Source organism: Carettochelys insculpta, chromosome 2, assembly GCF_033958435.1.
Source record: "Carettochelys insculpta isolate YL-2023 chromosome 2, ASM3395843v1, whole genome shotgun sequence".
Lineage (NCBI taxonomy): Eukaryota > Metazoa > Chordata > Testudines > Carettochelyidae > Carettochelys > Carettochelys insculpta.
In genome coordinates this window covers 190604016-190676104 of record NC_134138.1, presented here as the reverse complement: position 1 = coordinate 190676104, position 72089 = coordinate 190604016, and the positions used below count along the sequence as shown (strand labels likewise).

Sequence of the window (72089 nt, the reverse complement as noted above, 5' to 3'; positions counted from 1 at the left end):
ACTGCCCTCTCTTCTGGGACAACCTGGTGTGTAAAAGATGCACTTAACAACTATCCTCCACCTCCCCATGAAAATCAATTATTCTGAGGGGGAGGAACTTTGTGGAGGATAATAATGCCGTGCTTGTGTCGTGGTGCAGAATTCCAAAATAAGTACATTGCAGAGCAGCTCAGTGAACTCTCTGGTCAGTCTTCACTGCGGAGAAGGTGAGGGAGCTTCCCACACCCAAGCCAATCTTCTTAGGTGACAAACCTCAGAAACTGTCTCAGAAGGAGGTTTTGGAACAAATGGATAAATTAAGCAATAATAAGTCTTCAGGACGAGATGGCATTCATCCAAGAATTCTGAAGGAACTCCAACATGAAATTGCAGAGCTATTTACTGGAAGACAGCTAACATAATATCAACTTATTTAAAAAGATCCAGAGACAGCCCGTAAATCTAATATCGGTACCAAGGAAATTGGTTGAAACTATCATAAATAACAGAATTATCAGACATAGATGAACACAGTATGCTAGGGAAGAGACAACATGGCGTTTATAAGGGTAAATCACGCCTCACAAATCTATTAGAATTCTTTGAGGGTGTCAACAAGCATGTGGACAAGAGTGATCCAGTTGATATATTCAGACTTTCAGGAAATTTTTGACAAGGTGCAACACCAAAAATTCTTAAGCAAAGGGAGCTGTCATAGGAGAAGAGGGAAGTTCTTCTCATCAATCAGTAATTGGTCCAAACATGGGAAACAAAGGGTAGGGACAAATGGTTTGCTATCACCATGGAAAACAGCAAATAGCAAGGGCCCAAGAGTCTGAAATGAGACCAGTGCTGTTCAATATATTCTAGATATTCAAAAGTAGATCAGACTGTGAAGAGTTAAAAAGAAATTTCATAAAACTGGGTGACTGGGCAAAAAAAAAAAAGAGAACGATGAAATTCATTGTTGATAAATGCAAAGTAAGCCACACTGGAAAACATAATCCCATCTACACATACAAAATGTTGGGTTCTAAATTAGCTATTACTACTCAAGAAAAAGAGCTTGAAGGCTTCATGGATTCTCTGAACATATCTGCTCAGTGGGCAGCGGCAGTCAAAAAAGCTAAGAGATGGATATGATCCATTAAGATAGGAATAGATAATAAGGGAAAATATGTAATGCCACCATATAACTCCATAACGCGCCCCCTCCTTGAATTCTGTATGCAGTTTCAGTCAGCCCATATCTAGGGTGACCGTACTTCTCTATGCCACATACAAGGGTGACCATATCTCCCTGTCCCAAACTCAGGAAAGGGAGATATGGGGAGGAGGGGTGGCTCCTCCCAGCTTCACCAAGTCCCGGGAAGATGGGAAAGAGGCAGCAGCCACCAGCCCACCTGGGAGCCCCAGGGGAGCTGCAGCTGTGGGCGCTCTGAGCCCCAGAGCCCCAGGGAACCGTCAGCCGCCCGCATTCCCCAGGAGCCCCAGGGAAGCAGCAAGGCCATGGCAGCCACCCACACTCCCCTGCTTTACCGAGGCACTGGGAAGTGAGTCCTGCCTGAAGCTGCACCTGCGCAGCTGCTGATGGAAAAGGTCAGCAGGGGAGGGCTCAAATATTGGGCAAGTCCCTTTTAAAAAATAAGTCAGGATGCCTTTTTGGCGTCCCAAATACGGAGCCATCCCACCCAATACGGTACGGATGGTCACCCTACCGCATTCAGGACACCCTGTGGGGAGGGCACAGCTCCCCGGCTGTGGCTGCCAAGCAAGTGCAGCTCCCTACTGCCCCATGCCACGGGGCACTGAGCTGGGCTGCTGCCCCTTGTGAGAGCGCCCTGGTTGCAGGGATACCTGCCCTGCAGAAGTGGTGGGGGGGGTGTCAGTTCTGCAGCTTTTCCCACCACTGGGCTCCAGCAGTGGATGCCCTCTGGGGGCTGCCACGCTGAAGGGGTTGGGATGTGGCGGTGCTTCCTTGCAGCGGGGCACAGCTGCAGCTCCCGACTGCCCCACCCCTCTGGACTCCAGGAACAAGCTGCTGTCCTGCAGGGGAGCTCCCTGGCTGCCCCATGCCTCCAGGTGCTGGGAACGGGGCTCCTACCCCGTGAGGGACCTCCCCAGCTGCCCCATACCTTGTCACACAGAATCACAGGGCTGGAAGGGACCTCAGGAGGTCATCTAGTCCAGCCCCCTGCTTCAAGCAGGATCAACCCCCTCTAAGTCATCCCAGCCAGGACCTTGTCAAGCTGGGACTTAAAAGCCTTGAGGGATGGAGAATCCACCACCTCTCTAGGCAACACATTGCAATGCTTCACCACACGCCTGGTGAAGTAGTTTTTCCTAATATCTAACCTACACCTCTCCCTGTTCAACTTCAGACCATTACCCCTTGTTCTGCCATCTGACACCACTGAGAACAGTTTTTCACCATCCTCTTTAGAGCTCCCGTTCAGGAAGTTGAAGGCTGCTATTAAATCACCCCTCAGTCTTCTCTTCTGTAAGCTAAACAAGCCCAAATCCCTCAGCCTCTCCTCATAGGTCTTGTGCTCCATCCCCTTAATCATTTTTGTTGCCCTCCACTGAACCTGCTCCAGCAAATCCACATCCTTTTTATACTGGAGGGCCCAAAACTGGACACAACACTGGTGTTGACACCCTACTGGAAGTGAGGAGGCTCCCTGGCTGCGGTGGGTGGCTGCCCCATGCCTGACTACAGGGGCTTCCTAGCTGCTCTGTGTGTTAGGCGGGAGGTGGCTACATGGGAGGCTGTCCTACAGCAGGGATCAGGCTACCTCCCTGCAGTGGTCTCCCTCTCTGCAGGGGCCGCTGCCCCACAGGGGGCTGCTCAGCACTGCTGGGGCACCAGGCCCACCTTAAAATCTGAGGGGAGGGACAAAACACACTACCCTGACCCCCAACACATCCTGCCTTATTTCTGTGGCAGGCCCCTGGCTCCTTCTCCTGCTGCTGCCTGTACTGGCTGGTCAGTGCATGCTGCATATGCTGTCCAGCCAGCTCCTGATTGATTTTACCCACAGCTCAGCAGGGAGAGTGAATGTACAGGACAACTAGCTTTTTTGTTAATAAAAAGGCAGGGCCACTGCCTAAAATATGAGACTGTCCCAGTGAAAATGGAATGGGTGGTCACCCTACCCATGTCTATAGTGGTATATTAGAACTAGAAAAGGTTTAGAGAAGGCCAAGAAAAATGATTAGGAGCATGGAACAACTTACATATGAATGATTAAAAGACTAGGACTGTTCAGGTTACAAAAGAGATATGATAGGGGGTCTGTGAAATCAGGAATTGTGTGGAGAAAGTGAATAGATGGTGTTTACCCTTTCACATACTACAAGAATGAGGGGTCACCCATTCAAATTAACGGGCAGCAGGTTTAAAACAAACATAAGGAAATACTTGAGTGATCCATCCCATTGTCCCATCAGAGATTTAGGAACACCCAGAACATTGGATTGCATCCCTGCCCAACTTGGGCTTACAGCATTTGATGGGCCTGTTCTTCAGGAACTTATTTAATCTTTTTCTGAATCCATTTATACTTTTGGCCTTCATAATATCCCATGGCATGGAGTTCCACAGGTTGACTGTACGTTATGTGAAGAAATAATTCCTTTTGTTTGTTTTGAAACTTTGCCACCTCCCTGTTGACCTCTTTTCCAGTCATTCATGAATATGCTGAACAGCACAGGTGCCCACTAAAGATCCTGAGCAGTCAAACACCCTAGCTGGCCTAGAAGATGCCACCCTGAATGTTCTAAGGTGCTTCACTGCATGAAAGTCAGATCAGCTATAGAAAGGTGTAACTGTTTAAAACAAAAGCAAATCACAGATTCATTCTCCTGCCATCATTGGTTTTGTGTGTATAGCTTTGTTCAAATTTTCCTTGCACCCCATCTACAGTTCAGCGTGGTATCTGGATGTTGGGTTCAGCACATTTTTTTATAACGTTTCTACTCCTTTTCCACAAACTTGTGTTCTTTGTCTTTCTTGAGGGACTGTTATTGCATTTTAGTACCCTTGAGTGCAGCCTGAGAGAGATAAGAAGACATTTAAAATTAAAATTTCAGTGAAATCCTTTCTTGGTTGAATAATTATCCAGACATTTACATACTGGAGAGGTATCAATTTTATGAGGGTTTTTAGATCTCTCTCTCTCTCAACCCCCAGTTCAGCTATTCATGAATGACGAGAATTGCAGCTGTACATTCTCATAATCACTCTTCCCCAGACACACATAAAAATAACATGGGGAACAATCAGTTGAATGTTACACACAATAAAAACAAATTTTTATTTTACTCATTAAAGATTTGTTCATCTACAGCATTGAGTTACTTCAAAAACACAAAGACATCTCGGAAAAAGTTAAAAGTTTCTTTGCATTTTCATCTCCTGTGATTGCCTGTCTTCTCACTCTCTTTTTCTTTTGCTTAGATGCTATTTCACAAGGGTCACAATTTTTAAAATAGGTCCAAGGTGCACATAAAAAGGACTACTCCATGTGTGGTGAGTTTCTCTATGGGCACGCATTTGTGTTTGCAGGCAAATCACTGCATCTATGTTTGAAAGCTGGCCCACAGTGTATCCTACCCTCATCAGCATGTAGACATTAGCATATTATATTACATTCTGCTTCCAGTACTGGCTAACATCTAATGATACAGAAGACAACAAACAATATAATGCACCTGGACAGTTCACTACCATACACAGAGTGGGTGCAAGGTGGGTTTTATATGAGCCCGGCAGGTGCTAGGCTTATGCTCTGTAGTTAATAAAAGTTGACAACATCTCAAACCCTGCATCTACAAATGTTTACAGTCACAGAATTACAGATTCATTTCAACAATCCAGCAACAGAATTTGCTTGATAATGGGATGCTGTAATGAATTCCACAGACTGCTGATCCACTCTGTAATTACAAGTCTCTCTAGAACAACCGTCTTCATTTCTGAAACCTTTGAAATTAAATATTTTTTGGAAAGTTCTGTGCTGAAATCTTTCCAGAGATATGCCTTCTGAATGGACACATATATGATTGTACCCTTCATTACTGGCTCACAAAGCAATAATAATCTGACCATCTTCCATTTAAAATGTGACACTCCTCCAGCAATCAAATCTAGCATCCAATGAACCTTATTCTCTACAGCTATACACAAAGGTTACAAAGGATTTAGGAAATAGTTTGTAATACAGCCTAAGTGTGTCTCCCAATCAGCACAGTCCGGTTGTATTTTTCCATTTTTATTTCTCAATTAAACTGATCTAATTCAGTATTTGGAGATAACCTTAATACTCCAGGTCTTATTTCTTTGCTTATGTCCCCATTTATCACGATTTAGAGTCAGCCCCGACTGCAGCACACAATGTTCTTTTTCCCCCTGTTCTCAACTATTTCCCTTTTTATGATTGAAACTAACTTTCTCCACTATCCAAGCAATTTCTGAAGTGCCAATGCAGCTTTTATTCACATGTAAATAAAATCTCTGTTTTGTAATGCAAATCTGGTACAGTGAACCAGTAGAAGAGGTGTTACAAGAAATCACCTCTTCTCTTCCCAACAAATAGCATCTGGTTGTGACAACTTTAGAAGCATATTTCAGCAAAATATTGCCATGCTGTGACTCTACTAGGAACATGGGAAACATAACTGTATTTGGCTGTTAATATCAAAGCATTAAATCACAATCTTAATTAGCCCTCTCTATATACCATGTGAATACCATGCTGCAGTGCTATATATTAGAGTGATTAGTATGTAAAGGTCAGTATTTGCTAACACCGCACTTATTCTTAGTTGAACCATAGGAACACTGTGGTATCATGAGTAAAGTGTTATAGTACATGTGGATACATACTGATTTTAAATGACAAACGATTTATCACAGGCATTCATTGGCTATAGAAAAAGCCTTTGACTTCTGTAACTTCTTAGCATGCCATTAATATATATTATATGCATTTCTATTTATGCTATTTTAGGTACAGGAGTATTGAAGCTGAAAACCTGTAGAAACATAGTACTTTTCAGTGTCAGACCTAAAATATATCTAAACCTCTGAAAAACTCAGTCCATTTGAAGGAATGGTTTCTGTAATAATTGTCAGTTTGGCTTATGATTGATTGTTTCCTCAAGCAAAGTAAATCCATGATTAAATAAACAAACATTTTAAGAAATGGCATTTCAATGCATTGCTATTGCATCTGGTTTTAATGGAATAGCTTCAATTGTCCAGCTTGCTTGCAGGAACAAAATGGTCAAGGGACGTGATTAGTTGTGGCACTGAAATAAGGACAGTACTGGAACTAGTTAAGGCCTTTATCCTGCAAAGACGTTTACTTATGTTTCACTACTGTGAGTAGCCTCCATTGAAATCAATGAAGTGAGGGTAGTGAAGTTAGGCATGTGTGCGTTTGTAAGATCAGGACCTTAGAATGGTGGTCTCCAAGTGAAAATGAAGACACACATTACACTCAGAAGCCGTGTCTACACGTGCACGCTACTTCGAAGTAGCGGCACTAACTTCGAAATAGCGCCCGTCACGGCTACACGCGTCGGGCGCTATTTCGAAGTTAACTTCGACGTTAGGCGGCGAGACGTCGAAGTCGCTAACCCCATGAGGGGATAGGAATAGCGCCCTACTTCGACGTTCAACGTCGAAGTAGGGACCGTGTAGTCATTGCGCGTCCCGCAACTTCGAAATAGCGGGATCCGCCATGGCGGCCATCAGCTGAGGGGTTGAGAGACGCTCTCTCTCCAGCCCCTGCGGGGCTCTGTGGTCACCATGAGCAGCAGCCCTTAGCCCAGGGCTTCTGGCTTCTGCTGCTGCAGCTGGGGATCCATGCTGCAGGCACAGGGTCTGCAACCAGTTGTTGGCTCTGTGGATCTTGTGTTGTTTAGTGCAACTGTGTCTGGGAGGGGCCCTTTAAGGGAGTGTCTTGCTGTTGAGTCCGCCCTGTGATCCTGTCTGCAGCTGTGCCTGGCACCCTTATTTCGATGTGTGCTACTTTGGCGTGTAGACGTTCCCTCGCAGCGCCTATTTCGATGTGGTGCTGCGCAACGTCGAAGTTGAACATCGACGTTGCCAGCCCTGGAGGACGTGTAGACGTTATTCATCGAAATAGCCTATTTCAATGTTGCTACATCGAAATAAGCTACTTCGATGTAGGCTTCACGTGTAGACGTAGCCAGACAGTGCTACCATCAAGCTTTTTAAATATAATGTCCCCAAAATAGATTAAAAATGTTTTAAAAAAAAACAAATACTTACAGCTAATACTCATAATAATTGTAAATTAGAAAACAGGATATACAGAATGCTCATGCTGAAGTTTATAACCCCATGTCAGTTGGAATAATGGTTTAATTTCATCCTACTTTTAAAGTGGTTTTATTATAAGACCAAAAGTACAGATACAGATGTCAAACCATTCTGATGGCCCATACTCCTCTGCAAAGCTCATGACACAACACTGTAGAATTCTACTGCTGGACTTGTTGAGGACAAAAAAGTGTGTGCTCAGAAATATTGACATAAATCGAAGAAATCTAGGAGGCAAGAGAAATGAAATCAAGAAAGCAGGAGAAGATGTACATTGGTGGATTCGTGCCTTTGAGAAGATCCATTTACAGAGAGAGAATAAACTTGTCACATTCCCAGGCAAACTGCATCTACCAATCTGAATTCTGGACACTGGGAAAAGACAAGCAGTAGGAAAATGTTCCTTCTCAGTGGACCTATAAGTAACACTAGAGGGTGTTGGAGGGTGATGTTCTCACATTACTTTGCAACCAAAGGCTACACTAGCAGAAGGGTAGAAGAGCTAGCTCACAGTGTCTGATGGAAGCACTGAAGCTGTCTGATTATGACTGTGTTCTGAGCTGCCCATAAAATTGGTATATATCAAATAACATTCACATGACAAAAGAACCCAAAGGCTGGGTCTACACATGCCCCTGCCTTCCGAAAGGGGCGTGTTAATGAGTGGGTTCAAAAGATGCTAGCATAATGGTGGTTGCGGCGATTCAAAAGTGCAGCTTTTCGAATCACGTGCCACCCGTGGAGACAGTACCTTCCAAAAGGATCCCCCCAGTTTTCAAAAGCCCTTCTTTTCTACCTGCATTTTTAATATCTCTGTGCCTCCAACAGGAAGAAGGGCTTATGAAAACTGGGAGGGTCCTTTCGGAAGGTCCCGTTTCCACGGGCAGCGCGCGATTCGAAAAGCCACACTTTCAAATCGCTGTGGCTGCCTTTATGCTAATGAGGCGCTGCATATTCATTGAAGCACCTCATTAGCATTTTTTGAACCCACTCATTAACATGCCCCTTTCAAAAGGAAGGGCACATGTAGACACAGGGAAATGTGAGGGCATTGGCCTGGGATTTGAAGGTAGGTTCAAGATCCTGTTGTACCCCAGAATTCCTGTAGTTCCCTTTATAAACCAGGATTAGATTTTTAGAGACATTTAAGTGCCTAACTCCATGGATTTCCAGGAAGCATGAGGTTTAAGCACTTGCCTGTTAGTTTACTACCTGCATTTTTAATCTCTGTGCCGCAGGTTCCTAATCATCTGTAAAATACAGATAACAGCACGCCCTTCCCTCAGAAGGTGGTTTGGAGAATAAATTAATTAAAGATTGTGAAGGAATGAGATATTACAGTGAGGGGGGCCATTTAATGATCTGAGATAGATGAGAGGACTAGGATTCAAATAACACAATTCTATGTTTTTTGTTAAGGTGGAAGTGGGAAATGCTTTTTGTAGGCAAAGAGAGGAGGGGTTCTGAGGAAAACTTCATTATGTAAGAATTTAATCAGCAAAGAGAATTGTAACAATGGAAACAGTTGTGAGCTCATAAGTCTATGTGTCCCTGTAACTGTCACCAAAAGTTAAATTTGGATTTAGCATCAATATCATAAGGTACGAGGTGAGAAAAGTGCATTAGCCTGTTGCTGTTGCCGGAGTTGTCCCTTATTTTGGGGTACACTCATTTATTAGGGCTACTCTTATGCGGCTAGTGCTACTTGTCTTCTCATGTGGAGATTCATTTGTCTCTTCTGCCAATTCCCTCCCAGTGTAGCTACCCTGCAAGATCCAGGTTCCCCAAGATCGGGTTCTTCCAACCCTAAAAGCTGATAAACATGCTCATATCCGCTGACAGAGCATGCCTGAGAGGACTTAGCAGGCAGGGCTGCACAGCAGGGCCAACCTGTGACTCATGTGCCCGTGGATTCAGTGAATTGGGTTTGAACAGCACTTTAAGCTGCCACCCTCGTATGTCCCAGATTCAACATCTCTGTAGCTCCACTTTCACACCACAACCATTCTGCTAGTAGCCCACATGATGAGCAAAGCTCACAAGCTTTTTGGGTGCTACAGGAATCTTTAGCTTAGGTACAAGGAGTGTTTATTGCAGAGAATGGGGAAACCAAAACACCAGCCCTCAAGGAGGTGAGGGGGAAAGATAGGAAAAAGAGAAAAGCAACCAGCTTAACCATGAAATGTATCTATTTCTAGGTAGTAATAATGCCAAACAAAACGTTTACAATATTGAATCTAACTGAAATCCAATTATAAATTTTAAGGCTAGCAAACCATAACTGACAGGGGTGCTGGAGGTGGAACACAGCAATTTTTGGGAACCGCACAGTGCTGCAACTTCTGCCGGTGAGTTGATACCCCGGGAGATTCCTGGGAGATGGATTATACCTGACTCCTGAAGGCAGACCTTGCGGGGTTGTGCAGACAGAGGGGCCTGACCGTGGGGAAGGTGACCAAGGCCCAGCTGATTTCCCTGCTGGAAGAGAATGACTGATCCAGGGGGCCAGATCCTGTCCAAGCAGGAAGTGGCCAGTCACCCCCTGGGAGCATTTAAGCTTCTCAGGCAGGAGTGGGGGCTCAACGCCATCAGACAGACGCAGTGCCCACCAGGTCGTGCTCAGCTAGCAGTGGTCCATCCTGGGCGGAGTCCCTCACGGCAAAGCTGCAACGGCTGGAGCTCGAGGTGCGATTAAAGGAGCTGGAAGCTCAGGAACAGGAGAGAGAGCGTGAGCACAAGCGCCAGCAACAAGAGAGACAGTGGGAGGAGAGAGAGTGAGAGTGGGAGTATGAGCGAAGCATGGCGCAGATGAAATGCAAAGACGCCCTGGCGGCGGGGAGCTGGGAGAGGGCCAGGAGGCCTGGGGCGGCCAGTCAATTGGAGATGCACAAGACAGCCCAGTGTCAGGACCCAGGGGACATGGATGGGTTCCTTACCTCCTCTGAGCAAGCCTGCGAGTTGCACGAAGTTCCCCCAGTCGAATGGGTCCGACAGCTCACCCCCTTGCTGGATCAGAAGGCCATAGTAGTGGTCAACCAGCTGGAGGGGCTGCAGCCTGGGGACTATGAACGGGTCAAACAGGCCCTGCTGCATAAGTTTGGACTGCCTCCTGCGATGTACAGGAAGAAGTTCCAGGAGGCACGGAAGAGGCCAGAGGAAACCTATGTAGATGTGGCCTCCCCCCGATGCAGTACTACCAAAAGTGGGCGTTCAGGATGGGAGCCCATTCTGTAAAGGACTTGGTCAAGCTGATGGTTCTGAAACGGTTCTATGAGATGTGCCCACCTGACCTGAGGATGTGGCTTGAGGACCAGAAGCCAGGGGACTCTCACAGTGCGGGGAAACTGGCGGATGAGTTCACAAACAGCCGGGCCAGGTCTGAAAAGGAATTTCAGAGGCACAGGGAATCCCGCAGAGGCAGAGAGTCCCCGAGAGACCAGTTCATGGCTGTAAGACAGAGGGGATCACCTATGGGACGTGTCCAGGAAAGAGGGGCCAGCCGTCCACCCCTTAGAGGGTCAGCCAGGGCCTCGAGAGAGCAGGTGGCCCAAGGGACACAGCAAGACCGGTCTGTTATCGCTGTGGTGGGAAGGGGCATAGATCACCCAGTGCCCCAGGCTCCCAGACAGGTTGAGCAGGCCAGGGCCTCACAGAGTCAACTGGGTGGAGTCCTAGAGGCCAAAGGGGCTGGCGGCCAAGGCAGGTGGTGCTGACAGCGTGTCCTCAACTTGGGCCGAGCCAGCCCCACCGACCAGCTCCTCAAGGGACCCAAATGCACAAGGCTCAGTTTACAGAGTGGGGGCGGCACTGCCTCTGTGGAGCGAGTGCCTCATACCCCTCAAGGTGGATGGGAGGAAGGCCATGGGGTTCTGGGACACGGGCGCGGATGCGTCGCTGGCCCGGCCGGGGGTGGTGGCACCAGAATGGATGATGCCCAATTCCCACCTGACTGTGACGGGAATCAACGGGACCCCTTTCAAGGTGCCCATAGAGAGGGTGCACCTGAAATGGGGGGATAAGGAAGGCCCCAAGAAGTTGGGTGTGCACAGCCATTTGCCTGCTGATGTACTAATGGGGAGTGACCTGGAGCACTGGCCAGATGAAAGTCCTCATGCCATGGTCTGGAGCCAAAGGAGGCGAGGGGTGCTCTCCCCAGGTTCGGGGTGGATACCCAGCCAAAGCCACAGAAGCCACAGGGGCCGACGTTGCGAAAAAGGGGGCCCCCAAAAACCGGGCCTCACAGACCAGTAGTCCTGGAGCCAGGCTGGGAAGGACAAATGGCTTCCACCCCTGCCCCAGCCGAAGAGTTCCAGGCAGAGCTGCAGACACACCCCTCCTTGTAGCAGATGAGGTAACTAGCCAGTCTCAGCACAGCTCCACCACTGGGGGAGGGCTGCAGGGAGAGATTCCTGTGGGAAAAGGGATTCCTGCACTGGGAATGGGTTCCCAGATGCAAAGAGAAGCCATGGGAGGTCCAGAGGCAACTGGTGGTTCCCCAAAAGTACCGGAGCAGGCTGCTGTACCTAGCCCATGATGTCCCACTCGCAGGACACCAGGGGATCCACCACACCAGGAGGAGGTTGCTACAGAACTTTTTCTGGCTGGGGGTCTTTGCAGCTGTCTGTCAATATTGCCAGTCCTGCAATCCCTGCCAGAGGGTAGGGAAGACCCAGGACAAGGGGAGAGCTGCCCTGAGGCCACTGTCCGTCATAGAGGAGCCTTTCCAGAAAGTGGCTGTGAACATAGTGGGACCCTTCAGTAAGGCGAAGCGTTATGGGAATAAATATATCTTGGTGGCAGTAGATTTTGCCACGCGATACCCAGAAGCAGTGGCCCTGACCTCTATCAAAGCTGACACTGGCAGATGCACTGCTGTCCATTTTCAGCAGAGTGGGGTTCCCCAAGGAAGTCCTTATGGATCAGGGGTCCAACTTCATGTCAGCCCTGCTGCAAAGCTTGTGGGAAAAGTGGGAGGTTCGGAACACCTGGGCCAGAGCCTACTACCCACAGACCAATAGGCTGGTGGAGAGGTTCAATGGGACCCTGAAGCAGATGCTGAGAACCTTCATGAATCAGAATCCCCAAGACTGGGACAAGTACTTACCCCACCTGCTGTTTGCATAAAGGGAGGTTCCCCAAGAATCCCCGGGGTGCTCCCCATTTGAGCTGCTGTACGGAAGGAAGGTATGGGGATGCCTGGACTTGCTCAAAGAAGAGTGGGAGGGGACAGCCTCTCCTGAAGGGGAGTCAGTGGTACTGTATGTACTGACCTTCCACGAAAAACTCACTGAGCTCATGGGCCTGGCCAAGAAGAGCCTGTCCAGAGCCCAAAGGAAGCAAAAGGTCTGGTATGACCACAACACCTGGGCCCGAGCCTATGCCACTGGGGACTAAGTGATGGTTCTTGTACCCGTGTGGCGGAACAAGCTGCAAGCTGCCTGGGATGGCCCCTTCAAGGTCGTCAAACAGATAAATGAGGTGAACTATATGGTGGAACTGTCGAACCAGGCTCACAGTCACCGGGTCTATCATATGAACATGATGAAGCTGTACTGGGACAGGGAGAACTTGGTGCTGACAGTGTGCAGGCACTGGGGTGGGCATGGGGATGATCCCTTGGTGGATTTGCTCAAAGGGACTGAAGCTGGCTCCTGGCTCGAATCTATTCCCCTCTCTGATCAGCTGACCCCTGCCCAGCAGACGGAGATCAGGGAGGTGCTGCGTTCACACTGACTGCTATTCTCTGACAGACCCAGACGCCCTGACTTGGCCGTCCACCGAATAGAGACAGGCGCCCACGCTCCTATAAAGTGTGTGCCGTTCAGAGCCACAGGGAAGATGGCTCAGGACATAGAACAGGAGGTCGAAGACATGCTGGATCTGGGGGTGATCCAACCCTCCTCCAGCCCCTGGGCCTCTCCCATGGTATTAGTCCCTGAAAAAGATGGGTCTGTCCAGTTTTGTGTGTACTATCACAAGCTTAATGCCATCACCATATCAGATGCCTACCCCATGTCCAGGCCTGATGATCTCTTAGACAAGCTCGGGGGAGCTCGCTACCTCACCACCGTAGACCTCACCAAGGGGTACTGGCAAGTGCCATTGGATCAAGAAGCCTGGCTCAAGTTGGCTTTCATCACCCCTGTGGGGCTCTACGAGTTCCTGGTCCTGCCCTTCGGCCTCAAAGGGGCACCTGCTACCTTCCAGCGTCTGGTGGACCAGCTGCTGAAAGGGATGGAGAGCTTTGCCCTGGCTTACATGGACGACATTTGCATCTTCAGCCAGACGTGGGAGGACCATGTGTCCCAGGTCAGCCAGATGCTGGACCGACTTCAGAAGGCTGGGCTGACTATCAAGGCAGGGAAGTGCAAGGTGGGGATGGCTGAGGTGACCTAGGTGGGTCACAAGGTGGGCAGCGGCTCTGGCGCCCTCCTCATGGAGCTGTGTAAGAAGGGAAAGTCTGACACGGTGGTCTGGACCGAGCAGTGCTAAGAGGCCCTCTATGTGTTGAAGGAAGCTCTGGCTAGGGCCCTAGTCCTGGCAAATCCAGACTTAGACAAGCCCTTCATGGTGTTTACTGATGCCTCAGACGCTGGACTGGGCACCGTGCTAATGCAGGTGTACAACAAGAGAGAGAGAGAGGCATCCCGTCCTGCACCTGAGCAAGAAGCTGCTGCCCGGGAAGCAGAACTACATGGCCATAGAGAAGGAACATCTGGCCATGGTGTGGGCTCTGGGGAAGCTTCAGCCATACCTGTTTGGATGGCGTTTCACTGTGTACACCGATCACTCACCCCTGACCTAGCTGCATCACATGAAAGGGGCCAACGCCAAGCTCCTGCGGGGGAGCCTGCTTCTGCAGGACTATGACATGGAGGTGGTCCATGTGAAGGGGAGCAACAATACCATAGCCAATGCCCTGTCATGCAGGGAGGGCCCAGAACTTCCACAGACCACTGGCTAAGTGACTCCGCTCACTTCTGTCTGAAAGGCGGGACAGATGTGATGGAGTGGGGTGGGGGCGGGGCAACAGTCAGGCTGGATGTGTGTGTGTCAGGCAGAGCAGCTCACAGTGGCTAAGGATGACCCCCTGGGGCTGTAACCTAAGCTGGCAGGTAACACCTCTGACTGGAACAAAGAGCAGGAAGGAGCTAAGCTGGGGTTTGAAGCAGAGGCGGCAGTTAGAAGCTGGGTGGAAGAGAGAGTTGGAAGGAGCCAGCCCTGCTGAGGGGAAAGCTACACCCCAGATGGGGCACCCCTCGGGCTCTTCTCCCCAAGGTGGGTTGGAATGACTTTCTCTGCCTGCTGTACTGACACCTCTGTACTAAGCTGTGCCTCTGTCGACTAATAAACTTCCTGTTCTACCTGCTGAGTCGGAGTCACTCCTGCCTGCGGACAGGGTGAATTGCCTGGGGACCCCTGAACCCCATCACACCAAGGAACACCACATTTGTTTATGAGTAATCAGATGGTCAAAAGGAGTATTCTGAAGTTGTTTTGTTTCAGCTAGATGATAGAAAATGCTCGTTCCTAGCTATGGGCGATGTTCCCTTGAGGGAGCTCAAAACACAATTAGGCAGTTTCAGTATTTTGGATACCAACAGCGGATTTATTACTAAAATTGGCCTGATAATTACTGATCTGGGTGTGGGCAGGCCTGGGTTCCACTGGATCTGAGGCAGAGATTTCCCACCAGACAATGCTTTTCTACTGTCTGTGTACCAGAATTCAGTACAATGCTCGCTTTAGAATTTGTTCTCCCTTCTATAGCTAATGGAGATGTCTTTCTGTCCCATCTCTGATGCAGATGAAGCTAAGGGTGTTTCTATAATCCTATTACCATTGTCTGGAAGGTTTAGGTGTGCCTGCCTCTGCCTTTTTGTTGCTTTTTTTTATTGACTTTGGTTCATTGCTTTCTACAACGTCTAGAATATAGAATCCTATTTCACCCTTAACTTTTATTTTAAAAGGGGGCCTTTCACATATTTTTTTTCTTTTTAATTTTCAGAATCAGAAGTACGTTGGCAATTAGTTTTAATGTTTAGTCTAGTGGTATAGCTGGCATTGTGAAAGTCTGAAGCAGAACACCTGGAGGAAAGAAGAATTTTACCCTCCTCAAAAGGCTGAAGATGAAAAGTCAGAGCAAGAAGTCAACATGGACACCAGTTTTCTCTTTCCTTTGTCTATCTTCCTGTGCGGTTTGGAGGTAAGGTGGGGTAGGGGTTTTGTTTGGTTTGTATTTTTGCTTTGCTGAGGCAAAGAAACTGTCTCACAGGGTCAAAATCTAAGGGGAAGGTGAACAATAGGAGGGAGAAGGGACGATCAGAGGAGGTGGTGGCTGAAAGAGGAGAAAAGGTAAAAAAAAGACACTTGCAAGTAGGGAAAAGCTCCCTCCAATGAACATATCCATATAGAAGAAAATTTGGGATCTATGTACCATAAGACTGGGTCTGCGTGGGAAGGTCTTGGAATAGGAAGGGGAGTGCTTGACAACAAATAGTATTAGATGGTGGGGAGAGGTCCTGATCTTTTGACACTGGGGCTTTCACAGATTCCCTGCCTTTGCTAGCTTTCTTCAGCCAATTCCAGCCCCTACAGTTTCACTGCTTCAGCCTTTTTGATTGGACTCCTCTAGAACTCTGGGTGTAGCTGCAGCACCAAAGCCCTGGAAGCAGGGGAAGAAAATAGCTAAAGGGAAGACAAAGGAAAGGGTGAAATTCCAATGCTGAAGCAGATGATTGGAATGTCTGAGTGTATCTTTTTGTCCTGTGCAAGACCAATGCTCAAATTCTTCTGTGCTGCCTTCATTGTGTAATGCACTTAGCACTGACTTCCACAACTGCATAGTCCTGTGCCAAAATGGAAGAAGACTGCCCAGTGACATGATGGAATATGGGCTGTGTTTAATCAGTCCGCAACTTAGAGAGAGAGAGAGAGAGAGAGAGAGCGTGTGTGACAAGAAACAATCTTTGCAGCAGCTCAAATAAAGATTCTGTTTTATATGAATGTGTTTCTTCTACACAATAAAGCTGTTACATACAATTTCTTAAAGGTGACCAGGCAACCAGTAAGTCTGAAATACAGACTGGCAGGTTCACTATACCTAAAAATGCATTAAAAAAGTCAAGCTTATTTCTCCATTAAAATATCAAATCAATTAAGAGAACTGAGATATTTAATATTGCAAGTTAGAATTTGTGGTTTCCAATAGTTTCCTGTCAAAGACAGAAGTTTACAGAGGGAAAATTATTCCTTGCACATAATTACCACACAAGGCCTTTATGGCCCGCACTAAGAAAAGCAATTACACACATGCTTAATTACTTCCTTATTCAGGCAAGCACTAGATCCCGTGTTGTACTTCATTCCTGAAAAGAGATGCTCTCCTTAATCATGGCCAAGACACAAATGTACAGCATATTAAATATACTCACTGACATAGTTTAAAGGCTTGAGAGTTCTGATCAGCTAATGAATTCCACAGAAACCTTTAATTTAGTATGTATTAAACATAAACTGATTCAACTTGTCCCTAAGGACTGAAGGTGCAATTCTCCCCTCTGAGCCACTTAGCAGATGTCAATTCTGACATTTTATTCTTGCTACAAAACACTTTGTTAAAACAGACATGATTCAACACTTTCAGTTTTCTGACTCTCCTATCAGTTTAAACTCCCAACTTAAAAAATATTCTAGCCCTTATAGTTATTAAAATATCCTTCTGATTAACGTATCTACAGACAAAAATACTGAAACAATGGCTTCAGAATGTACCCATCTTCATATCAATGAGCTATTAATCAAAGCTAAATATTAAACATTTTAAATGTCAATATCGTTTACTACCATGTGTGACTTGGTGGATATTTTACCAGAAAAAGACAACAAACATGCTTGTTGATTTTGGTAGCATAACAACTCAGAGATACAAAAGAGATATTAGGTCACATCTGTTGCCAGGACTGGATTTTTCCCTACAATTTTGTTTTACTTTGTCCAGTCCAGTTTTAAATAACTCAAGAAGTGAAGCTCCTGCCACTTCCCTTGAGAGACTTTCCCACAGAATAATAGGAACTATTTTCCTGAGTTCAGGTTTTGTTTAATTTCATGTCATTACTCGTGTGTGTGTGTGTGTGTGTGTGTGTGTGTGTGTGTGTGTGTGTGTGTGTGTGTGTGTGTGTGTGTGTGTGTGTGTGTGTGTGTGTGTGTGTGTGATATGTATATATAGAAAGTAACTAGCTAACACCAAGGAAGACCCATAAGCCATCAGGGGCAGTTCATAACAGGAAGGAGGCCAATAATAGACAACAAAAGAGTCAAAAGATAATTAAGCAGCTACCACATTGAGAACAGGGAAAATCAGGGATGGGACAAAGGAAAGCTTAAAAGTGTTCCTCAACTTTTTCCCCTTCTGCAGCACATGAGAATACTAGAAACCAGAATGACCTGTGTGGATCTGAGAGGAAAAATACACTGAGTAACTGTTCTCCATACTCCACCTCATAAAAAAAGAGCCAGAGTCCCCACAGAAACTGCTCACCTCCCAAGATTTTTTGTTCTCAGAACAGAGGGAGAAAAGATACTCCTCAGCAGCACACGGGAAAATATTACAGCAGTCTTGCAAAGCTGCCATGAAAAATTACCAGTCCTGATTTCCTTCCTCTCTCTCTCTCTCTCTCTCTCTCTCAAGAATCAGTGTAGAAACATAGGAGTCACTAGAGCCATGGTACAGAGGAAGATCAACTTGCTGAGTGTCGATCTTCAGGGGTTTCATTTTGTGCAGGCGTGTAATGCCTCTCCCAGAGGTCGCCTCAACCCCTGTACTCTTCGTGAGAGGCAAGGAATAGGGAAGGTCAACGGAAGAAACACCATCTGGACAGACACAGAAGTTGACCGTGGATAAATCGATCTTAGCTACACAATTGGCATAGCTAAAATTACATATCAGTGGTCAACGTCTATGTCTGGTATAGACATAAGCCTACCTCTCGACCTGGAACAATTCACCACTATCTATACTGTATATATATCAACATCATATTGCATCATATTTAATGTAACCTATAGCTAATTTACAAATGTGCTTATATTTGGTTTACTTATCATTTCTGTCACTACCAGTATCTGGTATCAGGTCTTTGTCTAGAGCAGCAGTTCTCAAACTTTAGCAATCCAAGGACCCTGTTTTGATTTAAATTTTTCAGACACACCCAATCCTGCTCCTTCACCGAGGCCCCATCCCTGCCCTGCCTCTACTTCAAAGCCCCATCCCCTTCTCACTCCACTCCCACTCCCTCCATTGCTTGCTCTCCCACACCCTCACTCCCTTACACCAGCGGGGTCAGGGTGTTGGGTGCAGGAGGGAAGTGAGGACACCAGCTTGGTGAGGGAGCTGTAGGGTGGGGCTGGGGATGTGGGGATTCTGAGCTGAGGTCACGGCTTGGGATGCAGGAGGGATGTGAGCTCTCTGGCTGGGGGCTGTGGCTGGGAACCAGACGTATGGGGTACAACAGGGGCCCCTGGGCTGGAGCAAAGGGGTTAGATGAGGAGGTGCAGATATGAGCTCCAGGAGGGAGTTTGGGTGTGGGAAAGGACTCCAAGTCTGGGTATATGGTGAGGTAGAGGGGCCCAGCAATGCTTACCACAGCTCCTGGAAGCAGCTGCCAGATCCCTGTGGCACCCCCGTAAATGCATGGGCAGCCAGAGAGGTTCCATGTACTGCCCTCACACGCACAGGTGCTGCCCCATAGTTTTGATTGGTCACTGTTCCCAGGCAATGGAAGCTGCAGAGCTCGCACACGTCAGGACAGCACATGGAGCTGCCACAGAGACCTACAGGGAGCCTGCCTTAGCCCCAGGATGCAGACCCCAGGAGGCACTGGGAGGGAGGAGAGAAGGAAGAGGAGGAGTTGCTCAGCTGGGCACACAGATGCCATGAAGTTCCCTCATGGATCCCTGTTTGGGAAACACTGGTCTACAGCACAGGTTCTCAAACAATGGTCTGCAGACAACCAACAGTCTACAAGCTTCATTCAGGTGGTCTACAGATAGTTCCCCCTACAGTGTGTACCTCAGTGGCTGAACACAACAGAATGAATGGCTAATTAATGGCAGGTGTGGATCCACTAATTAGGCACCTGGACATGTATGGTGAGGTGGTGGCCATGGAAGGAATGCTGGTAGGGCTGAGGTGACCAAAGAGGCAAGTTTCCCCAGCTCCAGAGCTGCAGCTGTCAGGGAGAGGTGGCTGTCTTTCCCACTGTCAGGTCTGTGGCTGCTGTGGTAGGGGAGAGACCCCAACTGATATTAAAATAGGAGTTGGGTGCTTTTATATGTAGAACAAAAAAAAAAGTGTTTTTTATTATTATTATTGAGAGGTTTTTTTCTATCCAGAGTTGCAGTGAAAGGGTTAGCAAATGGTACAAACAACATGTGAAAGGTAATTAAGTTGTCCACTGAGGTCCTTAGCAATTTTCAAGAGGTCTGCAAAAAAAAGTTTGAGAACCACTAGTCCAGAGGTTAAGTGCAGAGCACGTACCTATGCACACATATTACCAAAACAAGCCATCATAAACACGAACTTCTGGCAGCTACCATACAAAATATGAACAGAAAACACTCCATAATCATCAGGTATGTTAACTGTAAAAACAAATACTTTTAATCTATAAAAAAGAAACATTTTATACAAAAAAGACCAACTTGTTTAAAAACAAAGACACACGTAGAGCTATCCAGAGCCCACTGAAGTCAGTGGAACGACTCATTCACTTTAGTGGGAGCTGGACCAGGCCTTAGAATTCCAGCACTTTCCCAATCTAAAAAGGGTCAAACAACAACAATAGCTAAGAGCCCAGTTCATTTAGGAAGGGAAAGCACAAAGAGGACTAGATTAACAAGAAGGGGTTTCATGCATCATTATTTACAAGCCCCTTCCTGCGCTGGCTCCGAAAGTGGCGCTCAATATTTATTGTCACTTCCCGCTGCAGGTTTCTGCTGTTGGTTTTTCCAGCTGTTCTGATCCATGGATGCTGAAGAACTTGCTGAGCTTTATAGCGCTTTTGAGGATCAACCACCAATAGCCTGGTTATCAGGTCTTTTGCTGCTATTTCACGCCAAAAAGTGAAAGAAGAAAAGAAAGGACAGTGTGATGATGGTGGTCGCCCAATGTTCCGTTACAAGCAAATAAAACATCACCTGCTTTTCTTTCTACTGGTTGAACCTCTCTAATCCGGGACTTGACTGGTGCCAAACGAGAGAATTTGCTGGACCACAGGAGGTCAATGTTGTCTAACAACATTACCAACACTTTCTTCGCTTATTTGTCTCTTAGAAGACATTTAGGAGAAAATTACAGCCAGATAAACAGCACAGAACACTGAGAGCCAGGACTGGTGGCTGTAAACAAACCTCATGGGACCACAGGAAACTTGGCCACACTCATGGTAAATTGTTATCCAGCTAACTAAAATCATGCCAGATTATGGGTTTTGCCAGATGAGAGACTTCCAGATTAGATATGGAACAAGTACAGGTTGAACCTAACAGTATGTAGGACTACCACTGAGTCAGTGCCGTGACTAGTGACTACGTGACAAAGCTCTAATATGTCTTTTGGTGTCACCATCATCCCTGCAGGAAGCCAGGAAGTCAGAGACAAAAAGTAAATTACCAAACTAGGGAATTCAGTCTGCAAGGCACCTGACGCACACAAGCAACTGCAGCAGCCTCCGGCCGCCAGGTCTGGATACTCAGTGCCAAGCCTGTGGAAGAAGTGAGTTCTATGTGTGTACTTAAGACTAAAGGCAGGGCTGAACTAGGGGTTTCAAAACGAGATACTACAGATGGATAAAGTACTAAATGGGATGAGGAATCCCACTGACTTCAATGGGGTCATGATGTCACACTTAGACATTATCCTTGTGTACCTTTTTGCACAGACCTTCATGCTCTATTCTCAAATGTACTACTCTGAAGTCCTATTTGTAAACAAAGTTATAGCCCAGCTGCGGAAAGACCCCTTGTTCTTCCTTCAGAGAGGGAATTATATCCATTTTAAAGGTATCAGATCTGATTTTCACGTGCACAGCTGCTGATACTCTCTGAGGACTAAAATCATGGTTTTGAAAAATCCTGCAACAGTCTATAAGCTCCTGAGATAGGATAAAAGTTTTTATTCTTACCACTTGAAATACTGTCCCAGTATGGTGAAAGGAATTCATAGTGACCCAGCTGTATGATTTGAAACAGTTCTTCCTGATCTCGCTCCTGGCTTCGGAAAGGAGGAAAGCCACAAAGCAAAATATAGAGTATCACACCAGTTGCCCACATGTCTACTTCCAGTCCATAGCCTAGAGAGAAGAAAGGGAAATGCCATTTTTTATGCCACAGGTTAAATGTAAATGCAATTGCCTCTAACCAAAAAATACCCTTTAGAGATTAAATTCATTACGGCAAGGAACTGCTGGTTTCACATTGCATTCCTTAAGGAACAACATAGGTCTACAGCTATGGTGGCCAACCGCTAGCCACTAGCTACATGTGGCTATTTGGCTGGTTGAGTGTGATTACTTGGATCGAGCAATAAATATATTTTCAGAATAATGTGGCTAGTTTACTATGGCAGCTTCAGATCTCGTTGGACACCACGGGTCTACAGCTTTGCCTCATGCTCTGAAACTCAGTTTTCTAATCAAAAGTCGTGAGTGGAAGAAAAAGTGAGCAAGGAATCTCTTGATAAAGTTTGTACTACACTGTTGTATCATTTTCTAGTAATCCTTACAGAGTACCTTTCCTCTTCCAAACACTTTCCAAACACTGTCAGCTTCAAAACCCCAGTGTTGATTAAAGCTTGATTGGAAAAGCAAAAAATGAAGCAGATATTTTAAAAAAAATAGTGTAATACAGCTCTTTTTAGGCTCCCATTCTCTTCTGCAGACAATGAAGAGATCTCAAGTTTCTTTTGCAATTCTGTCTGAGTACAGATGGGTAACTCTGGTCTACAAAACAAGGGCTACAAATGGCACACCTGCCCTGTGCCAAATTGAGCCCCACACCTTTTTCAGGATGGAATCTATCTTCCCTCTCTCTCTTGATCTTCTAATGTGGATATGTCTACACTTACAGTGGGGTTTGGCGCGCTGCAATCGACCCACTGGAGTTTGATTTTGCCACCTTGTCAAAGACATGGCAAAATTGATCTCTCTGACCTCAGCCATTGACCCTGGCACTCAATGCTTCCACATGGAGTAAGGGACATTGACGTGAGCCAAAAGAGCCCTGATCTACACCAGGGTGCAAGGTCAATACTGATACATCAATTCTAGCTACGCTAATGGCATGGCTAGAATTGCATACCTGAGATCAATTTTGATCCCTAGTGTAGACCAGGCTTGTGTCAGAATATTGCTCAGTGTGACCATTCAGGTCCATTGCCTCCGTTTGCATTACTAATCCCCTAAAGTTTTAGGGGATTCAACCACAAGGTAAAAAAAAAAACGGCATCTTGGCACATAATATCAAAGCAATTCTTCTTTCTTTACATAAATTTAACAACTATAATCTATGCTATTTTGACTCCTGCCATCTTAGAAAGAATATGCATTAGTATTAAAATATTAATAGGATGATTAACAAGATGTCTTCAGTGACAAGCAATGCACAGAAATATATTATGAATAGAAAAAGCAAATTGTTTTTTTTTATATTCACCCTTCTCAACAAGTATTTCAGGGGCAACATATGTTGGTGTTCCACACACAGTAAATATGGGTTTTGTAACCTTCTTTGCAAGGCCAAAATCTGCTAGTTTCAATGTAGTAGATTTATCTGCATTATGCTGAACCTGTACCAAAACAAAACAAAACAGATCTTTAATCTAATGGTGTTTGAGAGACAGAAGCAAATGACTAGATGAAATTTAGGATAGGGATAAACAAAAAGGATCAAATATTTAGCCCAACAGTAAAAAATTCAAGATAGGCAAAACGAAGCAAAATCAACCTACCAATAAACAACATACACAGCAGTATGTACATTAAGAAAGTTAAAAGACAATGAACATTTTCAGAAGAAAAGGCCATAAATTAAAAAAGAAAATTCACTTTTCTATAAACCATGTTACTTAGCCATTTCCAAGGGGGCGGGAAAAAACAAACAAACAGGCGTTGGGGAAGGGATGAATAAAGAAGAAATTGTTCTTTTTTTCCAAACAAAGATGTTTAATTGACCCTCCATCATCACCCTTGGAAACTAAATATTTAACAAAGAAAAAAGCTGTGAAGTTATTTCACACTAGTAACGTTTCTGGTCACATCTATGTTGTACAAGTATGTCAGATTAGACACCATTTTCGTAGTTTCACTGCAACTGATTGCTATCAACTGATCCTTTCATATGGAACTACTCAGCATTTTTAAAACCCAGAAATGTGCACATTTTTCTGACCAAATCTGCATTCTATTTCCTGTCATGGAAATGAATATTGCTGGGGTTGAACATAAAAGGATAAGCGGTGGTTAACAACCTTTTCAAGACGGCCACCCATTTTGACAATTCAGGAAGACTTTGTGACCCAAGACAATTCAAAACCAGGGGAGTGCAGCGAGGTTCTTCGCTGTGAAAAAAATGTTTATAAAACTAGATTCACCCCACAACCCCACCCTGAGCCTTAAACCCCTCACAGCCCCAAACTGCCCCCCTCCCTAGCTTAAACCCCTTGCAGCTCCAAATTGCCCCCCTACCACAGGTTTAAACCATCACCCCAAACTGCCCTCCTGCCCCGACTTAAACCCCTTGCAGCCCCAAAATCCTCCCCCACCTACTTTATACCAGTGGCACTGCTGCCCCCTGCTGCTCTGTCACCAGGCCACTGCTGTCACCACTGCCTCCTCCGCGTGGCTCCCCGCAGCCCTCCTACTCACTTCCCCCATGTGCAGCACAGGCAATTCCCTGCCCTGCCATGCTGAAATCTGACTCAATTTAATTGGTTTAAGGGCTGGATCCCTCCTGCCAGCCATTAAACCAATTAAATTGAGTTCCATTTCAGTGCAGCGGAGCAGGGACTGGGATCCAGAGGAGTGAGCAGCAGCAGAGGCGGGAGCTGCAAATGGCTTCTCAAAGATCCACATGCAGCTCAGAGCTGCCCCCCTGGCAACTCTTAGAAAATCTAATGGCAACCCACGTTTGGGTACCGATCCATAGGTTGGGAATCTATGGATAAGAGGGATGAACCCTGACTTTACAGAATTCTTCTCAACATTATCCATCATTGGCAGGTAACATCTCTAAATATTTTCCAGAGGGATATTAAAAAGTACCTTCCATTCTAGATTTGTTAGTACATATCTTTAATAGCATTTTACAAACAAAAAAAAAAAGCAGAATTACACATTAAATTTGAGAAACACAAGTACTAGAAAATCCAGCAAGGCAGAAATGCTATTGAGTATATTACAATTCTTAAAATTAGTATTTATCATGCTTATTAAAATTGTTAAAAGAAAACTAATTATAACTTTGCTTTGAAAGAGAAAGAGTTGCCCTCTACCAAAATAGGAAGCAAAGAAATGTGGATAACTTTTCTGCAAGAAATCCAAAATATCGGGACTTCCCAGGTTTTGAAGGGATAAGCTAGAATGGGAATGGGTGCCAAGCACACCCCACACCTTAACACCCCACATACATGCAATCATACTACAGTGGAAAGAGATCTAGGGGTTATGGTGGATGAAAGGCTGGATATGAGTAAACAGTGTGCCCTTGTAGCCAAGAAGGCTAATGGCATATTAGGGTGCATTAGGAGGAGCATCTCGATAGAGAAGTGGTTGTTCCCCTCTATTTGGCAGTGGTGAGGCCACATCTGGAATAGTGTCCAGTTTTGGGTCCCCCAGTATAAAGAGGATGTGGATGTGTTGGAGCAGGTTCATTGGAGGGCAACAAAAATTACTAAGGGGCTGGAGCACATGACCTATGAGGAGAGGCTGAGGGATTTTAGCTTGTTTAGTTTACAGAAGAGAAGACTTAGGGGTGATTTAATAGCAGCCTTCAACTTCCTGAAGGGGAGCTCTAACAAGGATGGTGAGGAACTGTTCTCAGTGGTGTCAGATGCCAGAACAAGGAGTAATTGTCTGAAGTTAAAGAGGGAGAGGTGTAGGTTGGATATTAGGAAAAACTACTTCACTAGGAGGGTGGTGAAGCACTGGAATGCATTGCCTAGAGAGGTGGTAGAATCTCGAGCCCTAGAGGTTTAAAAGTCCCAGCTTGACAAGGTCCTGGCTGGGATGACTTAGTTGGGGTTGATCATGCTTGAAGCAGGGGGCTGGACTAGACAACCAAAAATTCAAGATGGTGCTTGTAAACAAAACAAACAACAAATGAGGGCTCATATGGGATGAGGTCTGCTATTCCATATGCACTACCCAGCCAGAATACATTTGCATTCATTACAAAAATTATAAACGTAACAAAGCTCCACCAATCTACTAAGCAAAACTTTCTTAAAAAATGGCATTTTTACTTCAAAAAAAGAAAATAAACTCTGTATTGTAAATATAGTTAATAAAATATCCACATTACTTTTTAGCAATGCACACTCACTGCTGGTGGTGTTTTTAGAGTTAGTCAACTTTCCACATGGCATTTTGTATTCTAATTTCTCCACCACACAGCTGATGAAAAATGCAAATATATGTATGTATTTATTTATACATACAAAGGTAGCACCCTCAGTTTTTTGGAGAACTGTCTATACAGAGTGCGAAACTCAATACAGGTTACCAAATAAAGCTCGCACTCTAAGAATACAAGCAACAAGCTGAAAATACAGTTTAAATAAAGTCTTTATGTACACTGTGTATGTATGTGTTACCTGTATCTATGTAAACACAAAAAGTTTTGCAAATATTTAATGAATGTATATCAAATATACCCCAACTATCACTCAAATCCTGCAAATTATCAAATTAAAACATAAATAAAAGTGAAATTCTCACATCCTCATTTACAAGCTTGGGGAATTTGGTCTCAGTCCTGCAATGAGCTCCATTCAGTCAGAATGCTGCTCATCTTCAGAACCACATTGAACTCCACGACGACACTCCACAAGGAGTAAATGGGGACAGGCTGAACATCTGTACTCTGATACTTTCTGATCCAGTAACATCAATGGTCTGGCATGATTTTTAGGTAGTCAGATGACCACATATCATGAGAGTGTCCAAGTTTCCCACAGACTCACACAGTTTATTTACAGCCATTAGTCCTGGCTCTCAAGTGTTCTGTGATGTTATTTTGCTGTAATTTAGTCCACTAAACTGAAAGTGTACATGGCTGTAGTCCTGACCAGTCTCCCGTATGGCTGTGAATCCTGCACCTTGTGCAGAAAACATATAAAACTTCTGGAGCGCTTCCATACACACAGCCTGAGGACAATACTGCACATTCGATGGCAGGACAGAGTTACAAACCTGGAAGTCCTGGACAGAGCAGGAACCACGAGCATCAAAGCCATGATTCTGAAAGCCCAGCTTTGTTGGACAGGGCATGTCATAGGAATGTAGCAGTCGAGAATCCCTAAGCAACTCCTCTACAGTGAACTCTCCCAGGGCAAAAGGAATCAAGGTAGGCCTCGTAAGAGATATTAAAGTCTGTGTGAAGACCAACATTGCTCATGCTGGTTTAAAACCAGGTCAGCTAGAGCAGCACGCAAAAGACCAAGCAGGCTCGTGTGCTCTCGTACAGCATGCGTATGACAACTTTGAAGAGCAGCAACACGTACGCCTCATTGATGCTTGTGAGAGGAAGAAAGCAACAGCAGCAGCCGCACCAAAAAAGCCAGGACAATTCTCTTGCCCCCCACTGTGAACGCCCATGCCATTCAAAGCTTGGACTCCTCAGCCACATGCAAGTACACAACCAATGAGCCTGTGCAAGTTCAAGACATCATCGTCGGACACAACTGACTACCTACCTACAACCCACAAATGTATTCTAAGAGCCCAGTAAGCAGAGGAAGTGTTGGCAATGCTGCTAGACAATACTGACCTCCCGTGGTTCAGCAAGTTTTCTGGTTCAGCACCAGTCAGGTACTGAGGGTGTTGGACTAAAGATGTTCAAGCTGTACCAGCATCCCCCCCATGATGAATGCGATACTGTATTTTCTCTTATCAACCAAATTTCAACTGTATTCTCTCATTACAACACAAGGTGGTGATAGTGCACCTCCTCTTATTTCAGAGCACGGCCAGTTTGTTTGCCTTTCACATAGCAGCAAAATAAGTAGGAATACTAAACGCATTTGATTTATTCAGACTGGTACAAACACACCTTGCAAAAAAAAGTGTTGTAAATAGTTGGGATGCCTGGAGACCCCAACCACTCAGTGATCTCCGAGCTCATTCTGCCTGGAAACAATTTGAAAGCCAGCTCAGAAGGGGTGCCTATCGTTGCTTCACAGTCTTTATTCCTGTCCTTATCCTCTCTCCCCCACTTCCTGAGCCCGCTTCACAGAGTCTTCCACCAGACAGCAGAAAAAGCAAGTTGCTTTCCCACAACACAAATGCTTGTCTGCTCTGGTGAAATAAACTGTTTTTCAATCTCCTTTCTGGGACCAAGCTACATAATTTCAGGGTCTCTGTACACTAGGGAATTAGGACAAATTTGTAAAGGTCAATTTTTGAGCACCCAATATTGCTAAGTCACGGGTGCATGTTCACACTGGCACAGTTGATAGAGGGTGTAGGGTAGTCAGCTTTGACTTTGTCAGCAATGCACTGTGGCTATGCATCCCACAGTTCCTGCTGCCCCCTTGCCTGGTGGGTTAATCTCCCAGTGTCTGTCGGAACAAAAAGTGCCATGGGCGGTTCTGGGTGTGTGTCACCAGCCTTCCATAGTGCACTTACCTCCTCCCCAATGCCTTGGAAAGCAACAGCAAAAACAGTTTATGTCCCCTTTATTCACTCGGTGTCCGTGCAGACGTCATTGCAAGGCTAACGTGGAACCTGTCCAGCTTCAAACTGTTGTGGCAAGTATTATGAGCACCTCATGCATTGTGCTGTAGTATGGGCAGAGCCTAAGCAGCCTCCAGAGAGATGAAAGCCTCTGAGGAGGGCATGGAATACACAATGTGAAACACTGGTGAGGAGGAATAGGGAGATGCTGGCTGCACTCAATAGTTTGTACACAGAGAGGAAGCCGTGCTAGTCTATATACTGTGAAAACAAAAAAGCAGTCCAGTATCGCTTTAAAGACGAACAAATTAATTTATTACGTGATGAGCTCTTGTGGGACAGACCCACTTCTTCAGACCATAGCCATACCAGAACAGACTCAATATATAAGGCACAGAGAACCAAAAAGAGTAATCAAGGTTGACAAATCAGAAAAACTATTATCTAGGTGAGCAAATCAGAGAGCAGAGGAGCAGAAGAATGCGGAGGGGAGTCAAGAATTGGATAAAGCAAAGTATGTAAAACAGCCCCTATAATGAGCTCGAAAGTTGTCATCCTGGTTCAAACCATGTATTAATGTGTCAAATTTGAATATAAAAAGAGAGTTCAGTAGCTTCTCTTTCCAAATGGCTGTGAAAACTCCTTTTCAGTAAAACACAGACTTTCAGGTCATTAACAGAATGGCCCACTCCACTAAAGTGCTGGCTGACAGGTTTGTGAATCAGGAGAGCTTTTTTGTTTTCATATTTTGTGCACAGTGGAGTGCCAGTTCTTGTGCCATGAAACAATCTCAGGCTGGTGGAACCGCATTGTTCTGCAGGTATGGGATGATCAGCAAGGGCTACAAAACTTCCATATGCATAAGGCAATTTTCATGAAACTTTGCAAATTGCTCACCCCAACCCTGAAGCGCAGCAATACCAAAATGAAACCCGCTCTGACAGCTCAGGAGCGAGTGGCAATAGCTTTGTGGAAGCTTTCAACTCCAGCCAGCTACCAATTAGTGGACAATCAATTCAGAGAGGACAAATCTACAGTGGGGGCTGCTGTGATCCAGCCAGCCAAGGCAATCAGTACATTTCTGTGACAAAGGACAGTGAAACTGTGAAATGTGCAGGACATAGTAGATAGTTTTGCCACGATGGAGTTCCATAACTGTGGTGGGGTGATAAACAGAACACGCTTCCCTATCTTGGTACCAGACCACCTTGCCAGAGAGTAGATAAACCACCAGGGGTACTTCTCAATGGTGTTAGTGGTTCACAAGGGACATGTCACCATCAATGGGGGATGGTTGAGAAAGGTGCATGACGTGCATATCTTTAGTAACGCTGGTCTGTTCAGAAGGCTGCAGAATGGAACTTTCTTCCTGGACTAGAAGATCAACACTGGAGAAATGGAAATACCAGCAGTGATCCTGGGAAATCCAGCTTACCAATTGTTCCCTTGACTCAGGAAGCCATACATAGGTAGCATGGACAGCGGTAAGGAGCATTTCAACTACAAGCTGAGCAAGTTCAGAATTGTAGTAGAATGCACTTTTGGCTAAAAGCCAGGTTTGGGAGCCCACTGACTCAGTTAAATCTCAGCAAAAGCAACATTCCCCTCATGGTGGCACCCTACCGTGTGCTCCACAACTTATGTGAAAGAGGGAAAATTTCATGACAGACTGGAAGGCTGAGGCTGATCACAGTACCCCAAATTAGGATCCGCCAGACACCCCTTCAACTGACAATAAACAAATGTCTTGCCTTTGTGACAGAATCAACCACACTGTGCATCTGTGGTTGCAAAGTTTGCTTCCTCAAGGCTGAAGTTTAGCTCTGCTAGTTCTATTAGTTGCTCAGAAGGAGACAGGGCAGCTGCATTCACACTTACTGTTGAGCATACTGTAGTGCCTTGATTTATATAAGGCCTGTGTGCCCACGTACCCGTGCGTAACTCAAATTCCTCACAAGTCAGGGTGTGGCTTTTTTCTCCAGCGGAACATGCGTTCTGCAGCAGGAGAGCAGCAGGAGTACCTGGAGCACCTTTTGAAAGGTAAGTCCAGGGGCAGGACTTGAGGGGGAGCAAGTGAGGAGGGTTAAGCCTGGTGGTACGTTGGGGCCGTGGGAGGGGTGCATGGGAGTTAAGCCTGGGGTGGGTTAGGGCTTCATGGGGGTGCGGGGGTGGAGTTGAGCCGGGGCCACGCGCAGGAGGAGGTTGAGCTGGAGCCACACATGGGGGTGGTGAGCCAGAGCTGTTCTCAGGTGGTCAGCCAGGCCACAGGAGGTCTGAACTGGAGACACGCAGGGGGGCTTGAAGCGGGGCCACACATTGTGGGGGTTGAACCAGGTGGGGGGAAAGTTGAGCCGGAGCTGCGAGCAGGGGTGGTGAGCCAGTGGGGGGTTTGAACTGGGGCCATGCGGGGAGGGCGGGGGGTTGAACTGGAGCCATTGGTGAGGGGTGGTGAGCTGGAGCAAGAGCCAGGCACAGGGGTGGGGTGTGAGCTGGAGCTGTGCATGGGTGGCGAGCGAGATGGAGCCAGGGCAGGGAGGGAGCTTGATTTTGGGTTGCACTTAACTCATGTTAATGCAAGTTAAGGGTAACCTGAAATCATGCATTTTGAGGGTTTACTGTATTTTGTTTCTGTTGTGCAGTCACATCCCTTATGCCCCCCGTTCTGCTGCACTGAGTATGAAGGAGCTGGTAAACACTGTAGTAAAAAAGAAAAAACAATGAGACTAAATGATAAAGTAGAGGGCAGCACTACACTGGGAGGGGATGTGGGGGTTGCAGGATCGGCAGGGAACGGGGAAGAGGAATTAGTTTTTCTCTCTCATTCCCCCATCTTCTGAAAGTTATCATGGAATGCAATATGGGGACAGGCACAGAATGGAGAAGAAAACAAAAATGTTAAGATTCCAACACCAATCACAGCACTCTTTGCCTAAACTGATGAGACTTCCCTTTGCAGGAGCTATTCCACACCCCATTTCCTAGCCTAACATATGTATATGGCAATGGGCAAATTAGCGAGTGTCTCACATTTGTCATTGTTAGTCTTCAACTGAAAGCATCTTAAGATTACGGTGAGTAGGTCCTCCTAATTAGGTTGAAAAAAATAGCCTGTCTGAAGACTTGGGGAAAGAATATTCAAATGGGTCACATTAAAAGATCAGAAAGTTAAAAACCACTTCTTGAACATATTGGATTTATAAAGGTGCTTATTGTCCAGCCTTACAAAACCACCACTACCAATCATAATTAGAAATAGAGATCAATCAGTCCAAATAGAATATCAGTCCCAGAGTAAGGAACTGCCATAAGGACAAATGCAAGATAAGCTATCCACCAAAGAACAGAACACAGTTCCCAGTTAACATGAAGAATGAGGGAGGAAAGGGGCTTGACAACATGAAAAGGAATGCAAAAACAAAATGACCCGCTGACATTCTGCAGAACCTGACTGGTTGATAATGAAGCGTAAATGCCTTGGCGAAGCTCAACAATAGCACAGTTCCAGGCATTTATGCATGAAGGGACAGGTCAGCCACCATGCTCCTTCAGACTTTTTCCTCTGTGCCAAGACTGCCAACAAAGGGACTAATTAGTACCAATTGCAGTTTTGAGATGTGGAGCATAAATTCATTTCCTGCACACTGACAAGCCACCATTCCTGTAACTATAAAAGACTAAGAACTATACATTTAAAAATGCAGTGACCTCAGTTTCAACTCCTTTCATAATACTTCTTTCAATATGGAGTGTGAAAATATTGTGGCCATTAGGGGCGTGAGTGCTTGCTTGTTTAAAAGGTTTTTTGTCTCTCATGGCTTTCACAAATATGAGACCTTCAAACAGCCTTTCACAACAGAATCTACAAACACATGAAATGATACTGGAGGTTCCTAAACACATTGGTGTTAGCAGCCCATTCAGCCTTGATTGACATACTTTGTTACAGCCGGTGGAGGTATTCTTCTATAAACAGAATCTATTATAGGTATTCAGCTAAGCAGCAGTATGAGGCCTCTACAACACAAATTTGTACACAGCTATTTCTCATTAGTTTTAAGTATCCCTGCTGAACTTTGGGCACATTTCTCTTCTTAAAATCTTCTATCTTCCACTTGCACTTATCTGTATGTTGGGAGGGTGGCCAACAGAAGTATATTAATCCTGTAAATCTTCACTTGTAAGTGTGAGTAAGTGTAAGTCTGCACTTGAAAATTTAGTGACAACAGGAAAGTATAATGGAAAGCAAGGACGAGGTAGACAACGTGAGAAAATATTGGATAGTATCACTTCAGGGTTGCATTGCCACAGTACTGTGGAGATGCTCCAGAGTACTCGTAATAGACAGGGGTGGAGGGCCATGATCACCTACGCTAATCAGCATGGCACAAATGAACGAATGAATGAAATCTTCACTAGGTTCCAGATTCTCCATTGCTTTGCATTTTGTGCAGTCATTTATTCCAGTACATAATGGCTTTGAAGTGTCAGGAAACCTCTGCATTGATACAAATATCTACACACATGCAGGGAAATGGACACTCAAACCTCAGCTATTTCTCAAGGACTGATTTAATTTTGGTAAAGTTCGGAGGAATTCTCAAAACCTAGTTCACAGTGGAAAACTAGCTTTGGAAAGAGTGCAGAACTCTGAGCCTTATGTGCCACAACAATAAGGTGTAAAGGTCCTGTTCAAGGCTTTGATCCACACCAAGACCTCCATTTTTTCTCATGCAGACCAGATTCCAAGGAATCCTCCTGAGATTGCCCAGGAACCATTCCCCAGACTGTCAGAAAGACAAACATATCCATCTGGGTTCCAAAGCAATCCTTCCATGTCTATCCCTGTTCATTCTCTGTCTGCCCACAGGCTACTTCTTTTTTTGTCATACTGGGCATAGTTCAAGTATTCTTGAGACGTGTATGTTCCTTTAGGGATTTGGCTTGCAAGAAACCCAGGCTTTTTTTTTTCTTGTGTCCCTTTGCTAGCAGATGGAATTAGAATTGTTCAAGATATGCAAATACAGCCACCTCGTGAGAATTTTGGAATACTGTTGCAAGACGCCAGACCAGCAAGGTGAAATAACACATCTTTTACCACTTTGCTTAGCCCCAATCCTGCAAATACTTATACACATGCTTATATGTAATCATATGTCATTCCATCCACTTCAGTGGAACGTGAGTTTAAGAATGTGTGTAATATTTACAGCAAGTGGAGTTAAGTTAGAATTTTGGTTTTTGGGAGGAGCTTAATACTTTAGCTGACTTCACTAGTAGACTTCACTAGGACATTTATATATTCATTTCAGGAGACATGTCAGTCAGCAATTAAATTCCAGGTGCATGAAAAACAACTACATCACACACTTACCAGTGACAAACATAATCCTTAAAAAGCTAGAAATCACCATACAGTCTCTACTAGAGGACTGGAGTTGCAGATTGAGTGATATTGCTACAATAGAGAAAGTGACATTCGAATTAACAAGTCCAATGAGCACTTAGTAATTTTGGTCCTTATGTGAAATGCTCTATGATTCAGGGTACACCTTACGCCAAATGGTTGAGCTGCTGTGCCTGAAAATAGGTGCCTAAATAAGAGGCCTAATTTTCAGAACATCTGCCAATAATCAGCATCCCTGAAAGTGAGGGCTCTTATAGGTTAAACTTGAAGGCATTCATACTACACAGTAGACTTTTCTGTATTTACACTAAGAAAACTGTAAAACTGATTTCTCTTCACCTTTATACATTTAGGTGTCTGAAAATGATAAGAGTAATTTATATCTTTTGCCTCATAGTGGATCTTCTCTAATGAACTTGTCTAAAAGTAGGGGAAATTTTTTTTAAAAAAAAACCACACATACACCCCTCTCCACCCACCTCAAAATAAACCCCAGTAATTTCTGGGCAGATGCAACATGCTACACTTTGGTACTTACCAGAAGGTTCTCTGGTTTCAGATCTCTGTGGACAATATTCTTGCCATGAATATACACTAGAGCCTCACACAGATCAGTTATCATGAGAGCAGCATCATGTTCAGTGAACTTTACACTCTCTATGATTGCATCAAATAGGTCACCTCCTGGGACATACTCCAAAATTAGATAGATCTCAACCTCAGTTTCATACACCTCAACCAAGCTCACTATGTTGGGGTGAGAAAGGCTCTTAATGATCAAAATCTCATTGTCCATCATGCCCTCCTTCCCCTTCAGCTTAGACTTATCAACAATTTTCATCGCATAATTCTGATTGGTGTTGCAACGCCGGCATGCCTTCACGACAGCGAAGTTCCCATCCCCAAGGGTTCTGCCTATCTCATAATAGCTCTCCACCTCAGCTCTAGTATGGATATTTTGCTTCAGCCTCGTGCCTTCAAATCCTTGTGACTTGCTTTCACCTTTGTTGACTTTATGATCACCCATCATTTTCACCCTTGTTGACTCATTCTCTCCCCGCACTACATTTTCTTCCCCTCCAGCGCCTTCCTCTTTTGACTTCCTCGCTTCTTGGCCATCTACCCTGGTTTTTATAGGTTTCTCTGCATCTTCTGGACAGTCCTTCATTAACCAACAACTTTGATTAATTCTGGAACTGCTTCTATTTTCTTTTTTCACTTCAGCAGTGACCTGCGGAGCTTCTACTGTGTTTTTCTTTATCTTTACTAACCCTTTGTCAGGATTCTCATGCCTTTCTGGATCCCTTTCCTTCTCAAAACTCCTTTTTTGGTTTTCCAGCTCTTCATTATCATTTTTTTGTAAAGCTTTCCAGCTCCTTCTAGAGCCAGTATGCTTCCATACAACTTCCTCACCTTCCATGCAGTTTTCTGAAGGCTTCCTGCAATTTCTCATTTTTATATCCTTTTCTAAATCATATCTCTGACACGCTGCCATGTTCAGGCCTCTGCTCTCAAATGAGACATCATCCTGCCTTTCCCTTTGCAGTTTTTGCCGGTGCTCTCTCTCCCTTTGACACTTTTCACATCTTATCTCATCTGAAATCTTTTCTGTTTCATTCCCAAGACTCTTGTCTTTTTTAAAGTAAGTTTCTCCTTCTCCGGCTTTTCTGAATGGCTTCCCATCTTGCTCTCTGCCCCATTTTTTTTTTGCCCTCCCCTGTTCTTCTTGCCTGGTCTTCGGCTGAGTTTTTCCTTCATGCTTGGTTACTAACTCAGGAGATATGGCACCACCACTGTTCTTGGCAAGTTCCGTCTCATCAAAGCCACTATCTGCAGCTTTGTCACATGGCCTGCTTTTACGTTTTGGGGCCTGTTCCAAGTTTTGTTGAATTATACCAAAAGCATAGGGGCTACTGGGATAAAGTTCTTGTATTACTATTTCAAGGCTCTTCAAAGTCAATTGCTCCTTTCCCATAGCAATAAATGCATCACCTTCTCTGAAGAAATCAGAAACACTTCTTATTTCTCTGCCTCTCAGGTTGTAAAGTTTTCTCACACGATCATTTTTCCAACGAGGAAATCCCAGAGCTTCTGATATATCAGCCATCAGCTGTTCAAAAGTCTGGACAGATCGCCTGTTTAGAAGCAATGTGATCTTTCTGAGTGTGTGTCCAGTTGGTTTCACCACTGTCACAATCCTCGGCTTTACGGGGCTATTCTCTGAATGGATAGTGTGAAAACCATTACGGGGGTTTAAAAATGGGGAGCTATAACTGTTTGCACCCAAGAAAGGTTTTCCAAAATTTCCACGACCCATAGGTGGACATGTCCCTTGTAGTCTCCTTTGTGTGATCCTGGAGCTTATGCTTTTCAAAGTGTGGTCAAACAGGCTTCGGTGTCCTGCAGCAAAGAAACAGAAACCAGAGAATTTCCATCAGAGGGCATTTCAAATTAACAAATTTCTACACATCAGTTTACATAAATTTGGAAAGTAAAGTTGAATTCACAAAATACTGTTGAAGAACTTCGAGATCCTTTGATAGAAGACAATATAAACTTCCACTTCCAACAATATTTTCAACACACACACTTTCTTTCTCACGCAGTGGTGGGTGATAAGCTGGAAGCAGTGTACCAGGGTTAGCCCCTGGCAGGCTGCGGCACTTCATTTACATACATCTCTGGAGGTATGTCCTGTTGCAGCTCCGATTGACTATGGATTACTTTCCCAGCCAATGGGACCTGCAGGACACAGTGCAGACTGGGACACTGCTTCTCTCAGCTCTGATTGGCTGAGAATGGTGATTTGTGGCCAACAGGAGCTCTGAAGGGCTAAACCTGTAGATACACAAGTCAATAAAGTGCCAGTGGCCCACCAGGGGCTAACCTGGTAACCCATGTCTGGCCTGTGGGCTGCTTATTGCCTACTGCTATCCTAATAGCTACAAACTGGAATTTCCCTTTGCAATATATGGAAAGAAACTGGAATTTTCATAGTGTTCTCCTAAATACAGATTTGTACACTAAATGTTTATAAAACTACAGTAATATAAAATATTTCTACGTATTTAGAATATTTGTAAAAACATCAAATACTCATTAAAATAATTACATTTTATCATTTGAATGCAACATATCATTAACCGTTTATACTACACCTGTCTCTGATGACAGAAAGATATCAAAATTCATAAAAATAAGAACCAAGAATAACGTCAACCTTCTTATTCTTGCACTTACACCATCTTCTGAAATGTCTGCCTGTGTTTCATATTTGTCCATCTCAACTGAAATGTAATTTTTTCAGAGCAAAGATCTTATTTGTATGTGGTTGTAAAGTGCTATGTACACTCATTCAGCTAGACACACTCATAGTAATGGAGGCCCTATAAATACTTACATATATTCGATGTAGGGGACTTCATAAAAAATAAAATCCTTATTACTAATTTCTTTTTAGACAAGCAACCATAACTATGTCCTTGCTTTCTAATATTTGGTTAACTGGAGTTTCTTTTTAAGATCATGAAAAATCTTATTCACTGAAAACGTTATTAGTAACACTTGAAAGTTTTCCATGTAGGATTCTGGCATATAGTGAGTATACTCTTGTTTGAAAAAGGCCTTCAGTACCATACCAGAGGCCATCCAACAGAGGAAATGTTCTACTCATTTTAAGAAATTTGTGTAATCTTTTCACATGATTTCCTAAAAACACGAATGAATAATCATCATGTTTATACGTGGTGATGGCTAAACAATGTTAAAATATGATTTGTTTTCACATATGTAGATAGCCACGAGAACCATGTTTTAGTCTCCATATCTATCAGGATTCAGACAGGTTTCCCTTACTTGATTATAAAGCAGTTTTTTCTATCCACACAGGCTAGTAAGAATCGCTTCAATGTGGTTATACCGTATTACCAACTCTGCTTAAATATGTCTACTGTTAAAAGTGTACTTGTAGCCTGCAATAGGATGTATGAACCCCACACTGGCCCCAAAGAGGTTAAAAACTAACACTGAGCTTAGGTAACCCCACCCTCTGGACCTGCTAAGCATGCTCCAACTGGAGGAACAGGATAATAGGCGCTCAGAAGCCCAGGCAAAGGATGGTAGAGCAACTGCCGGAAAGAGGAACCACTCCTCAGGAAGTCAGACATAAGGCTGAGCCTATGAAGGGACCACAGAGTGAGTAAGACCCTGGCAATTCCTTTTCCCACCACCACTCATTTAAGAGCCTACAAATCCAGCAAGGTCCTGTTCTTTTGCACTGTTTTTGTTAAGTGATTGACAGGGACGTGGTCCCTACAGTCTGAACTAATTGATGGGATACATAGGTAGGAAGTAGCCCAGAAGAGTAGCCTTGGACTCTTTGCAAGGAGGACCCTACTGGTGTTGCTGCCCAAAGGATCCTGAATTGGGGCCCAGTAGAGAAGGAAAGCCTGGATCTCCCTGCCAAGACATTTTAAGGGTTGAGACCCAGATGCAGGTGGAGAACGTACGATTCCCCACTTAGGTCTGGCACAGGTATCTCTACCACTCTGACCGAGGGGGCAGGAGTTGGGTACACCACCCGGCCTTCTGAGCGTGCTGTCACATGGCCAAACAGTCAACATATTTGTAGCCAACAGGCTCAGACATGAAATAGTAGCTGTAACAGTTACTGGACAGTGCAGTTGGAAAATCCAGCACATCATTTCTTCAGTCATCTAGATGGTTCCATTCCTTCAGACTCAACATTTCGAACATCCTCCTCTACCTTTCAGATCCCCATCTCCATCTGGAGTATTCAGGGCTTCAGTCTTCAAAGTGCTGAGCATTCTGACCTCATCCAGCAAGGCACTTCAACTGCACAGGAGTAATCCCACTGACTTCAAATGCTCTGCACCAGAGTGCTTTGCATCATGCAGATTTCAAGCCCATTGTGTTTTCCTTCTCATCCCAAGGAGCATCACCTTTGACATGTTAAACCACATATCTTTATCTGTTTCTTTCATTAACTCGGACCAAGTGAAGAAGAACATGATGTCTCCCTTCTTAAACCTTGGGTAAAAGTTGAAGCCATTCCAAATGGACAGTATTTCAGCACTCTCCTGTTTCCCTAAAACAGCCCACCCGAGAGGCAATGTAATGGGAAAGACAGAAAGAAGCTTCTCGGCTATAATCATGGCTGAGCAACAGATTGCTGTGTATCCTTCAGCAAGTCACTTAGCTTTATGACGCATTTTCTCCATCTGTAAAATGAGAGGATACGTTGCCTCGGCAGGAGTGTTGTGAAGAAGTACTAATATTTCTTCAGGCTGCTTAAAATGTTATGTAAGTGCTACATATTACTCATCCCCTCTGATGTACTGGAGACAGTTATTTTTGTCTTTATTTTATGAGCATGATGTTGATGTCCTGGTTCTTGAAAGGTCAATTCTGAGCCAGATGTATGTGTGTATTTTTAACCAGAATGGAAGCCTCCTGTCAATGGATGTAACTCAGATAATAGATTTGTTCTCTGGCATAAAAGACATAAAAAAGTACTGAGGCTCTCCTGTAAATGAGATCAAAACCATGTGGGCTTCTAGGAACAGATAAAGTTCTGAATTTTAGCACATCTGTATTTCCATACTTCCTGTGCACATGGGTTATCCACCACTGTCAAAGTGTTACAAAATGAAGACAAAGGGATACACCACATTATCCTCTAGCAATATGAACACAATGCTTCTCTAGAGATCATTCTGGCTTCTTTCCCACTGCAGAAGCTTTGAGAGTCTGCAAAAATACCCATTTATTTAAAAACTCCTGGTTCGGTAGTTGACTACTAGTAGTTATTTTATCATAGATGTTCCATTATAAACTCCCACCAAGATGAAGACAGGCATTTAGGGATAATTTAAAGACACAATACAGATTGAATATCTTCAATCCTGCATCCTGGGGACCTGACCGGCGCCAGACAATCGAATTTGCCCTACTACAGGAGAACAATATTGTCTAGGAGCATTACCAACACTTCCACTGCTTACGGAATACTCAGAAGACAATTACAGGTAAATCAGAGCTAAATAACAGCTGTAAACAAACTTCATGGGACTGCAGAAAACTTGGCCACACCCATGATAAATGGTCGTCTGGCTAACTAAAATTATGTCAGATTACAGATGCTGCCAGACAAGAGAGTTCCAGACTAGAGAGGTTCAACCTGTATTTTTAAATGGAAGTTTTCAAGTTACCCGACACATTTGATAACACTTTTATTACATTAAATATTACATATCAACATCATGACAACTCCATAGAGTCTCCTCCTGCCCCTCTCTTTTGGCAGTCATCCATACTTGTCCCTCAAACTGCAACTTCGGTGGTGGCTTTTACTCCTCTCTTCCTCTTCAACTGATATGGTTCCTAACACCTGCGGACTGTTTTTCATTTTCACAACATCCATCCATTCCTTATGGCAAACCTCTCATGCTGACCTGATTCCTTCTCGCTTACCTATGGTAAACTCCCCTTTGTCTGGCCTGCCTGCCTCTTTTCTTACTCCCCCATGTTCCAACCAGAATGCAGCTGCGAAACCTGTCTAATATCCCCACCACTAGGATGATGCCCAGCCCTCTTCAGGTACTTTCACTGGCTCCTACTCACATTTTATATCAAATTCAGCTCATTCTTACTTTCAGAGCCCTGCACAAATCAGCTTTCTCTACCTCTCTGCTCTTCACTATTTTTCCCTACCTCTCTCACCACCACCACCCTTTGTTCCTTCCCAGCAGCTTGCCTGACCACCACCACTATATGCATTATATTTTATCATGTTCTAGACCAGAGGTTAGCAATCCCTGGCATGGGAGCCAAGAGTGACATGCAAGCCAATTTTCCGCAGCACACAAGGCAGGAGCTCAGCCTCATCCCTCCTCCCCCATGCAGCTGGGAGCTTGCTCAAACCCATGCCACCTGTGGATAAACAAAAGACCAGCTAATGCTACCAATCATCATCTAAACAGTAAAGCTCTGCATCTTTATTTACTAATGAAGCTGTTGTAAGTAGGATTATTAGTGACTTTTAAGAAGTATCACCAGCACTCGGATTGTGCGTAAAGGTCAAAAGGTCAAATTTCAGCAGTCTGCCTCAGAAAGTTGCTGACCCCTGTTCTAGACCTTCTTCAAGGCAATCACCCATGTCCACAATCCTCTTCTTGACTCTGCACAGCATGCTTCCACCCTCTCCTGCACCCATGATGTCTTTCCTTCAAGCACGCTTCTTGGAAGCTGCTTATGTTTTCCTTTTACCTAGTTACATACTTTTATTTGTTGTTTTCAATCACAAACTGGAATAGCACACACAGATTCCTAAGCTTTTGATGAGTTTGACAGCATTCCCAGACCAAATGAACCATTCATTCCAGCTCTATCATCAATACTATCTATATGGTGCCATAGATGAGCACAGGATGCTACAAACAAAAAGTCAGTGTCCTTGACTTAAGGAAGAATATTCAGCGTCAGGGTAGAAGGATGAAAAAATATACCCGATGGATGATTAAGGATGTGGATACATGCCTCTTGAAGGTTTTAGTGTTATTGCACGGAAATTCCTAAAATTGGTAACGCTAAAACTAATATTTTGTGTAATGTCACAACATAACATGTAGCACTCTAACACAAGAGTAAAGAAGAGAACAAAGAGCTGAACAATATGCCAAAAGCTGAAATCATGAAATCCAGAATTTAAACTTATTGTTGCCACTACACTTCTACAAGATGCAAAGCAAAAAAAGTTTGATTTAAGAATGCAAACCACTTTGGGGGGGGGGGGGGGGCGGGATATGTTGAAGCCATGAAAAGCCAATGGAGGGGACATGCATTTCTTCTTTCAATACTTTTATTGTGACCTATTGGTTGTGGGGGTAAAACTACACAGTGCTGATAAATACTAATATGAATCCACCTTCATATCCATCACCATAGTTATAAACAAGTATCAGTACATATCTGCATATCAAATCTGAATGTGATAGGGATTGCGAGGACTCGGTGGGTGGCAGGAGGATGTTGAGTGAAGCTGTTGGCAAACATGGGAAGGGACCAAAGCTGGAAAGACTCAGTATTTGGGCAAGCCAAATTGAGTATATGAGCCATGAAGTTATGTGAAAAGATGTGTAAAAGGTATGCATTTCTGTTGGGAGGAACAAATCTGGGGGATATCAGAGCCCTGTGGGGGCAGGGCAGATCTATCAGAAGAAAAATACACATGAATAGTGGTGATTATCCAAATAACTAAGTATCAACATGAATAACTATCAACAAGGATACAGTCAGAATGGCTTGATTGAATTCAAAGGGATTTAAAATCACCTATTTTAACTCATTATTTAAATTAGCAAACAGGGAAGCTCAATTTAAATTTTGGTTTCTATTTGTACTTGTTAGTTATTTTCTTAAAGTAAAGTTTATTCTTATAGCTTGATAATCATTAAACCATTTTGATTTGCCACTAAATATAGGCTTTACATAATATTCAGTAGTACTTTTTGCTAACCTGAAGAACTTTATATCTGTTCACATGTATTTAAGTAATTATATAGCAAAACATACAGATTTTTATTTTTTACATTTTTATGTTAGAAAATTATGAATGATGCATTTTTCTTGTTTACAAGATGATTTTATTTTACTTAAGAGTTGTGTTGCATTCTGTTTGAATGGAAAGTGACATTCAACTGAAAAAGCACGAAAATATAGTTTCAGCATTGCCCCCAGACAACTGATTCCCAGACTCTTTCCCAGTTTTCCTCACTTCCACCCTCATCCCAGTCACTACCAAGTTTCCCAGTCTCCAGGCCCAACGAGGTCCAGCCTTTCTCCCTGCCCCCTACCAGCCAGTGCCAGTCTCTGCACCAAACTCACTCCCAGCCTGCCCTCTCTTCCAGTCCAAACCTGTAATCAATTTCAGGCTTTTAAGAATAATCTTTGTACCTGACATGCTACATATTTGAACAAAACTTTTCCAAACCCAGACTAGCAGGTTAGTGTTTCCAGTTTTAGTGACTGTGTAAACAATGCCTATGTAAAATTTCCTTATTGTAAAATAATGCCTATGATCACCTTCTATTTCCATCTAATTTAATATGTTCGGGGGACTACTTATATTGCCTCCTTACCTCTTTATTCCCCTTTCCTACTCTCTCTTTTACACACATGGTGTGTACTAACCTTGCAAGAGTTAATAATTTACAGTAAGGAACAGGAGATCAGGGCAGTATAGTTCTGAAAGATTCTGATTACATACTACAGATAACAGCTGATGCACATTGGTAACCTATGTGAACTACCTAAGGAAACCATGACATTTAAACGACTGCTCTGAATTGAGTGCAGATCAAGTATGCACACTTAAGAGATGACCTCTGCCATCAGTTGCTTTCAGACATCCATGCATGCGGTGATCTGTATCATCCCTGGAACAATGCTGTCCTTCAGATACTGTAGCCTCGTACTGTTGGAATCACAGATCTACTATCTTCAGAAATAAAAGAATCTAAGAGTAATTTACTTTTACAGTCCTCTTCAGATACACAAACTGAGCATCTCTCATGAGGCAATGTGGCAGAGCCATTAATCATTTGCATTCAGATATCAATTTGGCAGCTCTGCAGCAAATAAGATTTGAATAACCACAAAAATCTTTCTCCTTGTTGAGATACATTCAGTAAGGCTGCGTCTGTACTTGCACTTGACCAACAAAACTTTTGTCATTTACCCACGAATGACAAAGTTTTGTAGCAACAAGCAGAAGTGTGATTGCTGCTTTGTCAACAGTAGCACTTTGCAAAGCAACCCCCTCCAGCCCCCCGGGGTAGGGAGCGGAAGTATTTTGATGACAAAAGTGCAGACAAAAAGCATTTACACATGCTGAATTTTAGCAACAGGGCAGTGTTGACACAGGTTAGACATAACCTAAAAGAAATAGCAATGAAGGGTCCTGTGGCACCTTATAGACTAACAGAAAAGTTTTGAGCATGAGCTTTCGTGAGCACAGAGTCACTTCATCAGATGCTGGTCTTGGAAATCTGCAGGGCCAGGTATAAATAAGCCAGAGCAAGGGTGAGGATAACAAGGTTAGCTCAGTCAGCAAGGGTGAGGCTTACTACCAGCAGTTGATCTGGAGGTGTGAATACCAAGGGAGGGGAAGCTGCTTTTGTATTTAGCCAGCCATTCACAGTCTTTGTTTAAGCCTGAGCTGAGGGTGTTGAATTTGCAGATGAATTGTAGCTCAGAAATTTCTCTTTGGAGTCTGGTCCTGAAATTTCTTTGCTGTAGGATAGCTACTTTTAAGTCTGCTATTGTGTGGCCTGGGAGATTGAAGTGCTCTCCTATGGGTTTTTGTATATTGCCATTTCTGATATCTGATTTGCGTGCATTTATTCTTTTACGTAGAGACTGTCCAGTTTGTCCGATGTATATAGACATGATGGCATAAATTATATTGGTAGATGTGCAGCTGAATGAACCCACGATGGTGTGGCTGATCTGGTTAGGTCCTGTAATGGTGTTGCTGGTGTAGATATGTGGGCAGAGCTAGCAACGAGGTTTGTTGCATGGATGGGTCCCTGAGTTAGAGTGACTGTGGTGCGGTGTATAGTTGCTGGTTAGGATTTGCTTCAGGTTGGCAGGTTGTCTGAGGGCAAGGACTGGTCTGCCTCCCAAGGCCTGTGAAAGTGGGGGATCATTGTCCTTTATTTGATCCATTAGAGAAAAGTTTACACTATGATGCCACAGTCCCCATCAATAAAAACTGAAAGGATACAAAGATGCCAAGAAACAGTGTTACTTACTTACTTAAATGTTTTATATTCAACTTGATTATTTTTACTCTAATCTTCTCCATTGTTTCACATGCTTTGAAATAGGAACTAAGGATGCTCTGATAAATGGAGCAAATATTGCCTAGTTTTAGATTGCCTCTAAAGGCACTTCTCTAAAGTGATATGTTACAGGCTAATAGGAATGCTCTTTCTGCTTCTACCATAACACCGTAGTGTTTGTGCTATGATAAAAACAAATCACTATCTCATAAGCTGCCAGCTCCTCAAAGGCTTAAGCATGTGGGTAACTTTACTTCTGTGAGTAGTCTGATCAACTTTAAGGCAACTTCTCATGTGCATGTGTGTGTGTAGGATCTGGGCTTTAGAATGCACTATGTTAAGTTCATCCTTTGTAGTTATCCCAAGAGGCTCTGTACTTGAAGTGTAGACCTAATATATATGATTTTCACAGCAAAGCCACAACTATTACACTGGGCTTCTTACTGTTGAAAGTAGTTTCGTAATACTGCTTTTAAAATATTCATCCCAGTGAAACTTGTGACATGATACTTTAGTCAGCTGCAGGGGAGAAATACCGCAAAGGCATAAATACTGAAACCATGATCCTACAAGCAAGAGCCAAGAAGGAATGCAAGACGTTGAGTGGAAACATTTTTTCCATCATTTTTGCACACACACACCCTGCACTTGCTCAGCCAAGGTGGCCCCATGAAAATTCTCATAGGTTAACTTCTACGGCATCCACTTTAGATAGCTGGTCTCTGAATGTCACTGAAGGGAACAAGGCAGCCCAGCGTCTCCAGTTTTGGTCGCTATTACACGAGGAAGTTAAAGATGAACTAGCTGTACAGAAACCTCCAACTAGTTGAATGCATTTGTTGATCTGACCATGCTCATTCACAGCAGACTGTAGGAGCAACACCAAGTAAGGAAGTGGTCAGTGGCACACTCCAGCCAATACTCCGTCCCTCAGTTGGTCCCAGTATATGCAACTCAATGCCACATATTGCCATGTGACTCCCAAGGAAAGAGAATGACATCACTGATATGATTTTTTTTCCTACTATGGGCAATTGGCCACACTCTTGCCTATTACCCGTTATGGCCCATAGGGAGACGTAATTCAGGAAATTAACAAGCCCTGGCCCACTACAGGAGATTGGTCTGCCAGGTGAGACCATCTCTAGAGTCCATCCCTGCTCTTCCTGCGAAAAATCATTAATGCACAGAAGTCTTGGAAGAAAACTGTGGATGTTCTACCACCGCATTGGGTCTGCGACTGTCTGACTGAGTTACAATCTAGGGCTAAAATACCCTTTGGCCACCTCTATGTAATGTCAGAACAAGAACTGCCACCTGCCCCCTCCTCCGCCCCTGCCCCCCCCACCCGCCATCTTCAGGAGAATCTGGTCAAGGACTTTATCCAGCCATCAAGCTCCCCTGCTGGGGTCTCTTTTCTTTTGTAACTAAGAAAGATGGGCTCTACAAGTGGATTATCAGGCCATCAATCAAGTAACCATTGGAAACTTGTGCCTCCTGCCTGCTCATCTGGAATGTGTTGGACTGCATGTGACCAGACAAGGTATTCACTAAACTTGACCTGCTAGGAGCCTCTAGCCTGATAAGAATCAGACCAGGAACTAGTGGAAGATTGCTTTTCAAACCTGGTATGAACATTATAAATACCTGGTAATGCAATTCAATCTTATAAATGCCTCAGCGACTTTCCAGCATTTAGTGTAATAGACAGTCCATGATATCCCAGACCAGTATGTTGTAGTTTACCTTGATAATATGCCTATCTTCTCCAAGAGTTTTGAGCAACACACTCCACCAACATATTTTGTACGTGAAACTCCAAGCGCAGCTTCAAGCAATGTCTATGTAGTTCTTAAACTATATCTTGTCACCTGAGGGCCTCCAAATGGACCTCAGGAAAATGGACAAGTTTTGGACCTGGGCAGAACCTCAAAGCATCAAGGAGTTGCAATGCTTCCTAGGGTTTGCTAACATTTATACCATGAATGAAATGTCTTTCTGACTGCACTTCTGTGCAAGAACACCTTCACCCATTTCCCTGTGGTACAGCAGGTATTCCACCTGGTCAACATGACTTTCATCACTCTTAACCCAGCCCAATTTGATGCAGCCTTTCATCATTGAGACTGAAGCCTCAAATGCTGCCATTTGGGTCATGCTATCCCAAAGACATGGCAGAATTATCAATCTGAGATAAAGAACTAGCAATCAAAATTGCCTTCAGAGAGTGGCATCACTACATGGGGGGGGCGCCTGGCACCCAATACAGATCTGCTAAGCGTGTCACTACTTTGGCATGAAACCAGGTGACTGCTTAGAGTTCACACCTACATATTCTCCACCCATCACCCACAGAGCTATAACCTATCTTTGGTAGTTTACAAATGATCACCTGAGTGACAGATCAGCTCTCCTGCCCCAGGCAGAATTCACCTACAATAATACTGGCCAAGTTTCCTCTGAGAAGAGTCAGCTCTATACACTTCTGTTTCCATCCCTGTCTTCATCTGGCTGTACCTGCCATCCTCACAAACCTTGCTGCCACTACCGTCAACTGGGTACAGCAGATTCATTATGTCCACAAGGAGCTTAAGACACATGATGTTAGGATTGGAAGGACTCAAACCTGAGGTGGCAGAGTCACAAGGCAAACACTTACATACAATCACTTGGCACCTCCATAAAGCCCTTCCTTCCCACATACACACCACAGCATATCTACTGCACTCAGATGTCCCATCCAAGAGTCCTGATCACCAGATGCCTCGGAGGTTCCCCATTGGACCCTTGACCCCACGCAACTCCATGGGATATACCAGGAAGCATTCAGGCAACTACATGGACCCCAGTGAGACGATAAGACCAAATATGCTTCTCTGCCCCCCAAATCCCAGCACTTATTTTTGGCTGCAACTTGGATTCTCACCCTTGCTCCATACCCAGAACCTTGACAAGTTCTGATCTTGGGTACCAAGCTCAGCCAAAAAAATCTTACCTGGACCTCTGACCACGCCCAACTCCAGAACTCTGACACTGTGACTCAGTGCCCCATTTGTGAAATCACCTCCTTGCCTCCCTCAACAAAAAAGCTTAGTTAAAAATCAGTTAAAATTGCTTAGTTGAACATTCCACAATAAAATAATTAAAGAATCAGAAAATTACTAAGTCCTTATTTCTTACTGCCTACAGCCATGATTTTACTATCTTCTTATTACCTCATTTTCATATATCAACCATGTCCATATCGGACACTATCTACCTCCTCACAAAAGATGCCACTTTTGACTCCAATTTTGTGGATGTTTCCTAATTATTTGAAAAATTAAATTTGTTTCATGCTGAATTAGATAGTATGTGCTGTGTAGATTGTTAGTTGATGGTTATGCAGTATTTAAACTCATTGTACTGATTGGCACCGCTTGGTTTTTAAAAGAGGCAATCACTTATAACAGTGTTATTTTGGGGGAGATAATTACAGGACGTTTCTATTACTTTTATGTCGGTGTGGTACTGGAGTTAATTCTCTGTGTTTTGTGTGGAAATGGAAGAAGAAGCGTGTATACAGTAAACCCTCGAAATGCACGCAATCAAGTTGCGTTTCTTGGGTTAATGCAACTGCTTCTGTCAGGACAGCAGCCTTGAGTCAGGCTGCCATCTCTGACAGGAGCAGTTGCCCAGACCCCAGAGTGGCAGGGAGCAGGAAACCAGGCAGCTGCCTGGCTCCCAGCTCCCCTCCACTTGTAGAGCCAGGAAACTGAGCAGAGCAGCAGCCCTGATTAGTTTGCTGGCTCCAAGGAGTGGAGTGGAGGGGAGCCGGGAGCCAAGCTGCCCATGGTTCCCAGCTCATCTCCACTGGCTGGAGCCAGGAAACTGGCACAGGCTGCTGCCCTGCTCAGTTTCCGCCCTCTGAAAGCAGAGGGGAGCCAGCAACCAGGCTGCTGCCTGATTCTCAACCCCCTACTGCTTGCAGGACCCAGGAAACTGACCAGCTATTTACTGTAATATCTGAAGTAATGTGGAGAAAGTGAGGTCGTGGTTATAGGTTAGTATAGGTTGCAAGGGATGACTGAGCTAGGGTCGTACTGGCATTTTAATGATCGTGTTGATAGAATATTTACTTAAGTAGTCATTACTAAATTACAGGTTGAACCTCTCTAATCTAGCACTTTTTCATTCAGCAATATCTTCCATCCAGTATGTTTTTAGTTAACTAGATGACCACTTACCATGGGTTTGGCCAAGTTGCCCGTGGACCCATGAAGTTTGTTTACAGCCACCAGTCCTGGCTTTCAGTTTTCTGTGCTGTTCTTTAGCTGTAATTTACCCCTAAATATTTGCCCCTTCTAAGAGCCCACTAAAGAGTAGAAGTGTTGGTAATGCTACTAGACAATATTGACTTTCTATGGTCCAGAAAATTCTCTCACTCAGCACTGGTCAGATCCCGAGGGTGCTGAATTAGAGAAGTTCAGCCTGTATTTTGTTTAGGAAAATTTTCCAGATTCTTAAAGAAAACTGTATGCAGGTGGATAAAAATCATATTTTTAAAAATTTAAATACATTGTTATTAAAAATAAATTATTTAAAATTAAGTTTAAAATTAAAGCAATTTTTAAATGTACTAAAACCTATTATAATATTAAATTATATACAAATATTAATATGAAGCAATATGTGTTTACTGACAAAGTGTTAAAGGAATGAACTAGTGGAAATCACTGGCTAAGCACCTGTAGCAAGCATTTGTTGATATGTTAAATCAGCTTTTCATGGGAGTAGCCTCTTTTGCAGGTGCTGAAAAATATTCTCTTCATTTCAGTGTATTTGACTAATTTCAGTTCAATTAATAGGTCATTCAAAGTTAAGAAATTAATTGGGATTTGAAAAGGCAAGAAAGCTTATTTTCCTCTTCCGGTTTGCAAACAAAAAGCAGATGTGCAAGGATGAGATCTACTACTTCTAAAATCTTGCGGGCCATGGTGAAGGCCATGACCCAACAGACGGGACTTTAGGAGGGAAGAAGAGGAGCAAGTTGTGGGGCCACAGAAGTGGCAGGACTCCCGGACGTGCCCCACTTTTGTCTTTTGAAAAGGTGGTCATCCTGTTTTAGTTGAGGGAGCTGAGAACTGAGGGGGCATTGATTAGCTGAACAAGAACAAGGCAGACAGGATTTTCAGCCACTCTACCAAAAGCCTGAGCTCAGCATTAGAGTGACAGAAAGCTAGAGATCAGGCAGGTCAGCTCCTGACCTCTGTCTACTCCATAGCCAGGCCACTCTATACCGGTTCCATGTAGGCATCCCCCTGGCTGCTCCTCTGTTCCCATACGGGCTCAAGTTTTCCATCATAATAATTCTTAATTGGAGTAGCCAAATTAAGCCATTATCTATACCATTATAAAAGCAGAGCCATCTGTCCGTCCATCTGAGTAAGTGCAGGGAACAGCAATTCTACAGAGCAACCACTGGGGGCAGCTACAGCAAGAAAACAGCGGCCACGTGGAGACGGCATTTCTGACCCTGCCTGTCCATGGACGGTGGGTAAGTGCTTCCCAGCACCCCATGGGGGAGCCCTGCTGCTCTCTCACTGCCCACCCCCACCCCTACCACCACCAATTGCTACGGCCATGAAACCCTGCCCTGCTCTCACCGTTAAGCTGATGCTGGGGCAAGCAACTCAGTCAAGGCCCCACCCCAGCTGCTCTCCCCAGACTCAGCACAACAGCCCTAGCCCTGCTCCCCACCTCTCACTGCTCTAGCCAGGGCTGAGGGAAAGAGCTCCAACTCCAGCTCTCCCCACCCCCTTGCACCAGCACCATGGCCTTGCCCCGGCCTCCAAGTTCCCCACTGAGGTGAAGCTGGAGCCGAGCCCAGCGCCATGGCTCAGCCCCAGTCTCCCCACTCCCTCCAGGAGATGCGACTGGGACCCCCATAGCCCCCACAGACATGGGGCTTGAGCCAGACAGGTACCCACAGAGCTGGGCCCAATTGCTGTGGCCCAGCCCCAACATTTCCAACCTCCCCCACAGACATATGGCCAGGTATGGTTACCCAGGAGCTGGGGCTGGAGCCAGGGAGGTCCCCCCAGGGCCAGGCCCAGAGCCACAGCCCAGCCATGGCTCTCTTGCCCCTTCCCTTCTGGAGCTGGGGCTGTAGCAACTCCCCACCAGCTCTCATGACCCCCTCGCACCTCCTCTCCCAGAGCTGAGGCTTGATGCCCCCCCGGCCCCCAGGACAGGAAGTGGGGCTGGGAGCCACAACCCATCCTTGGCTCCCATTGCCCCCCGGTCTCCCCTGGAGATGAGGCTGGGTTGAGGTCACCCCTCCCCCATGACCGAGCCCAGTGCCACGGACCAGCCCTGGGGCACTCTTGTTCCCCCCACACCCGATTACTCAGAGCTGGGTCCTGGCCAGGACCTGTGACCCTAACGAACTCATCACCCCCGCCACATATGTGGGGGCAGGAGGTGCAGCCCAAACTGCCTCCCCAATACTGGTCAAGAGGCTGTGAGCCATGACCCAGTCCCTCCAAGGGACAGGCAGGGAGACCAAAAGCCAGGGCCCAAACTGCCCACCTCCAAGGACAGGCAGCAGACCCTGAAGCCATAGCCTCACCTGGACACCCCTCCCCTCCAGGGACAGGCAGAGGAGCTGGTAGCCATTGCTCAACCAGCCCTCCCCTGAATCAGGTCAGGTGGGGACCCGTGGGGACCCAGGCCCTGAATGCCATCACATACCCAACCCTATACCCCTACCATCTGCCCCACTTCCTGCCCTCAATCCTGCACCCTCCACCCCTAACATCAGCTCCTCACAACCTTCCCAGCTTCTACCCTCACTTCTGCACCCTTACCCCTGGTCACAGCTTCCCCCCAACACCTAACCCCCTGCCCTAAGCCCCCATTATAACCAACGCCCTCTGTATCCCCACTGAGCACCCCCGCCATCCACTGTCCTGCTTCCTCCACCCCCTACTCCTTTCCCTGTGCCCCACCATTTAAATAAATGAGGCCACTATTTAACTAAACATGTATATTTCCCTCCTTTTTTTTTTTCTTTTTTCATAACTTCAGTTAAGGACCAGAGCAATGTCGGGTACATCTGCTAGTTTTAAATTAAAAGAATATTCACAGCAAACAGCTGTTGTGATGCTCTGCTTCTTTGCAGAGCCTGGGGCGTAAATGAGCTCCTCCCAACACTAGTGCAGAGTCTGAGGATAGGATGACACATCAGTTTGTGCAGAAAGCATGGAGACACCCACAAAGCAAACCAACTGCAAAAGGGAAAATGTCTTCTCTCTCATCTCCTCAGGTTCTGTACATATAGCTGAGGACAGGCTGTCTGATGTTCATGATGCACAGTCCATGAACTCATGACCCCAGCAGATCAGGCAAAGCCCAAGACTTTCACATCTACTGGGAACAGCGTTGGCGCTGTCTGACCTTTCAGTCTTTTAATTGTAACCAAATTAGTAGGTTTGCACAAGAAGGTATTCTCCCCAAAACGATGACAGAGATGAGAGCTGCATAAACAGAAGGAGATCTATTTATTGCTGAAAGGGGTTACAGGAACAGCTCCCCTCCTGCTGCTGGAACTGCTGACTCACAAACATGTTCACCTTCTACTTTCTGTAACACTGTCCTTCTCTTCCAGGAGATGCCACAATCATTTATTTATTTAAAAAAAAAAAAAGGAGTTGCTTTGGAACAGTTGTGCAAGAATGTGTCTCCTGCAAGGTGAACTGTCAGCCAGTACTAATTATATTTAAAAGTATACTGACAGACTAAAATAAAAATAAAGCTTTCAAGCCATTAATTTCTAATAATTTTATTGATCTCATTGTTTAGGATGGCACAAAAATTGCACATCTCAATTTTTTTTTCAAGCAGGCAAATACTAATTGAGTGGGAGATCATGTTTCCAAAATGATTACTGAAAGCTTCCTCTTGAACTACTTAGCACAGTTAATTGCTTTGCATTCTTGTAATAATTAGACTGAGTAACTTACACTAGAAACAGAGAGAAGCAAGGAAATGTACCTGATTTTCATTTGCAATGAAGGCAAATTACTTTTAGGTAAATTAACAACTTCCAAGTGTTATGGAAACCTCAAGCGCTTAGAATCAATTCCATAAGTAATTTCCCTTTTTCATTTTTTTAAGTGTGTACAGGCTATTTTCCTTTGAGACAGTCCGCCTATCTATTTTTCTGTGACTAGCATACTTTGAAGACCAGTAGTGGCAGACTTGTATCTTGCCCTTGCTAAATCTTCAGATCTTTACTGGGCTGAAGCAATTTGCTAATAGGAGCACAATAATAATATCCTAAATGAAATGCTAGTTTCAAAGTAGTGCCCAGATACTAAACACATTTTTGAGACTATACAAAAAAGAAACTTCAAATGTTGCCAAGTATTTTAGTGACAATCAAGGTGAAAGTGATAACAAGTAGCAGAATCCCACCTGATTAGACCTAAAACAGTTAGAAGGTAAGAAAAGGGAGCCACTGAAGTATTATTATTCACTTTTTTCTATACATAAACTTGCCCCTGTGGAAAGCCAAACAGGTAATTCTCACAACATTGGACTAATCAGAATGAAGACAGAACAAGGGAAGATTATTTACGCATCATCCCCACTTAGCAATGTGGAAATTCCCATGGATTTCTTGGAAGTGGTGAAGAAGCAGTGGTAGAACACAACTCAAGGAAGCCATGCTTAAGAAAAGTAACACTTCACTGAGGACACAAGAAGACTAACCCCAGGATGCCTTAACTCTCTAGACCTTTTTCCCCTGTAGCCTCTTACCCCATTAGCAGATCCAAACACCACTCCACCCAGTCTACCATTAAGGACATCAGCCATGAATCTGTCAAGAGTTCTCTGACAAAAGAAAAAGCTTCAACTGACAACAAAATCAGGGTTGAGAGACGAATGATAGAATATCTGTTGAACAGATGACAGCTGCATTTTATAAGATAGATCAGGAAGAATTTGAGCATTTTACATCACCTGAAGGCTATTTTCATACATTCTCATAAGTGTATTGCTCCCAGTATTTCAAGAAATTAAACTGCATTCCACATGGGAGAGAAGGAAAATAAATAATTGAAAAACAGAAAGGATGAGAAAGGATAGCTGAAGAAAAAGTTGGAGTGGTGGGGAAGGAGAAGACATTGTGCTTTGATGCCCATGTTGTTGAGTTCTGAAGGCAAATGTTACCCCTAATATTTTAATTAATCTTGGGAAATTCTCTTTCATGTTTAAATTTTTCCAACTGGGCCTTCCTCCACCCCACCCCCCTTTCTTCTGCTGCCAGGAAGTATTTCCTTGGAAACCATCAGTGCAAAGGATTTTATTTTTTAAGTGTAAATGCTCTTCCGTGGTTCCCACTTATTCAGCTCCAGAAACACTGTGAGTTTTTCTCCAACTTACCTGCTTCTCAATTCCTTTATTTTAACTATTTTAGTAATAATTTTTTGTTTTGATTTTATTTTTTTCCAGACTAGTCTCCATAGAAAAAGAATGCATGAAACATACAATCAAAAATTGCAATAAGGCAGATAGAGAAGCAAGTCAGAGCAGAAGCTGCAATTCAGCAAAACAATCATGAACAGGACAAGCATCTCAGTAGCCATGTTAGTGGCAAAAATACTTCAAATAAACAACTAGGTTTTGGTTCTAAACCATAAAGGAAACACTGATACAACTCACAATGTAGTTTACACATCTAAAATTTAATTATTCTTCCCCTAATGTAAGGCTTTATGATTTTGTTCTGTTATTTTAAAAAATCTTCTAAGTATATGCGGTAAAAATATCATTAGCATCCAGGGAGTTTTTCATGTGCTATAATCAGAGGAGCAGAAAATTCTCTACTAGAGCAAACCAGTGACTCTTCTAGTTCCGTGTTCTCTCCCTCTCTGAGGTTATTGCACATTTTCTTGAGGAAACCTACAGAAACCTCGAAAAAACCCTATGATGTAAAAATGGGAAAAAAGTGTCCATAAATATTCCATTTTTATAGTGTACCAATTTAAGTCTGTTTTCAGAAGCTGATATTATCAGGGAAGTCAAAGGAGTTCAATGTTAGAGCAGGGTCTTGAACTCTGTGCATGTGTTTATTCCTGTACCTCAAGTCCTATGTCCAAAAATCTGCTTTTGACATACAAGACATGCGACAGTCTTCCCTACCCTTTGAAATGATGGTATGCACATGCACACACAAACTGCACTTCTAGTTACTTCCAAGACAACTTAAAACTGAAAGCTAATCACAATCCTTGAACTTATTATTGCACAACTGTGTGTTAAACTTAAATCTCTGTACATCAGGGGCTATTAATTTGCTATTAGCTTGCTCTTCATTGGCCTACTGATCTGAATTCATTTTATGTATATACTGTATATGCTATAAGAGATTGAATGTTTCAGAATCCCAAATAACTTCTACTCTTCAGCTTTTATTGTAATATAAAGCAACCCTGCCAATGCCTGTCTGAAAAATAAACCATGAACTTACCTTGTGAATTTAAAACTATCATTTATGACTTTTTAAATTGGCTTGCAGCCTGGAAAAGGTAAGTTTACCTACCCCCTGAAAATCCATGTTCAAGAAACTTCAGTAAGGAGCAAAACAGAAATGCTTCTTCGATGGGCAGAGATATCAGTTTCCGACAATTATTTTAAAAAGAAAACTTTTATCACAGTTTGATCAGATGGATATTTATAAGGTTATCCCAAAGTGAGCAATCATATATCTTTAATATAATGTTATTATGTAGTTTGAAGCTTAAAATGTAACAAAGAATTCTCTTCTTTCCCCCTTGACACATTACAAGTGAATACCATACTCCCACCTCAAGTTTGTTCTGCTCTTACACACTGCTCTCATAAAACATGATTTATTGAGCTATTTGTCACACCGAACATGGCACAACTGCTATGTTACTCCTGGTTTTATAACTACTCTAAGGCATCATACCCTTACATATCTGAGAAGCAATGTTTCACCCAAACCTTCAAAACCAGAAGAAAGATTCACAGACAAAGTACTGTAGTATTTAGGGAATCACCCATAAAATATTCTTCAAGACTTAGGGAGAGAGAAGCAACTACAGAACTAGCTAGGAGAATAGTTCACAGAGGGTGGGCAGAGGAGAACAGAAGAACGGTCACACTGGGTCACACACAGTCCGGCTAACTCAGTACCCTCTCTTCTGACAGTGTCCAATGCCACATGCTTTGGAGGAAATGAACAAAACAGGGTAATCATCAAGTGATCCGTCCCCTGTCTACCAGTCCCACTTTCTGACAGTCAGAGGCTTATGGACACCCAGAGCCTGCAGTTGTGTCCCTAACCAAACTGAATACAAGTACATCCCTTCCAAGGCAGACACACCCCTGAAACAGCCCTGCGGTGGATGGCTTCTCTCTCAGAGCAGGGCAGCAGCAGGCACAACATGGATTTTCACTAAGCAACACAAGAATTGCCATACACAAACTGATCTGTGAGCCACGCAGTCTCATATTCTATCTCTAAAGGTGGACAGTCCCACCAGCTTCAAAGGTGAAAACTGTTATAGGCAGTGATGGCTAGGGAAAGTTTCTTATAACCTCAGTGATCAGGGCTTGCCTTCTGACGCAAAGTTTGAAGGGAGGGGCTGTTTACATCCCTTCCACAGCTTTTATTTACTGTTCTGCGGATAACAAAAATATTCAATTATCAACGACCAATCTCTTTTGAAACCCAGCTAATTAAGCCCCGGACCTCAATGCACCTATACATCTGCCGCCACCACACCCACCCACCTTCTTCCCCCAACTCAATCACACTAATCAGCCTCAAAGCTGACCTGGGGAAGATGCAAATGGCTGGACAGCTAGCTTGGTGCTCATCCAAGACCCCGTCCCCCTACCAGGGGGCGCTGGTGGGGTGGAGGGATGGGGAGACTCAGTACTTGCCATTTTCCTCCTTTCTGCAAGCCAGAAGCACACCGATCCCCAGGGCCTTGCTGGGAGCTAATGCCCCACCGAGGGAGAGAACCTAGGACCTAGCGCAGCCAGGGGATCCCCCGCCCCGAGGCGTGGGACGGTCCCTGCCCAGGGGCTGGAGCGGCTGGGCTCACTTACCCGGGTGGTGGGCGTAGGGGCAGCAGGAGCCCGCCGAGGGGTGCAGCGGTGGGGGCGCCGCGGCGGGCATGGTCCCGGGGGTCGCTCGGGCGATGGCTGCTGCGGCGGCGGCTGCGGCTGCTGCTCTGGACGTCTGGGCTCTCGGCAGCAGCGGCGGGCGGCGCCTCCTGCTCGGGGCGGTGCTGGGCTGGCCCCGGGGAGGCGGTGCGAAAGACACAGCCGGCCAGCAGGGGCAGGGCAGGGCCGGGCACCCCGCCCGGGGTGCTCCCCCAGCCCGCCCACCGGGGTTAGTGTAGCGGGGCGGGGCTCAGCAAATCCCCTTGCGCCCCAGCCCCCCTTGGCACGCGGCTGCCGGGGCGCTGGGAGGTGCTCCTGCAGCAGGACAGCACCGCCTAGTTCGCCCTTGCCAACCTTCTGGCCCCGCCCCTGCCCTGAGGCCCCGCCCCTTCACCGGGGGGTGGGGGACCAACCCCAGCCTGTCCTTGACTCTCTCCCCACACTCACTCATCTTCACCATGCTGGAGTGAGGGGCAGGGCTCCAGCTGGGGGTGCAGGTTTTGGGATGGGGCCAGAAAGGAGGGGTTTGGGGTGTGTGAGGGGGGCTCCATTATGGGGCAGAGGGTGGGGGTCTGGGAGGCAGAGAGGGGTGGTGATGAACGGTGGGGGGATCAAGAGGAGGTGCAGGCTCTGGGAGGGAGTTGAGTAGAGGAGGGGGCTCAGGGCTTTCTGGGGGCTCAGGTTCCAGAAGGGAGTTGGGTGAGGAAGGGGGCTCAGAGCAGAGACAGGAGGTTGGGGTTCTGGCCAGGGGCACTTGATGCAGGTAGCTCCCAGGAGGCAGTGACATATCCCAAGGTGGAGGGGGACAGGAAGTTCTGCACACTTTCCGTGCTCGCAGATACTGCCCCCACACCTCCTATTGGCCATGGTACCCAGCCAATGGGAGCTGCAGGGTGGGAGATCAGGTTAAGAGCAGTGTGTGGAACCCCAGGTCATGCCTCTGCCTTGGAGCCAAGGGACATGTCACAGATCTGGGGAACCGCATGGAGACAAGCAGGGACCCTGCCTTAGCCCTGCTGTACCACCAACTGGACTTTCAACATCCTGGTCAGCAACGATGACAGGAGCTGCAGGTTCCCTTTTTGGCCAGAACTGGACAAGCTGGCAACTCTACCTGTATGGACAATATTCTTTAGCCAAACACTAGTATTGGTCTCGGCACGGGGGTAACAGATGAAATGTAATAGGTGTGATATGTAGGAGGTCAGAATAGGTGATCCTTTGTGATGCTGAAAATATTTAAATCTTTGGATCAAACCCAGATATTAAAAATGTGCTAACGTGATGCTCTATTCACCTAATGTTGCTGATGCCACAAACTTTCAACTCTATAGATTTTGTTTTTTACAAATGTTTTCTCACCCGCCTGTGGCTAATGTAAGTATTAAAATGGGGGAAGAATTTAGGGAAAAAAATATTAGATAGGCTGAGCCCTCCAAGTATAAACCCCATTCCTTATCATAACCTCACCTCAACTGTTCTCACCCCATTTCCCCTCCCTCTTCAAACCCTTATGTCCACTCTTCAAAACATTATCCTCTTCTCTCTTTATCCTTCAAAACCTCTTGCACCTAATCTGTTTCATGGGGACTGGGATTATGTACCAAACAGCCATTTGACTTTAAGGACCCACTGATTCATCTTGTAAAGCATTCTGTTAAGGCCTGATTGTGGCTGATATTGAATTTTCTTAATGTCTTTGCTCATGTTATTATTGCTTGGGGACATCTGCATGAAAAAAAACCCTACATTTTAAATTGTAACCATTCTTCTTATGCTACAATGCTCTTTTTGTGACAATATAATTGATTGCTGGAAAAATTATGTCTGAACAGGTTTATTACTGCAGTCCAGGAAGTAGGAGAAGTTGATGAACTCATAAAGCAAATATATTTACCCAGTTTGTCTTTATGTACTCTGTCTGTGGATACGAAATGCTGCTTTAAAGTTAATCTGCTTATTTCTGCATCTGCTAGGAACTGCCATCTGTCTGCCTGATGCCCCAAAGTCTGACCCACAGTACTGTACAAATCAAGCTAGGTACAGGGGTTTCATAATGTGACAGTAAACTCATGGACAGCAGATGAATTCCCCAGGAAGGCAAGCTCTCAACCCCACCCCCACCTCAGTGACCAAGCCCCACCCCAGGTTAATGTCCCCAGCCCCAGAGCACCCTCAAGCCCCCTAGCCTCACCCCTTGCAGTGGAAGGCATGGCCCCTATCTCCCCAAGGTGGGGGCCTCAAATTATCTTATGGAGGGGACCCAGGAGAGCTTGGAGAATTACCGGAAGGGGCATGTTAATGAGTGAGTTGGGAAGATACTAATAAGGTGCTTCCATGAATATGCAGTGCCTCATTAGCATAAGGGTGGCCATGCATAATTCCAAAGTGCCACTTTCAAATCGCGTGCTGCCTGTATAGATGGGGGCCTTTCGAAAGGACCCCCCCAGACTTCAAAAGCCCCTTCTTCCTAAAACCAAATAGGAAGAAGGGGCTTTTGAAGTCCAGGGGGTCCTTTCGAAAGGCCTTTGTCTACATGCGTGGCAGTCATTAGCCATGTCTACACTAGCCCCAAACTTCGAAATGGCCATACAAATGGCCATTTCGAAGTTTACTAATGAAGCGCTGAAATACATATTCAGTGCTTCATTAGCATGCGGGTGGCCGTGGCACTTCGAAATTGATGCGCCTCGCCGCTGCGCGGCTTGTCCCGATGGGGCTCCTTTTCAAAAGGACCCCGCCTACTTCGAAGTCCCCTTATGCCCATCTGCTCATGGGAATAAGGGGACTTCGAAGTAGGCGGGGTCCTTTAGAAAAGGAGCCCCGTCAGGACGAGCCGCGCGGCAGCGAGGCACGTGAATTTCGAAGTGCCACGGCCACCCGCATGCTAATGAAGCGCTGAATATGTATTTCAGCGCTTCATTAGTAAACTTTGAAATGGCCATTTGCATGGCCATTTCGAAGTTTGGGGCTAGTGTAGACACGGCCATTATGTTTTATATTGAACCAGAGTTATAGCTTCTGCATCAACAGTGTCAACAGTTCATGAGTTCAGTTGCCTCAGATTTCAGCATCCCCTAGCAGAAATCTTGAGATCATCTGTTTTGCATGCTCACCTCAGATCTTAGCTGCTGAAGGGATGGGAGTTGTTTAAATTCTTTCTTCCTAAAGCAAGAGTAGCTTCCATGAAATTTTTACAACCCTTAGGAAATCGGGGGGAAAAAGCCACAAAAGTCATAATGTAGCACAGACTGAGTTTCAGTTTAGAATAATTGCTAACTTTCAACTATTGTGATAAGGTGCTGAGAAACTTGCAGTACTTCTTGCATTCAGCAATAGTGTGTCGATATAATGTAAAGTTTCCAAATCCTCAGCAACAACTCTGGCTGCTTCTGTTTCTGTTCTGGAATGGCAAATCATTGCACAAGCAGTGTCCTTCACCTGGGATTTTTACTTATGGGGAGGAAATACAAAGCTATGTAATTTGGGCAAATTAGGTAATGTTAGCTTCAAATGTCTTCCTCTTAGCAAATAGCCTTATTTCAGTGTATCGTTCACTGAGATAATTAATCTATATCACATCAGAATAATTAGAAGTTAAAATGTAGTGGGGATCTGGATCATAGAAATATTATAGATGGCACCATTTTGATGAGTCTGAAGAATTCTCTCTAATTAAGCTTTAAGAAATGACTAGCATGTTATTTTAGCAAAGCCTCATCAGAGTAGAACAAACAGAAATTGTGACCACTTGACATTCTCTGCCTTTTCCAGATTGCATGCTTCGCATCATGTGGCTTGTGTGTTGAACTGAAACATACTGTTTTAGCTCTACTGTCTCCCTGGGAAATTCACAGAAGGAGACATCTCCCTCAAGACAGCTATCTCAGCAAGGACCATTTTATAATAAAATAATAAATTGCATGCAGTAATACCTTTCATTCGAGGATGTCAAAGTTCATTCGAAACATTCATTATTTACCACACAACAACTGTGATGTGCTCAGATACCACAATGAGTGACCTTAAAAATACCTTGAGATAGAGATTACCTCAATTTTACAAACAAGTAAATTGAAGCATGAAGGGATTAAGTGACTCAGCAAGTCACTGGCAGAATAGGGAACATAACTCAGGATTTCTGATTCTCAGGCCATGGCTACACTAGCCCCCACCTTTTGAAAGGAGTATGCTAATGAGCCACTTAAACAGATGCTAATGAGGTGCCCCATGAATATGCAGTGCCTCATTAGCATAATGGCAGCCACGCATGTTTTGAAAGCACCGCTTCGAAACACATGCTGCTTGTGTAGACGGGGGCTTTTTGAAAGGACCCTGAACTTCAAACACCCCTTCATCCCACTTGGTTTCGGGAAGAAAGGGTTTTTGAAATCCCGGGGGAGGCGGGTCCTTTCAAATGGCCTCCATCTACATGAACAGCACTTTCAAAATATGCATGGCTGCACTCATGCTAATGAGGCACTTCATATTCTTAGTAGTGCCTCATTAGCATCTGCTGAAGAGGATCATTAGCATATCCCTTTCGAAAGGTCGGGGCTAGTGTAGCCACAGCCTCAATCCTTCAACTAGGAGACTGTACTTTGTTCCCAAAAGAAAGGTGTAGTCCAATATGCCACACAGAGATGTGGCTGTTAGGAAGACTTGAGTTCTAAGCTTCGGTCTCAGTGGCTTCCACTATGCTTTGCACAGACAATGGGGAGGGGGCACACACACACTCACCATCAGCACTGCATGGCTTCCAGGGAGTGTGGGGGCAGTCCTGCTCCTCCCCTGGTGCAGCACAGCCCGAGAGTAGTGCAAGCTCCCTAGCTTGCTCTGATTTCAGGTCATGGCGCTCTGCGGGGAGGGGCAGACTGCCACACATGCCCCACAAGCAGTGCAGGATTTTTGCAGAAAGATGCAGGCAGGGTCAGAGCAGGGGCTGGAGGGGGAAGGGAAATGGGTGAGGAGGGGGCAGAGCAGGAGCATGTGGCCATTGCCCCTCCTGGGGGTCGCCTCTGATGATTTGGAACAAGAAGCTTAATTGCTCTGTCTCTGTTTCCCCATCTGTAAGAGGATGATACCTATTTTCACAGTGTTCAAATCAAGAGAAGAAAGTGGAGCCGGCTAGGCCACACTCTCAAAAAACCATCAACTAGCATAGTACGTCGAATTCTCAAGTGGAACCCGCAAGGAAAACGCAAAAGAGGAAGACCTCGGACAATGTGGAGAAGATACACCGAGACTGAAGGACAACAATTGGGGTACTCCTGGGATCAGCTAGAAGTTTTGTCCCAAGACAGAGTGAAATGGAGGAAACTTGTAGATGACCTATGCCCCACCCAGAATACAAGGGTTTAAGCCAAGTCAAGTTGGGAGACTTCTTAGCATCTGCATAGCAAGTGACCAAGATTCGTCACCATATCGGGTCTGCTGGTTGGATTATCAACTTCCTTGGCTTAGGACAGGGACTGATTAGGGCATGTGTCATGAATGCTTATATGTGCCCCCGTCTTGGGAGACTTAATATTGTCAAAGTGTTTGAAAATGCAAAGAGCTTTTTTATTATATAAAAAAAGAAAAACCCTTAGCAGCACTTCTTGCCATTATTTATAAGGCAACAGTGCACAGGTTCAAGGGACTGGGCAATCATATATGGAAGCATAGTCAGTGATCCCATGGAATTTATAACAACCGTGTTGTTGGGTATTGAAGAAACTGATGCTGATAATATTCTGAAGCATTGGGCTAGATTTTTAAAATGTGTGAAAATTTTACCTGCTGTGCATTCGTCTAATTGCTTTGTTTACTTCATGTTCTGGTGTAAATGACAAAGGAGCCTTAGTAGTCCTTAAGGGAGACAGTCCTTAAGTCCTGGAAGTCCTTAAGGGAGACAGTATTTTCCATTGGTATTAATGGCTACGACAATAGACAATTTACTTGTGATGTGCTCACCATTTTAAAAATGACAATTTCTAGCATACATGGGAAGTCAGTCCTGTACATTTTCTCTTTATGGATCCATGTAAAACCCCAGCACAGAGAGAGAAGGGTGAGAAAAAAATATATCTGCAAACCAGAAATTGCAATGCAAGAGCTAGGGAGACTTTCATCTCTACACCATTTAATGTATTGCATGTCCATACAAATGAAGGGTTGACTCCTGCCAACTGCCTCTGGTGGCTAGTGAGAAAGACAAGTACCAGCAGCAGGCCAAGGTGGGAAATACCTTCCCTTTTTCCAGAGCAGCTCTTCAGCCACAGCAGCTTCTTTCTACAGACTCAGCTCTGCCTTGTTACTGTTGTTCTTCCCCTCTCCATTTCATCATATGTTCTCGCTCACCACCTGCACAGAAGTCAGACATTGTGGGATGCCCAGTTCTCTGTCTCTCCCAAAATAGGCTCCTTAAGAAAAGGAACCAGGGTAGGAAGCGCATTTCTATTTACACAGACAAGTGGGCTGTGAGCTTGCTTATCAAACCTCTGATGTTGCTCTGACGACTTCTGCCACAGATTGTCGTCAGAATAACACCTCCAGTTTCTTCCACAACCAAGAAGTAAAGCAAGGGGTACAGCGTTGCAGATTTGATCCAAGAAACATTCCACCTATCAATCATTTTTAATTGTAACAAATATTCTCTGGTTGAGGATTTTCTACACCTTCTCTAACAACATTTGAATTATGTGTTTTTGAGGCAAAATCTTCTCTTATTAATAATACTTAGGTCAAGGTAGTGTTTTTTAATCTGTGGATCTCAAAGCACTTTAACTAACCTCCATTTTTACTTTAGTGCAGACTCAGATTATAGTTTACATTCCATATGGACCAGTTAAAACAAGATAACCTCCATTTACACTATAGGAAGCAGAAACCTCGTGTAACTAGCCACAGCCCAACAGCTCTTTTCCTAATTTAGATAAACCCTTATAGGAAGCCTTTTGATAAATGTATATTACTTTTCTATGTGTTATCCATGAAAATATACTATAGGTTTTTGACTTTGTCTCAGCCTTAAGCATGTGAACTAGAAATACATGGTCTGGTTTTGTTTAAATCCAGTTCAGAATATTAGGTTTCATTTCAGTGCACTCTGGAGAAGAAAAAGCTGATTTTAAAAACACATCTTCTCTAACAACTTGCAATTAGCACAAAGGGAGCATTTTTTTCTATTGTATCATTGACAGTATCATTCCATACCCAAAGTAACTACTTAGGAAGAAATTTGGAGTGAAAGGAGCAGGTGTTAATTTGCAATAATATAACAAGGACAGGTCCGCCAGGAAAGAAAGTTGCATTGTAGTGAAGATTGTGACAGAACCAAAGAGATGTATAAGCAAGGAGAAGTCCTGCAGCACCTTATAGACTAACAGATGTATTGGAGCATAAGCTTTCATGGGCAAACTCACTTCGTCTAATGCATTGATAATGTCTGTCTGTACCTGTGCAAGTTTCAATGCATCTGACAAAGCAGGTCTTTGCCCAAGAAAGCTAATGCTCCAGTACATCTGCTAGTCTATAAGGTGCCACAGAACCTCTCGTGGCTTTTGCGGATACAGACTAACATGACTACCCCTCTGAAAGACATGTATACCGTCCTGATCAGGGCCCAAAACCCAATATTTGCATATTGTAAGTACTGTATTTTTGAAATGGTAATTGGAATATAATTCTTTTGAGAGGTTATATCAGCAAGCTAGCTTGTGAGAGCTGAAGGAGGAGCACATGATAATGTAGAGTCCTTAAGGCGTAGCTACATTTTTCACTTTTACCTTAGCAAAGATTAAAGCACATACACAAATTTGGAAAAAATGCTGCCCCTTCTCATAACCTGGAGTATAATTACACCTAGAATTATTCAGATTTTTTTTTAACCTCTGTAACACTACATCAACAACATCTTGTTCATTTTTATGAAATCATTCCAGTATATGGTGAGAGGCAGAATGACCTTGGAAAAGAGGTTCTGAATTCAAAAAGCAAGTGTGGCTGGATGTGAAATACATACTTAGCATGTCCTCCTAGCATGAGCATTCATAGTAATGTGGCTGGAGAGGCACTGCTTAGGCAAGTATAGTACATACACATCAAAACCCAGGGGTGTGCCCACTGCATGGCTCTCTTTATGCCCAAATAATGTAATGTTCTGCTGCCAGAGCCTTTTCCAGCTGCCTCCCCATTCACTGATGCATGTAGCTGCACACCTCAATATGGACACAGCCTGCTTTTCACTTGTCATGTAGCCACACACAATACCCTATACACCTCTACGAGTGTAGAAAAGGCTCAAGTCAGCAGAGGAAAATATATTTCATTCCTGGTTCAGGCACTGCTCTGTTACATGACCACGTGGAAGTCCCTTCTCCACTCTGTGTGCCCCCATGCCCTTCCACAGTCTGTCTTGTCTTATTTGACAGCAAGGTCTTGGAGGCATGGACTGTCTCCTGCACTTCATATCTACAAAGCTTAGCACAACGGGGCCCCACTCTTTGTGGGGACCTCAAATAATTCTATTATACTACAAAGTTCCCCCAACTGTTATGTGACAAATGAAGCCCTCAATCCACCACCAGTTGCTTTTCTACAGGATACAGATGCTGCTGCCTTTCCATAGCTGTTGAAGGACACTGTTGCAGTAGACCATTAAGATTGACTGTTCACACTATACCATGCTGAATACCATCATGAGTTGGGTTAAACCACATTCATTCAACTCAGATAGTTGTAGGAGCCAATTAAGCAATCCCTATCTAAAAGAAAGGCCTACTGTCAGTCCATCTAGGACAAAGCAAGCAAAGTGCTGGGCATATTTTGGGTAGAAGGGTGAGCATGTCTGAGAAGCAGCAAAGACAAGAGAGGCAGCCAGAAAGCCAAGCAGACAGTTACAGAAGGACTGGCCACATTGCCTTGAGAGAAGGTGAAGGGAAGAAGCTCTTTTTTACACAAAATTCTAACAGGAAAGTCAGGTTTAGAACAACAAGTAAAGATGCTGTTTCCTGATAAAGAGAAGTTACTCACCTGTAGAAAACAATGGTTCTTTGAGATGTGTCCCTGTGGGTGCTCCACAATAGGTGTTGGGCTTGCCCGGTGCCGCAGATCGGAATTCTCCTAGCAGTTTCTATTGGATCGTGCATGCGCTGACGCACGCCACTCCCTTGCGCGCCCCCGGCCATGTGCGTGATCCGGTCCCCGCCAGTCCCTTGACCAACTGCTTCGGATGCTCCTGAAAAACACCAGACAGAGATCCAAAGCGGGGAGGATGGGCAGGTGGTGGAGCACCCATGGGGACACATCTCGAAGCATCATCGTTATTACAGGTGAGTAACTTCTCTTTCTTCTTCGAGTGGTCCCCGTGGGTGCTTCACAATAGGTGACTACCCAGCAGTAACCCAAGGAAGGAGGTGGGTAATCGATTCATGTGCAGCTTGCCCCCGAGAGGACTGCTGTTGACAGACAGGTATCCTCCTCGAATACCCGATGTAGGGCATAATGCTTGGCAAAGGTGTCGTAGGATGACCAGGTTGCCACTCTACAGATGTCTCTTAATGTGATGCCCTTGAAGGAGGCTGTTGATGCCGCCACCGCCCTGGTGGAGTGAGCCCTAGGCGGGGCCAGCAAAGGGGTCTTTCGAAGCTCGTAGCACATTTTTATACAGGACACAATGTGCTTTGAAATTCTCTGTGAAGAGAGGCCTTCCCCTTTTGACCTGGGAGCAAGAGACACTAGGAGCCTGTCTGTTTTCTGGAAGGACTTAGTTCTGTCTATGTAAAAGGCCAATGCCCTTCTCACATCTAGGAGATGTAGGCGCGCCTCCTTGCTGGAGCTGTGAGGCTTCGAGTAAAATGAGGGTAAAACTATTGGTTCGTTAAGATGGAACTCCGAGGAAACTTTTGGAACGAAGGCTGGGTGTAACCATAAGGTTACCGCCTCCTTTGAGAATACTGTGCAGGGCGGCGTTGCCATCACTGCTGCGAGCTCACTCACCCTGCGGGCTGATGTAATCGCAAGGAGGAAGGTTGTTTTCATCGTAAGGAGTTGGAGGGGTACCGTGGCTAGTGGTTCGAAGGGTGGTCCCGATAGCGTGCTGAGCACCACGTCCAAACTCCACGACAGCGGAAGCGGTTTTCGAGGGGGGTACAGGTTTACCAGCCCCTTCAAGAACCTTGTGACGATAGGGTGGGCGAATACAGTGGGCCCTTCCTCTGTATGCCGAAAAGCTGATATAGCAGCGAGCTGGACCTTTAGCGAGGATAGAGAAAGCCCATCTCGTTTGAGGTCCAATAGGTATTCTAGTATTACGGTTATAGGAACGTCAAGGGGAGCTAACTTCTTGGCGGAACACCAGGTGGTAAATCGAGTCCATTTCTGTTCATAAGTCCTCCTGGTGGAGGTCCTTCGGCTACACTCCAGGACTTGTTGTACTCCCTCCGTACATGTGCTCTCTTGATAGTACTAGCACTGTCCTTCTGGTGCTGATACAGTAAATTTACAATTTTATATCATTCAACAGTAACAGAGAGAAAGCTGTGCTAGTCTATATACTATTGAAACAAAAGAGCAGTCAAGTAGCACTTTAAAGACTAACAAAATAATTTATTGGGTGAGCTCTCGCGGGACAGACCTACTTCTTCAGACCATAGCCACACCAGAACAGACTCAATATTTAAGGCATTGAGAACCAAAAATAGTAATCAAGGTTGACAAATCAGAAAAAAAATTATCAAGGTGAGCAAATCAGAGAGTAGAGGGGCAGAAGGGGGGGGTGTCAAGAATTAGATTAAGCCAAGTATGCAAAAGAGCTCCTATAATGACCCAGAAAATGACTACAGACAACCTCCCAACCTTGTGAGGATTCTCACCAACAACCACAGTCTATACCGCAGGAACACCAGTCCTGGAACTTTTCCTTGCAACAAAGCCCGCTGCCAGTTTTGTCCACATATCTATTCTGGAGATACCATCACTGGACCTGACCAGGTTATTCACGGATTCACGGGCATATTCTCATGTTCCTCAACTAACATTATGTATGCCATCATGTGTCAACAATGCCCAGGTGCTTTGTATATTGGACAGACTTCAAACTCTCTTAGACAAAGAGTTAATGGGCACAAAACAGATATCAAAACACTCCTGATCCACAAACCTGTCAGCCAGCACTTTAATGGAGTGGGCCATTCTGTTAATGACTTAAAAGCTTCCTTCTTACTGAAGAGGAATTTTCACAAGTCTTGAAAGAGAAGCTGCTGAACTCTCTTTTATATTCAAATTCAACACATTAACGCGTGGTTTGAACCAGGATGAGCATTTTCTGGCTCATTATAGGGGCTCTTTTGCATACTTGGCTTAATCTAATTCTTGAATTCCCCCCAGGCACCTTCTGCCCCTCTACTCTGATTTGCTCACCTTGATAATTTTTTTCTGATTTGTCAACCTTGATTTCTATTTTTGGTTCTCTGTGCCTTACATATTGAGCCTGTTGCGGTATGGCTATGGTCTGAAGAAGTGGGTCTGTCCCACGAAAGCTCACCTAATAAATTATTTTGTTAGTCTTTAAAGTGCTCCTTGACTGCTTTTTTGTTTTGATATTATTCGTCAGGTTCTCTTTGTGCATTAGCCTCACTACTCACCAGTTTGTTTGTTTTTTTGCACTCATGGACTTGCACAGCATTGCATAGCATACTGGATGTTACACAAAACATCACCATGTGAAAAGTGGTGTGGAAATAGGGCCTGATGCAAAGCTTATTGAAATTATGGGGAGTCTTTCCATCAACTCCAGTGAGTTTGGATGAGGTCCGTGGAGCAGAGCAATGAAAGCACTGCTGTACGGCTGCCAAGTTACTCACATCTACTTGTAGGAGAATGGCCTAAGAGGAGAGCATGTAACTGAGTGTTTTATTAGTTGGAGTGGGGGCTGTGCTTTAACCGTTGGCTTCTCAAATACGCCTATTCATCTGTTCCTAGGGGGCCTCATTTTTCCCCAATGTGATTGCAAGTAAGAGAACTGGTGCAGTCAGGAAGGACTGCAGGTGGTGGTTGGGGGTTGTAACAAACATAACTGTTCAATGTATAGAACTAAGCTTACAGTGAAACTACGTTTGCGCCTACTAGTCTCCTACACAAAAGGTCACAGCAGTGTAGGCAGGGTCAAGAGTTAGTCATTTTGTTCACCTCTGTCTTGCTTCTCCTCCTCCATTTCCTGAGTGTGGATCTGTTCTCTACAGTATATTCTTCAAATCCTTGGGTAGTCTAATTTTAAGGGCCTAATTTTCAAGTTTAGGCTCGAACTCACATGCCTAATTAACATGAACTGTCCCAGAGCTGAATTAGTTATTCTCCTGCAGAAGATGTGCAATTTCCCAGAACATGGCCTTTCTTCAGCCTTTTTTTCCCCCACACTGTCAGCCTTTCATTCTGCTTTTGGGCATTCCAGAGGCACATAGGCACTAGACATGGGATGTGGCCAAGAGCTGTGCTCAGTTCCACTCCAAGAAATGGGGTAAGACTCCTTCCCTTCTTCCTATGTTAAGAGGTGAGCCTTGACCTGACATGTACAAGTTCTTCAATATTCTCAGATGCCAGTAGTTGATATTTCATCATGTTTTACATTATGGACATGCTTTTATTGCTATGGTTTCACTAAACTCCGGAGGGCAATAATCTTTTGAGTGTAATATTTGTCCCATTTTCCTGTGCACCTCTGCTTCTTCCATCAACAGACCAGCCAACCACAGAAGACTGGGCTTTACACTTCTGTGGTTAGGAAAACAAAACTAAAAAGATAAAAAACCAAAAATCCTAGAGAATCTTCCTTCCCATACAAAAGTTCAGACCTTCTCTTTAAATCAGAGCACCAGTTAATGGCACAATTCCAAGTGTTTCTGTTAAATCCACTGCTGGTCATCTTACAAAAGGTCCACTGACCTCTACATTATACAATACAAAGGAATCAAAAGACATTGGACCAGATCTTCAACTAGAGTTGATTGGCCTGGCTCCACTGATATTTGCTTTGGAAAATTTCATCTCTTTCCATGCCAACGCTCAAAGTTTCCGATACTTCATATTTTTCCTGTGTAACAAAGCAACAATGTCCACTTCCCTCTTGAATAAGTGCACATTATTGAAATCATGAAAAAAAATCACCAACTGATTAAGCGAACAGTTCTAATCCCTCTTCACTTGTTAGGAATAGGCTTACCTCAGAGTATTTGCTTTTAGACTGGGAGCCTGGGGACTATGTTTTGCTACCCAGGCAACTTATCTGCATCATTGGTAAAGAAGTGAAGATAGCCCCGGAGACCTAATCTGAATGAAAAATATTGAGTTAGTTCCTTCAAGCCATGTCACAAGGTATTTGTCTTATAACAGAATGTGAAAAAGTTCTGTATTTGATATTTAAAAAGAAGGCAGTGGGAGTAGAGGAGTGGTTTAAAATGAAGGAAAAGGGACTGAACACAATACTGCCTGGCATTAACTTTGCAGAAATCACAGCTGGGACATAATACGAGCAGTCAGTGCAAGACTTTCTCCTACAGAATATTCTGGAAAAAAATCCAAGGCAAAAGGGGACCCATAATTCTCCTTGAAAACTTTAGAGAGCTGCTTTACCTCCACAGCACTCTCATGTAGGGGTGAAGGTGAGCTTCACTTGAAAATGATGTTTGGAGCTAAAATTGACTTGATATTCGAGAGAGCACTACTACGGGAATGACAGTTCATACACATCAGTTTCCAGCCTCCTGTTTGAAGAGTCAACAAAAACAAATTATTCTAGTTAGGAATTTATTTAAAAAGTCTTAAAATCAATTTTCTCAGTAGCAATGTTCAGGACACACTAACTGCAAGTGCTTTCTCCATACTTCATAAGAGAGAAGCTTATTGCCTCACCAATTCCATTAGACCAAATGTCTGTGTACACTACATTATGCATGAGGCTTTGACATTATCAGTCCTCTGAGTTCCTTTTGGTTTTCAGTGAGTGGTTTTACGGAGAATGATTTAAGAGATTTTGCTGCTGGAAATTACTAAAAGCTTTCCGGTAAGAAAAGGACTTTATGCTGACTGGAGTGCCATTGGAGCTTCAGCTTTCCTGTCTTCCAGTTTCAGAGCAAGAATTGGAAAAAAATAATAAATCCAGGTATGTTGTGGTCTGATTGCATTCCAGTTGCAAGCCCCTTTAAATAACCCTCACTACAACTTTCAAAATAACATTTTATAAGACTCAGATATGAGATAGGAAGTAGTACAGAGATCCCCAGAGGGGAATCAAAAAAAAAAAAAGACATTGGGAGACTAAGAGAATACGTGGTCATTTTCCTTTTAATATAAATGCTTTTGGCATAAGAACATTGTTTTAGGAGGATATAAATATTTACAATAATATAAGAGAGAGAAAATAAAGCCCAGAACTTTACAGAATATGTTTTAGTTACAGCCACTTCTTTTTACTGCAAATACATACGGGCACAGAGCAGTACAGTGATTTGTCTTTGGTTACAAAGCCAATCAATGAGAGAACAGGGAATAGAAGCCAAATTTCCTGACTCCCCCTCAAGGTCCTAACCAGTGGATCACACTAACCTTCTGCAGCATCCTATGTGTGTAGAGGAGATACATGTGGGTCCAAACTGAGCAATGCTCTCTATAAGGAGAGACAGTTAGAGGTATGTAAGCCCCCACCCCATTCCACTCTTTCCACCTAAAGAAGCAAGTACTTCCTAGAATATCACTATCGCGGAGGGCAATGCTGTTAAGCAATGTGTGTGCACTTGGAGAAACTGAGGCACAACACCAAATTTAAATTTTTCTTGATTTTTTGCCCCCAAGACACCTAACCACACCCTTAGAGATGCTGGTAGGGTGTCTCACTGGATTTTACCCCACAACCCAGCGCGGTGTACACAGTGGTCACTCACAATGGGGTTTACAGGGCTGTGGTAGGATCCACAGAAAAATGGTGCTGAACACTGTCTGTCCTGAAAGAACGAATGACTCCCTTTAAAGGTGCAACCACAAGAGGAATTTATTAAGGGGAGAGGAATTACACATGAGGATAAACCTAAACTGACAGACTATAGGTTTTCCCTTTCCTCTACTAGTTTTTTAGCACAGAGTTTGTCTATTTATGACACCAGCCCTTGAATTATGTAAAGCCGCAATAAGCAGCACCCTCAAAATGTCCCACTACTTACAGCGAATCCCAGGAATCCCATGACGTCTTCGCTGAGTGCTGTAAGGGGAAAGTAGTTAAAGCACAATATTACACAATCCTCTTTTATAGAGGTGCAAGTTAACGGCAAAGAATAAGAAGTAACCTGCTGCAGGGAGTTATTCCCTCACAGGCAGGGGGGAGAGCCACG

At 44.5% G+C, this 72089-nt stretch overlaps 1 protein-coding gene across 1 annotated transcript; it reads right to left on the bottom strand.

Annotated features, from left to right (window-relative positions):
* Positions 1–19950: 19950 nt before the first annotated feature.
* On the bottom strand, positions 19951–56782 carry DCLK3 (doublecortin like kinase 3). The gene is made up of 5 exons (XM_074986066.1): positions 56671–56782; positions 34221–36082; positions 23042–23174; positions 21514–21681; positions 19951–20435 (listed from the first exon to the last, which is right to left on the bottom strand). The coding sequence occupies exons 1-5, from the start codon at positions 56738–56740 to the stop codon at positions 20239–20241; spliced, it is 2430 nt and encodes an 809-aa protein (XP_074842167.1). The 5' UTR covers positions 56741–56782; the 3' UTR covers positions 19951–20238.
* Between the last annotated feature and the right edge of the window lie 15307 nt (positions 56783–72089).

What these genes read in the sequence shown, in the direction of transcription:
- DCLK3 (XM_074986066.1), bottom strand. Translation starts at nt 56,740, where the DNA reads ATGCCCGCCGCGGCGCCCCCACCGCTGCACCCCTCGGCGGGCTCCTGC. An exon ending in CCCCTACGCCCACCACCCGG is followed by an intron (nt 36,083 to 56,670) that starts GTAAGTGAGCCC and finishes TCTTTGCTGCAG; the next exon opens with GACACCGAAGCCTGTTTGAC. An exon ending in TGAAACCAGAGAACCTTCTG is followed by an intron (nt 23,175 to 34,220) that starts GTAAGTACCAAA and finishes GTTTTGGTACAG; the next exon opens with GTTCAGCATAATGCAGATAA.